General features: G+C 43.8%; 1 protein-coding gene across 1 annotated transcript; it reads right to left on the bottom strand.

Annotated features, from left to right (window-relative positions):
- Nucleotides 1-26,538: 26,538 nt before the first annotated feature.
- LOC117503799 (piggyBac transposable element-derived protein 3-like) lies at nucleotides 26,539-28,053 on the bottom strand. The gene has a single exon (XM_034163065.1). The coding sequence runs from the start codon at nucleotides 28,051-28,053 to the stop codon at nucleotides 26,539-26,541; it is 1,515 nt and encodes a 504-aa protein (XP_034018956.1).
- Nucleotides 28,054-72,089: the final 44,036 nt, after the last annotated feature.

The raw sequence follows: 72,089 nt of genomic DNA on the forward strand, positions 1-72,089 counted from the left end.
GAACGACCTGTGGAACGTCACTGTTACGCACAGGGTCGACAGGAGGGAGAGCCGCAGCAGCGCCCTGAGGGCGCGCTTCCACCTGCGCGGCGAGAGCCTCCACCCTGCGGTTAAGGAGGACGTTCTGCTCGGTCATTAAATCCAACCGAGCCGTGAAAGCGGTGAGGATCCGCTGCAACTCACTGATCATTCCTCCTGCGGACGCCTGTGCGCCCTGTTCTTCCATTGGCCGTTCAACAGCCGGTTGACGCCCCTCGGGATCCATGACGCTGGCCGAGATATCCTGTTGGGAAAGTGTCGGTACACGGACCCACAACAGGGGGCGCAAAGGAACGGACAATGGAGTAGGTCAAATAACAACACTTTACTGTTGTGAATGTGCACAACAAATACAACAGATTACAACAATAGATCAGAATCAATTCACAAAGGTGTCGTGTGGGCAGGCTCGAAGACAGGAGACACCTGTCCAAAGCAGAACCGGAACCACACGATTTCCTCCGCCACCAGACCCCGGGAATACTGGAGCCGCCAAGTCCCGAATTCCCAGGTGGCCACTGCCTCCGCGTGTCGGACCTGGTACTGCTGGCGAGGAACAAAAACACAATTAAAGGTGGGCGCGTTTGCACCCAGTAATCCGCACGGCAGGAAAGCTACCTCCACCTCTCGTTGGAAAAAAGGTCTGTTATCACTCACAAAAATCAAAAAAGGTTACTGTCAAGCAGTCAGCTGAGAATATTACCTTCCAGGTAGAACGATATCTCGGCAAAGAGGTGGAGACGTCGTCCTGCTGATGTATCCCTGCTGATTGGTAACAGCTGTTGCAGGTGATGCGTGACAGCTGTCACCCTGGCTGCTCCTGTGAGGCGGCTGCGCCCTCTGGTGCCTGGAGCCCGCACTCCAGGCAGGGCGCCCTCTGGTGGTGGGCCAGCAGTACCTCCTCTTCTGGCGGCCCACACAACATCCAATCTCAATTCTCTTTTGTACCCCTTCCCCTTGGCCCTACCCCTACCCCTACGCCTTACCCCTTTAAAACAAGGAGTAAGGTGAAGGGGTATGCCTCTAGCCCTATGAATTATGGGGAAAAAAACTGCCCGTCTTCACTGTTTGTTAACATGGCAACCGAAGCACAACTTGGTATTTTTTCTTACCTTTCTGTGTAAATGCAAAAAAATAGAAGAAGTTGCAGATTTCTTTGATGCATTGCAATCATGTCAGAGAATTTTGTGGTATTAATAATTAATTTAATTAATTTGTAATTTATAATAAGAACAATTAATAGTATTAATAATTAATTAAATAGTAATTAATTAATGTTAATAATACTTATAATAATTAATCATTAATAATAGTAATAATTAATATTCATTGATTAATAATCAATTGATTGATTAGTAATAAATAAATAAATAAATAAATAGATTAATTAAAATAAACACTTGAAATATATCAGTCTGTGTGGAATGAATGTATACATTATACAAGTTTCACTTTTTGAATAGAATTACTGAAATAAATCAACTTTTTCATGATATTCTAATTATATGACCAGCACCTGTATGTATGTTTTGGGCTGCATCTAGTTCTGTTAACCTTATATTTCTTTTTCAAATTGTCCTGTTTTTTGCATCCAGCCCTATTTCCTTTAGAAATTTCATTGACAAATAATATCAGTCTATTAGAACGTCTGGTTATGTGTTACACATATACATATGCGTGTATATATTTTCCAACTTACTCCCATTGGTGAAACTTCTCATTTTCTGCCTGAAAGCTTATTAGAAGACGAGTGTGCTCAGGGCTCCCTGTTTGTTTACAAAATACACGTATGTTACAGCAGGGATCAATATTATCCAAAGATTTATGAACATACAAATTAACGTGCTTATCCTTTATCACGACTTTCTCCATTGTGAGAAATAAAAGTGTCTTATCGTAGCATTCGTGTGTATATGCATTATAACGTCTCAGTACACGAGCAAAGTTACGATATTCTTCAGAACGACAATATACGCAACAAGCATCCAGCAGCATACACGTTGCTGTCATAGACAACTGTCTGTAAAGTTTTTTGGCAAGTTATAACTTTCCAAACAGTGTAGTTTGTAATGAAAGCCGCTTACATTTGTGCAATTCTTTCGGCGCCATGTTTGTTTCTTTGGAGACAACGGTAAGCTCATCCTACCCCTCTAAATGGAGTGTGCATCCAGATTCACTCCGTTTGGAGGGGTTTGAAGCCCTCCGCCGACCCCTCCACCTCACTTCAAAAACAGAATTGAGACACCCCTCTGTCTCTCGTGCCTGCGCAAAATGGAGGGGAAGGGGGAAGGGGAAGGGCCGAGGGGTAGAATTGAGATTCAGCCTAAGTAACAACTTATCAGCTAATAGTGTTTGATTTTTTTTCCCTCTGAACTGGACCAACCCACAATCTTGTCACACTAATTCTAATGACTAGCCTGCAAATAACAAATAATTATCGAAAACAATCGCAGCTGTTCCAGGTGGAAGGTGACACACAGCACTGTCCAGGAGAAGTCCCGGGATCTGTTCCACTTACTTGGTATTGATCAAATTCCAGTAAAACAAACCAAAGCACAAAACAAAAATACTTGTGATTAGCTACAGCACAGCAGAATATTTGAACAGCATGCCTGAGGTTGCTTGACATCAAAGATACAAAAGCAAAGGAAGAATTCTCGCATATTTTGAAATTGTTTAAAGGACAGACACACTCTTCTGTCAAAGCATTACAACAATGAGAGTGATTCCGCTGCTACGAGATGCCAGCAGAGGTGTAGGCTCTTGTGATTGCCATGTTAGCATGTTTTTTTATATGTATGTTAGCAAGATATTGCAATGAACCAACAACTGATGGCCTCAATGCAAAGAAAAGACACATCCAAAGTTCCTCACTCAGAATTTTGTCAAACAGTCCAAGGTCAAAAGATACAGATGATCCATCAGCAAGCCAAAGGTGTCCATGAGAGATTAGGCAGCAGAGTAATTGATAGACAGGCAGCAAATTTCAGTATACAAAGAGTGAATCACCCTGGGCAAACAGTTCAAAAGGGAAAATGCTGGAATGCTGGAACAAAGACTGGTGGACAATTAGAGATCACTCAGAAACAGGAAGGCAAGTAGGCTGAGCAAATGGCATAAGCTGTACTCGCACAGGCGGACATGAGAGAGGTGCATAAGCATGAGAAGCAATCAGAAAATAGACCACTGGGCACTAAATTGGAAGTAACGAAAGCAAAAACATACAAAGTAAGGAGTGATCAAAATAAAATGGAAGTGAGAAATAAAAACTAAAACTGACTGGACTGTGACAGCAGCACCTAATATGACTTTGATCAAACTCTGCAGCTCCTTTTCCTCATGAAAATGCACATCATAAAGAAATAAAGAATATCATTTCACCATAAACCGGCCATGTCACAGGTGCTTCTCGGAAGATTTCTGACAGAGGAGTGAAAAGAATTATCTGGAGGGTTCTCCAAGAGCCATGGACTGCTTCAGAAAGACCAGGAATTAGCGTGCACCCTCACCAAACAAGACTCCATTGCTGAAGAAGAAGCATGTTGAAACGCATTTACGTTTGCTGCACAACATTTAGACAAACCTTTGACATACTGGGAGAATATAGTCTGGCCAGATGAGACCAAAACAGAACTTTTTGGATGCCATAATATGCACCATGTTTTTGAATGAATGAATGAATGAAAACTGTTATTTCGAACATTTGATACAACAACAATTACAAGATAGATCAGTAAAGACAACAACAAAAAAGTTCCTACTGTGTACCCAACATGTCCGAAAAGGGGTAGGGTGAAGCATCAGCTTATTTATCTCTACCCCTTCTTCCCCACAACCAGTAATACCCTTTGCCACATATACACATAAATTCCTACACACCTAAACCGATATCAATATATATATATATATACATATATATACACATACACATACATATACACATCAACATACATACACATGTACATATATACACATATATATACACAAACATAAATATACACCTACACATACCTACTTACATACAAAATACTATATATTTACAAGCCGAAGCAAAAAACAAAAACACCCTAACCCTCATTACCCTTCCTCCTCCCTATACCCAGAAAAAAACATATTTTTGTACCGCTGTTTGAACTGGTTCATGCTTGGACATTGCTTGAGCCCCACTCCCAATCTGTTCCACATCCTCACCCCACAGACAGAAATACAGAAACCTTTTAATGTTGTTTGTGCCCACTGATGCTTTAAATTAAATTTCCCCCTCAGACTGTAATCCCCTGATCTGTTAAAAAACATATTTTAATATTTGCTGGAAGTAAATTGTTTATTGCTTTATACACAATTTGTACTGTTTGAAAATGAACCAAGTCTGTGAATTTTAAGAATTTGGATTGTAAAAATAGTGGATTTGTATGATCTCTATAGCCAGTATTATGAATAATTCTTATAGCTCTTTTCTGCATTACTGATAGTGATTGTGTTGTACCTTTATAAGTATTACCCCATACCTCTGCACAGTACTGTAAATATGGTAAAACCAGTGAGCAGTAAAGAATGCGGAGTGAGTTGTGGTCCAGAATATGTTTCGCTTGTTTAGAACTGAAATGCTTCTTGACAGTTTTACTTTGTATATGTTTTATATGAGTCTTCCAGTTTATCTTATCATCTATTATCACCCCCAGAAACTTATTTTCATGTACCCTTTCAATATCTACCCCCTCGACTTGTAACTGAACCTGTATGTCTGTATTACAATAGCCAAATAACATGTATTTTGTTTTACTTAAGTTTAATGATAATTTATTTCTGTCAAACCATAGTTTCAATTTTCCCATTTCTATACTGATCCTCCTCAGTAACTCCTGCAAATCCCCCCCTGAACAAAAAAATGCTTGTGTCATCTGCAAATAATACTAATTTTAATATTTTGGAAACATTGACAATATCATTTATATAAATTAGAAACAGTTTTGGACCCAATACTGACCCCTGTGGGACGCCACAAGCATTGTCCAAGCATGATGATGTATATTCCCCCAACTTCACAAACTGTTTTCTGTTACTTAAGTAGCTTCTCACCCAGTGCAACACCAACCCCCTAATCCCATACTGTTCAAGTTTATTGATTAATATGTCATGATTAATTGTATCAAAAGCCTTTTTAAGGTCTATAAATATTCCAACTGAATGTAATTTGTGGTCTATGGCGTTTGTATCTCCTCAACTGATTCTATTAATGCAAGTGATGTTGAACTATGTGCTCTGAATCCATATTGACTATCAGTAAGTAATTTATGTTTATTTATGAATTTGTCTAATCTATTATTGAATAACTTTTCTAATAATTTGGAAAATTGTGGAAGCAAAGAAACAGGTCTATAATTTGTGAAGTGGTGTCTATCCCCAGTCTTATACAGCGGCACAACCTTAGCTATTTCATTTGATTGGGAAATTTACCGGTTTGAAATGATAAGTTACAGATGTATGTTAATGGTTCTACAATCCATTCAATGACCTGTTTTACCACCACCATATCAATTTCATTTAAATCGGTAGATGTTTTATATTTACAATTATTCACAATGTCTATAATTTCATTTCCATCCACTGCTGTGAGGAACATTGAACAGGGATTTCTTTCTATGAGATTATTATCCCAATCCTCAGGTTGGGAATCGGGAATTTTTTTCTGCCAAGCTTGGTCCAATATTTACAAAAAAATTATTAAAACCGTTGACTACCTCATCCTTATTTTCCTTCTTGACATTATTATCAATGAAATACTGAGGGTAACTCTGTTTTTTATTACCATTTTTGATAATGCTATTTAATATATCCCATATTCCTTTAATATTGTTTTTGTTATTATATAATATGTTACTATAATATTCCTTCCTACATACCCGTATAATATTAGTTAATCTATTTTTGTATTTCTTATATCTATTTTCTGCCTCTTTAGTCTTTAGTTTTATGAATTCTCTATACAGGTGTTTTTCTTATTACATGCATTTCGTAACCCTTTCGTCATCCATGGTCGAGCTTGGATTTTTTGTTTTCTGTAGTCTTGTTTAATTGGACAATTTTTATCATATAATGATGTAAATATTTGTAAAAAAAGTTTCATATGCACTATCAACATCACTTTCACTGTATACCTTTCCCAGTTTTGCTCCTGTAAATCCTTCTTTAGTGTGTTCATGTTTTCCTCTGTCCGCACTCGCCTGTATTTTATTTTCTCCTCTGGCTGATTCCGCCGATGGTTTCTATTATAAACGATGAAAACTGGTAGATGATCACTAATGTCATCGATTAATAATCCACTCACAGTGTTATTCTCAATATCATTGCTGAATATATATCAATTAAGGTGGCACTATGGGATGTAATTCTGCTTGGCCTGGTGATTTTTGGATATAAACTCATACGGTACATTATACTGATAAATTCATCTGTTATTTTATGCTTATTTGGATTGAGGCAGATCAATATTTAAGTCACCACAAATGAACACAGTTTTTTGATTAGTTTTTGAGAACATTTTTCCCATACAGTCAGTGAATGTTTCAATACTAGATCCTGGTGCTCTATATATACAGCTGACTAATACATTTTTGCTTTTTTCTTCACATATTCAATAGTTATACATTCTAATAAGTTATCAATCACAGTTGTCATATTGTCTACTATTTTATAATCCATGTTCTTATCCACATACACAGCCACTCCTCCTCCACTCTTATTTTTTCTGTTTACACAATTAAATTCATATCCATCCAGTTCAAAATCCATTCCTTTATCTTCATTGATCCATGTTTCTGATATAGCAATTATGTTAAATATTTTTTTAAACTGACTTAAATATTCTTTAATGTTGTTAAAGTTTGCATATAGACTTCTGCTGTTGAAATGGATTATTGATAATTTGTTATCCGTTTTAATGATCCAATTAAACTGTTCATCTGTATAATAGCAACAACTGTCATTGATATTTGAGAAGAAATTATTGTCCGGTCTATATCGTGCTCCAAGTCCAGTACATTGTGGTCTGTGTATTTAAATGTTCTCAGTTCTACTTTTCCATGATCAGCAATCCTTTGAGTTATATCCTTCTTGTCTCCAGATGTAGATGAAATAGGTAGTAGATGAATAGGTTCCTCTGGTCTGTGTCATGGTGTTGTGATGTGTTTGTGTCCTCATACCTTATGGTCATATTTGTCCAGATCCTCACTTTAAGAAACACTATTGTTCATATTTGTCCAGCTCCTCGATGTTCCTTATTGCCATGACTTTTGCTTGTTCTGGTGATCCGTTCAGTTTGATGAATATTTTACAGTTTGAAGTCCATGTGTGCTGGATTTTTCCCTGTTTCTTCAAGAAGCGTGCTTTCCCTGGCGATGTCGGCATTCCGTTTGGTGAGATGTTCATTGATAAATACGTTTGTCCCTTTCAGTTTTCTTCCTTGTTTTAACAGTGCTGTTTTGTGTTTTCTGTTGATGAATCTCATGATGGACGGTTCGTTTATCACCGTCATTTCTCCGGGGCAGAGGGTGGCACGCTTCAATGTTATTTAAATCCATTTCTATACCTTTAGATAGGAGGAAATCAGCAACCTGTTTTTCCACAGAGCTGACCTCCTGTTCACTGGGCTCCCCTCCGCTCTCATCTGTTACCGCCCGTGCGTAGGACCGTGGTTTGATATGAAGACCTGTGATGATGACGTCGTTAATTCTGGTGTACTGCTCCAATTCAGCCACTCTATTTTCCAGCTGCACCAGATGCCGGTCTTTCTCGGCATTCTGGAGCCGTAATGCCTTCACCTCCTCCACCAGATCCATGATTGATTTCTGTTGCTGCTTCACAACAGAAATCTCCTCTGATAAAAGTCCAGAGATTTTTTAATATCGTCACCTTCCTCCGCTGTCAGAACCTTCTTAGGCCCCATGGTCGGCTTATGAGCAGCTTGTCGATCGCCGATGTTAACAGCCTGCGGTGTTTGTCACCGGGATGGATCTGCACTGCGCTGGTGCCGCGCGGCCTCGTGTTTCCGCGCTGATGGATCCGCGGTGGCTGCACGAGGCCTCGGGGAAGCGGCACTCGTGACGCAGCGCGCGGCCTCAGTGAATTCACCACGTTGGGCCTCGGACGTTGTTGCTGTCCAGTCGCGGGGCTAAGTTGCCGGTTGAGGTGGTATTCCCACTGTCCGGGTTGGCAAACACCGGCGTGGCAGATGGCAACTACAAACACCACCTGACTGACTGTGACTCCAAGAGGACAAATGGCACTGCACATCACCCCAAAACATCATACCAAAGGTGAAGTTTAGAGGTAGGAACATCATGGCACTGGGCACTGGCAAACTTCATATGATTGAAGGAAGGATGAATCAAAAAAAAGTACTAATGCAATCTTGATAAAAAAAAAAAAATCTACCAAGATTGATGAAAATTAAATTAGGCTGGACTTTTCAGGAAGACAGTGATCCCAACACACACAGCCAAGGAAATCTCATTCGTTTCAGAGAATGAAATATACCTGCTGGAATGACCGAGCCAATCACCTGACTTGAGTCCATAGAAAATCTATGGAAAGAACTAAAGATCAGAGTTCATATGCATGCAACTAGTTTCTCCATACAGGAGGCATCTTGAAGTTGTCATTACCAACAAAGGCTTTTGGACTAAGTATTAAGTAAAGTTCAGCGACTGTATTCAGTACTTTTTCTCCGTGTCATTTCATTTTATTACATATAATGTCATTTATGGACATCTATGGAAAATTTCTGGAAATATATTTACTGAGAAAAATGGTGACATGTTCAATATGTATGAAGATATGATTTAGTATGATGTTGCAGAAAAATTCAACGATGACAAGGTGGGAAATAGCTTGCACATTGGACAGTGATGCTGGCGATCCTGGTTTGTTTCCTGACCGCAGCCAAGTTTCCAGCTGGCACTTCGAACAGAGGTGCTGGGGAGTTCGAGAGGCATGTGCCATGGTCCTGTCTTCTGGTGAAAGTCACTGTGAAATTTCTTATATTTTTTTGCTCTAAAATGGATGAGCAATAGTGTGGTATGAAGGACCAAGCTGGTTCAGGCTTCCTTTGTACATTTTACAGGCAACTGGAGCACAGCATTCGTAAAGCCCAACCCTCCGCCAATACTAGTTTCCAATTCCACTCATTTTTACCTTGGAAAAAATTTTCAAGGTCAAAGTCCTGTTCAAAGTGGCTTCTCATAAGCTAAAATATACTACAAAATATAGATCAAAATGTTTGGTAATGTTAAAAAGAATCAAATATCCGCTAAATCCACAATACAGATCAGATGTGGATCAAACTTAGTCTGTTCATTGTGGATGCCAGTTTGCACCATATTGTCACAAATGAGAGTGACTGAGCCAGTTTTGATTGAGATATATACAGGTCTCTCTTGCAAATGAGGTGTTGAGTCTCAAGGGACTGCCTGTATAAATAAAGGATGAATAAAAAAATAATGCAAAATATACATTAAATGGGGTTTTCAATGTTAAATTTAAATGGCCACAAAATCTATAATCTGGATCAGATCCGGATCAACCTTTGTCAGTCAATAAAGGATACCATCATACATAATGCTCTCAAATATGAAAGAAATATGACCCTTCTTGACAGTGTTAAAGATAGGGATTTTTCCAATTTTCCAAGATTTTTCCTGACTTTGCCCTTTGACCTATGACCTTGAAATTTGAAACAGTTCTTGCACATCAGGATATGAATCATCAGCAAAAATTTCATAGCAATATATGAAATATTATGGGCTCCAGGCTGGTCACAATCAGACAAACAAGCAGACAAACGAACGGGTGATAACATAACCTCCTTCAACTTCATTGGTGGTGGTAATCAGGACTTTAATTTGAGGGGAGGACCTCATCCTTAAATCCTGCAGTGTCTTGGCCATTGCTTCTGACCTCTGCTCTAAAATGCATGAGAATGCATTTCAGAGCATCTAGAACCCTTCAGCTTCCAAGGCCCTAGGTGGGACACAGACCCCCGGTTACTTTTGCTCCGATATCTCTGTCAGCAAACTACACAGCCAAGGTTCACAGCCCACAAATACCATCCATCCATCCATCCATCCATCCATTTTCTTCCGCTTTATCTGGAGTCGGGTCGCGGGGGCAGCAGCACAAGCAAAGCCGCCCAGACCTGCCAATCCACACACATCTCCCCAAGCTCCTCCGGGGGAACCCCAAGGCATTCCCAAGCCAGCTGAGAGATGTAGTCCCTCCAGCGTGTCCTGGGTCTTCCCCGGGGCCTCCTCCCAATGGGACGTGCCTGGAACACCTCTCCAGCGAGGCATCCAGGAGGCATCCGGAAAAGATGCCCGAGCCACCTCAACTGACTCCTTTCGATGTGGAGGAGCAGCGGCTCAACTCCGAGCTCCTCCCAAGTGACCGAGCTCCTCACCCTATCTCTAAGGGAGCGCCCAGCCACTCTGCGGAGGAAACTCATCTCGGCCGCTTGTACTCGCAATCTCGTTCTTTCGGTCATGAGCCAAATCTCATGACCATAGGTGAGGATCGGAACGTAGATCGATCGGTAAATCAAGAGCCTTGCCCCCCTACTGAGCTCTCTCTTCACCACGACGGTCCGATACAGCGACCGCATCACTGCAGATGCTGCACGATTCGTCTATCGATCTCACGCTCCATCCGTCCCTCACTTGTGAACAAGACCCCGAGATACTTAAACTCCTCCACTTGAGGCAAGGACACTCCACCGACCTGAAGAGTGGCAAAGCACCTTTTTCCAGTCGAGAACCATGGCCTCGGATTTGAGGTGCTGAAAAACAGTTCAAGTTTTTTTCAAGCCTCCCTTCAATACTGTGATTCAGTATCTTTCCAGTCCACTGTTGATTTATCCTTTCTGTAAGCACATTAAAGATAATGCAGATTGGGCTCTACAGTAGTGAGATGTAGATTAGTTAAGTTTGATTTGGCTTCTGAACCAAATATTTATTTCTTTCTCCACTCCACTTTTCTTCTTTTTGTGTCCTGTGCCACTTCATGTTTCTCACACCTTGTATGTCACTGTCCTTTCTCTCACCTCCTCTACAGGCAAGTCTTCCTTCATCTCAAGTGTGTCTTTTCATCCCCCTCTCTTTCTCCATGGCTTCTTTTTACAAATTTGGTGTTCTCACCGTCTGTCAAGTGGAATGTAGGGCAAACCCGGGTCTAAATTACACAGAGATGGCCAGAGAAAAGCAAAAAGCAATTTCCACACTATTTCTGACAAGACTCTGCCGAGCACTGTGGGGACCTCAGGTAAAAAGAGAAGCCGCCACTTAACCACCGGCCAGTCAGCAAGGATAAGATTAGGAGAGAAAAGAGGAGGCAGACAGGTGGAGAGACGTTATCGCCGCTCACAGCTGATGAGTAGTTGGAGCCACCCAGATTACTGTTATTGCTGTGATTTTAAACAGCAGCATCCACACTAGCCGATAATGGACCGTAAACCCCACTGCTTAAGGGTGGTTCCACATCCTCTGGTAAATAATACTCAAAGTGGATGATAGTGTCAGCCTCAACCAACAATGCATGTGATCCAGTCTTTATGTGTAATACACTGTGTACACTGTGTTATCCCTGTGATTTCTCTGCACACATCTAATGGACAACATCAGCAGCTGGTGTGAGGATGAGGACATGAAAGAGATTTACTGTAGTATCAGGATTTGAGGAACGGTTGAGAGATTTTTTAATTGTTGATGATTTCTGTGCACTTAAATTCGGATACATTACATCACACAGTGTACCCAAAGGAACTTTTTTCATTTACTGTTTACTGTATTTTCCACAGTATAAGTCATGTTTTTTTACTACTTTGGAAGGTCCTGTGACTTATATTCCAGTGCAACTTATATACCAAAAGATCACATATCCGTTCTTAATAATTATATAACGCCTAAATAGATCCTGTCATTTGATTGGTGGTTTGTATGTCACATGATATGGATCATTTGTAACATTTACCATTGTGTTCCATTTACCGTGCAATTTTGGTTCTATTTAGCGTGCAATTTTGGTGCTATACATTTTGTGCTATTGCACGACGTGACCACCGCGCGCTCACACTAGCAGCGATGGCACTTAGCTTAAAAACAATCATGGTTGAGTTTGTTTTGGTGACAGACAATGAATTAAATGAGCTTAATGACGGTTCAGTACGTCATAAGCCATCTAGAGGCATTTGTAGTATTCACTGAGACGTCTCTAGCTGAAATGCAAGCGCTGTTGGATGAAGAGCTCAACAAATTTCTGTTAAGATTTTAACTGTACTGAAAAAAGCAGATGGCAGTCTGTACATGAAGAAGTCAATGAATGGCATCAGGTACAGATGACATCATCAGGATTGTTTTGAACTACTGTTTTTGCAAGTTGACTGAGGCCAATTTTGGATTGGACGTGTAAAGCGTCTTATATTTATTAGAACTTCAAACCCTTTTGTACTTGATTTATTTATTTATTTATTTATTTATTTTCTTACCTCCCACATGTTTCAGTGAGCTCCATTCAGACAAGTGACATTTAGGTAACAGTTCCTTCACAGTAATCTTGGATCCTGATTGAATCTTTCTCTGGGCCACGTTTCATTTGATATAATCTTTGAGAAATACTGTTTTGACACCAAAGCAGCATTTACAATACATCACAGTGACATATTGTTAATAGGAACATCAACAACAAACAGTATTCTTTATTTATGGTTGGATTCTTCGAGCAGAGCTGCTCAAGGGTTCAACAGACTAATAACTTTCCAAAGAGACTCTGTAGGTCCAATAGGATACTGCAGCCATTTAAAAAGATCCAGGCTGGCAGTGTCTGGCTGTAATTCAGTAGCAGGCGAGCTGATCTATTAAGATGTATTACACCCACCAGAGACCTACAGAGCGTCGGCTAGGTCAGGAAAAAGGAGAGGCTTCACCTCAAGCAGCTGCACGACATTCAAATCAGCATTTCAAAATCACTCTGCGAGATTAAAAAGGCAGGAAATGGAAAAGATACGTGGAATGAAGGGCAGATAGCTGTACTCCTCATATGGGAAGCTATCCAGGGTGACTGTTGACTGTTGGCGGGATTAGATATATCTTGTCCAATACAGCATTTTCTATTTTCTATTGCATTTTCTTGAAGCAGATTTGAAGCATTTCTAATAGCATTTTAAATGACTTACTGTCTGGAACACTTACTGTGTGGCAACAACATGGCCATGGAGAGCATGAGAGAAAAGCGACTTTGAGTTTCCTTTCAGTTTTTTGACAGGTTTTTTTTTCCCCTCCTGTCTGTATTTTCACATGGATTTGCAAACTGGAAGCTCCACTCAGAGAGCATGGGCCATTTGCTTGGGTAATAACAATCTACCTACCACGTAACTGCAGATCAGGTGGAATAAGGAGTCAGGCACCTGCATTTGATTTTTGGCCGAAATACCTGTTGGTGTCCTTGGACAAGTCACTTCATTTGCATTTTCTCTGTCCACTCAGTGTTAAATTAATACTGACCTTGGCTGGGAAAGTTCCTTGCTGGTGCCCCATCCAGGGCAGGTCGTAAACTCTCATCGTCTTCACTCGCAGAATCCAAGGACAAACACCACATCAGCGGATCATTGTGGCATGTGTAGGACCAATTTTCACTACTTCTTCTTTAAAAACATAAGATTACAGTGCATCCCAAAAGTATTCACAGCGCTTCACTTTTTGCACATTTTGTTATGGTACAGCCTTATTCCAAAATGGATGAAATTATTTTTTTCCTCAAAATTCTACACACAATACCCCATAATGACAATGTGAAAAAGTTTTTTTGTTGTTTTTTTTTTTTTTTTTAGATTTTTGCAAAATTATTAAAAAACAAGAGCAATCAGAGATTTCTGATGTCCACCAATACAGACAGTAAACAGTCAGTAGACCGTCTTGTGGACAGTTTAAACTCAACACTCAAAACTACACTTGATCATTGCTCGACCTATATTAAAACCACGCCCCAAAAATGCAGTCACCTTGGTTCAGTGATTATTTGCATCACCTCAAGCATAAGGCTAGAGGTCTAGAATGAAAATGGCATAGTTCAAAATTAAAAGTATTCCACCTCGCATAGCGTGATGCTGTCTCAGAATATAAGCATGCACTTCTGGCTACAAAGCGGGCCTATTACTGTAATTTGATCAACATAAACAAGCACAACTCAAAGTTCTTGTACGACACGGTGGCAACACTTATTTATGGACAACCCCCTGTAAGTCGCTCTCCTTTTACAGGACAATATTTCTTAGATTACTTTGAGAAGAAAATAGAAGACATTAGGTTAAACATATTCCAGCATGCCTTAACCCAGCCATTACACTCTGCTATCGAGGCGGGTGCTATCACTGAGGTATTACCTAGATTTACAAAATTGATTGATACAGAATCTCACAGGGTATACTGACGGAACCTGTAATGTCTACAAAAAGCACAACCTGTTTATTTGATCCTATACCAACAAAACTGTTTTAGGGCCTGTAACCCATTCTTGGGCCGACTGTGCTGGAAATTATTAATCTGTCTTTAACCTCTGTATCTGTTCCAAAATGTTTCAAATCTGCAGTGATTAAACCATTACTTAAGAACTTTAATTTTGACCTTAGTATATTGAAAAACTATAGGCCAATATCAAATCTATGATTTTGCTCTAAACTTCTGGAAAAGGTGGTTTCACAGCAGCTCATGGAGCACCTTACTGAGAATAATCTTTTTGAGCCACTGCAGTCTGCTTTTAGAAAATACCATTCCACAGAGACAGATCTTACTAAAGTGGTGAATGATCTTCTGCTTGCAATGGATTTGGACACCATTACGGTCCTGGTGCTGTTAGATCTCAGTGGTGTGTTTGATATCGTGAATCACCATATTCTACTTGATAGGCTGGAGAATCATTTTGGGATTACTGGGAATAACCTTTCATGCTGGACGTCATACCTGACCAGTCATTCTCACTGTGTTTTGTACAAAAACACTACCTCTAACTTTAGTGACATGAAATTTGGGGTTCCACAGGGATCCATCTTAGGCCTCCTGCTTTTGTCCCTTTATATAGCACCACTTGGGCACATATTGCAGTGTTTTGGGATTACCTTTTATTTCTATGCTGATGGTACTCAGTACTACATGCCGGTAACTGCTGGTAATCTCATCCAGCCCAGTCTCATGTTTTTTTTTCATGCTCCCGTCACGAAATGAGTCAAATTTTTGTGACTTTTTTTTTTAACTCACTATTACTAACCATACTCCTACCCCCAACCCGAACCTTAACCATAACCTAACCCTACTCCTTCCCTCAACCACACACACACACACACTTCACTTTTAATTTCATGCAACCATCACGTATATTTCGTGTTGCTCAATCACAACTTGCTGTGAGATCAGGTTGTCTCATCCATATAAAAGCAGAAAAAGTTTGACCACATTACACTCTTTTTGTTGTCTCTTCACTGGCTTCCTTTTCCTGTGATATCAGATTATAAGGTTATGCTATTAACCTATAAAATTTTTACGAACTAGCACATCCCTATTTCGCTGACCTAATTAAACCCTATGTACAGGTCCGGGCTCTTTTAAATTCATTTTATTAATAAACAGAGCGGATCGAGGCCTCAACTTTGTCTAAAGTCTGGGTCTTTTAGTGAAGCTTAAGGCTAGTGGCCGGTAATCACATTAGTATTTCTTCTTTTCTTTTCTTGTTGATTAACGCTGACAAATTACACCTTATTTCTTGTCTTTCTGATGCCTGATTCTGTTTTTTTTTTTCTCTGTTTGAGGTGTGGCTCCATCCAGAAGTAGAAGTGGGTGTCTTCTTCTGCAAGCCTACAGTAATGGCCCCATAAATCATATTCAGGTCTGGGCTCTGGCTGGGCCACTCACGGACATTCACAGAGTCCTGAAGCCACTCCTTTGATATCTTGGCCGCGTGCTTAGAGTCAGTGTGCTGCTGAAAGATGAACCATCACCCCAGTCTGAGGTCAAAAGCTCTCTGGAGCAGGTTTTCATCCAGGATGTCTCTGTACATTGCTGCATTCATCTTTCCCTCAATCCTAACTAGTCTCCCAGTTCCTGCCACTGAAAAACATCCCCACTGTTGTATGGCTGGGGTGCCTGGCTGCCTTTTGTTTCTGTCTTCTGTTCTCTGTCTTTTGTTTTTCCTTCCAGGTGGCATGCGTTCAGGACTGAGTGGCTGTGTGGCTGAGTTATCAGGACCGATCACCTGAAGCTTGTCATGTGCAGCTCGTCAGGACTCACAGCTGTGGTGCATCTTTATGGATTGGGGCATGGTTGCATTTAAGTCTGGAGTACACAGTGTGTATTTGCCAGAGACTCGACCTTGTGACGAGACGGGTGAGATCGACGTTTGGAGAACCATCTCATCATCATGGACGCAGAGACCATACCAGGTTTGATGCCATGGTCTGTGAAAGAGGAGGGGGTGAGGTCTCACGCTCGTCAGCACACTTCCTGAGGTACTTTAGGTTTTGTGATTAACATGAGTACAGTCAGTAAATGTGGTGTCCCTCACACCTTATTATATTGAGCTGTTATGTTAGTCGTTTAATCAGCTTCCACTGCAGTGGAGAATTGAACTGGGTGTTCCATGCCTGCAGGGTGGGAACCTGATTGGTGATTAAGCCAGGAAGTGTTTGCTGTTTATGTACACCTTTGAGTGGTCTCTCTGTGTGTGGAGTGGTGGACTCACATGATGGTTTCTTCTTTCACAGACTCGGTTGGTCGCGGCCACCTGGGGGGGTGTCGGCGGGGTCCTTGGGTCCGAACTGTTCTGGCTCCGGACCGTTTGTGCTGCTGGCAGCGCACCGTTATTCCACCTCGCCAGACCGCACACTCATTTGTTATTATTCAGCACTCACTGTTATGTTATTAAATTCTGTTATCCTTTGTACCGTGCTCTGCTTATTTTATACTGGGTCCTTCAAACGCTGGTCAGTTCTCCGCCCGCGTCCGACACATAACAGTAGTCTCTGGCCAATACATCACGGACCCAGTGGTAGCAGAGGCGGTACTGCGCCGGGAAGGCGGCAGCAGACGTCAGAAGTTATCCGGATCAGTTGCGGGTGCTCTCCGCCCGGATGGTGCGTGTCGGAGAACCCATTATTGAATAGTGATTTGAGTTCTCTTGCAGCCGTGTTCCTGTGTTGTTGCCTTATCTGTGGGTTGTTGTGGAGTGTGAATAGCGATGGCTTCGCGTCACACTTCGAACGGATAAGAGGTAAAACAGGAGCTGCATGAGTGTGTCTGTAATGGGTGAACGCGCACGGCGGAGTTCTGTGGCACGGGTCGCTGTGCTTCCTGTTGTTACAGTTGTAGCCCCGTCTCCCCGGGTGAAAATAGCTACTGCGTCTGTTGTCAGCTCCGGCGTAATTTAGTTGAAGCACATTTTGGTTGTGTGTTACACGTAGCTGCGCACAGGGAAAGCAGCATGAGTTGTTTTCTCGGTTACCAAAGGGGTTTTTTATTTTTAGCACTTTGGCTCCCCCTGTTGGTGACTGAGTCACATTACCGTTATTGCTCTTAAGGTGGAACAGGTGTGTTCCATTTGTTTGAGCTTAACGGTATAAGTCACTTATTAGTTTTGTGTTGGTTCATTTTTTGTGGGTGTTTTTTGAGTTGGTTTTTGTGTGGGATGTTTTACACCATTAGTGTTCTGGGGTCATGACCTTGCAGGCTGTCTGGAGCATAGAAAGGACCCAGGTAACTTTATGTTAGTCTGTTAGTCTGGTTTGGTTGTTTGTGTTTGTCTTTTTTGTTTTATGACTAAACAGACTTTAAACATGGTCAGACAAAGGCTGACCGCACAGGTTCAAGATCTCCTGGCCATACCTGTGTAAATTGAATGACAGAAACAAAGGCAAAGATGCAGTCAGAGGTGAAGACGTCAACAGTTCTGTTAAATGAAGATTCAGTTGGAAGATGAATGCAGATACTGTTTCCAGCCATGGTCCCTGGAGGGGGGTGTTTTTCCTGGGCCAGGTTTGTGTGGTCGCCGGGAGGCTTCCCGTGAGGGTGGGGTGCTGTTGTATGGCTGGGGTGCCTGGCTGCCTTTTGTTTCTGTCTTCTGTTCTCTGTCTTTTGTTTTTCCTTCCAGGTGGCATGCGTTCAGGACTGAGTGGCTGTGTGGCTGAGTTATCAGGACCTCACCCTGATCACCTGAAGCTTGTCATGTGCAGCTCATCAGGACTCACAGCTGTGGTGCATCTTTATGGATTGGGGCATGGTTGCATTTAAGTCTGGAGTACACAGTGTGTATTTGCCAGAGACTCGACCTTGTGACCAGACGGGTGAGATCGACGTTTGTAGAACCATCTCATCATCATGGACCCAGAGACCGTACCAGGTTTGATGCCATGGTCTGTGAAAGAGGAGGGGGTGAGGTCTCATGCTCGTCAGCACACTTCCTAAGGTACTTTAGGTTTTGTGACTAACATGAGTACAGTCAGTAAATGTGGTGTCCCTCACACCTTATTATATTGAGCTGTTATGTTAGTCGTTTAATCAGCTTCCACTGCAGTGGAGAATTGAACTGGGTGTTCCATGTCTGCAGGGTGGGAAGCTGATTGGTGATTAAGCCAGGAAGTGTTTGCTGTTTATGTACACCTTTGAGTGGTCTCTCTGTGTGTGGAGTGGTGGACTCACATGATGGTTTCTTCTTTCACAGACTCGGTTGGTCGCGGCCACCTGGGGGGTGTCGGCGGGGTCCTTGGGTCCGAACTGTTCTGGCTCCGGACCATTTGTGCTGCTGGGAGCGCACCGTTATTCCACCTCGCCAGACCGCGCACTCATTTGTTATTATTCAGCACTCACTGTTATGTTATTAAATTCTGTGTTGTGAAAGTGTAGGAACACGGACCCACAACAGGGGGCGCAAATGAACGGACAATGGAGAAAGTCAAATAACAAAGCTTTTCTGTTGTAAAACTTGCACAACAAACACAACTGATTACAATTTCGGGAACAAGCCGAATTCCAATGGTGTCGTGTGGGCAGGCTCGAAGGTAGGAGACGTCTGTCCAAGTCGAACCGGAACCACCCGATTTCCACCGCCACTGAACCCCGGGAATACTGGAGCCGCCAAGTCCCGAACTCCCAGGTGGCCACTGCCTCCACTCGTCGGATCCGGTACTGCTGGCGAGGAACAGAAACAGTCAGATGTGGGTGCGGCTGCACCCAGCAACACGTAGGGTGGAAACACCACCTCCACCTCTCGTCAGATACAATACTGCAGTGTAGGAGTGTGAGTACTTATCCAATAAAGTCCAACACAGTCTTCAGCTGTCCTATACACAAGCAACAAGGTATTAAGGTTTTAATCAACAGAATGATTGGCTGAGTTCGTTACCTCCTTGGTAGTGCGATATCTCGGCAATGAGGTGGAGATGCCGTCCTGCTGATATATCCCTGCAGATCCGGTGATTGATGACAGCTGTCGCAGGTGATGGGTGACAGCTGTCACCCTGGCTGCTCCTGTGAGGCGGCAGCGCCCTCTGGTGCCTGGAGCCCGCACTCCAGGCAGGGCGCCCTCTGGTGGTGGTGGGCCAGTAGTACCTCCTCTTCAGCGGCCCACACAACAGGACCCCCCCCTCAACGGGCGCCTCCTGGCGCCCGACCAGGCTTGTCCGGGTGGCGGCGGTAGAAGTCGGCCAGGAGGGCCGGGTCCAGGATGAAGCTCTTCTTCACCCAGGAGCGTTCTTCGGGGCCGTACCCCTCCCAGTCCACCAAATACTGGAAGCCCCAGCCCATCCGTCGGACATCCAAGAGCCGGCGCACAGTCCAAGCCGGCTCGCCATCGATGATCCGGGCAGGAGGTGGTGCCGGACCCGGTGTACAGAGGGGTGAGGTGTGATGTGGTTTGATCCTTGACACGTGAAACACGGGATGGATCCGCAGTGAGGCCGGAAGCTGAAGCCTCACTGCGGCGGGACTGATGACCTTGAGAATCTTAAAGGGACCTATGTACCGTTCTTGTAGTTTCGGGGAGGCCACTTGAAGTGGAATGTCCTTAGTTGATAACCACACCTCCTGCCCAGGACAATACGTAGGGGCCGGGGTCCGCCAATGGTCTGCATGGGCCTTTGTCCTCATCCGGACCCTCAGCAAAGCAGAACGGGCGGCACGCCACACCCGACGGCACTTCCGCAGGTGGGCCTGGACCGAGGGCACACCGACCTCTCCCTCAACCACCGGAAACAACGGGGGCTGGTACCCCAGACACACCTCAAAAGGGGAGAGGCCGGTGGCTGAAGACACCTGGCTGTTGTGGGCATACTCGATCCAGGCCAGATGGGTACTCCAGGCCGCCGGGTGCGTGGCTGTCACGCAACGCAGGGTCTGCTCCATCTCTTGATTGGCCCGTTCTGCTTGCCCGTTGGTTGGGGATGATACCCGGATGAGAGACTGACCGTGGCCCCCAGTTCCCGGCAGAAGCTCCTCCAGACGTGCGAGGAGAACTGGGGTCCGCGATCGGAGACGATGTCTGTAGGGATCCCATGCAGCCGGACGACGTGGTGGACCAGGAGGTCCGCTGTCTCCTGGGCCGTTGGGAGCTTCGGGAGGGCCACGAAGTGGGCCGCCTTGGAGAATCGGTCCACTATCATGAGGATGACGGTGTTGCCCTGGGACGGCGGGAGGCCCGTGACAAAATCCAGGCCGATGTGAGACCAGGGGCGATGAGGCACGGGCAGCGGCTGTAGCAGTCCCGAAGCCTTGCGATGGTCGGCCTTGCCCCTGGCGCAGGTGGTACAGGCCTGGATGTAATCCCGGACGTCGGCCTCTAGGGACGCCCACCAGAAGTGCTGCCGGACAACTGCCACGGTTCTTCGCACCCCTGGATGACAGGAGAGCTTAGAGCCGTGACAGAAGTCCAGGGCTGCAGCCCTAGCCTCTGGTGGGACGTAAAGTCTATCCTTCGGCCCGGTTCCGGGGTCCGGGTTTCGTGCCAGGGCCTCCCGGACGGTTCTCTCTACGTCCCAGGCGAGGGTGGCCACGATAGCGGACTCCGGGATGATGAGTTCCGGTGGATCCGACAACTCCGTTTTGACTTCATCTTCATGTACCCGGGACAAGGCATCCGATCTCTGGTTTTTGGTCCCGGGACGGTAGGTGATCCGGAAGTCAAAACGGCCGAAGAACAGTGACCAGCGGGCTTGCCTGGGGTTCAGCCGCTTGGCGGTCCTGATATACTCCAGGTTCCGGTGGTCAGTGAAAACCGTGAATGGCACGGACGTTCCCTCCAACAGATGTCTCCACTCTTCAAGGGCCTCTTTCACCGCAAGGAGTTCTCGATTGCCGACGTCATAATTCCGTTCGGCCGGGGTCAACCTGCGGGAAAAATAGGCACACGGGTGAAGGACCTTATCGGTCTTCCCGCTCTGGGAAAGCACAGCTCCTATCCCTGAGTCCGAGGCGTCCACTTCAACCACTAACTGGCAACTAGGATCGGGCTGCACCAGAACGGGTGCAGACGAGAAGCGCCGTTTCAACTCCTTGAACGCGGCCTCGCAACGATCCGACCAGGTGAAGGGGACTTTTGGTGAGGTCAGGGCTGTCAGGGGGCTAACTACCTGACTGTAGCCCTTAATGAACCTCCTGTAGAAATTAGCAAAGCCGAGGAACTGTTGCAGCTTCCTACGGCTAGTGGGTTGGGGCCAGTCTCTCACCGCCGCAACCTTGGCCGGATCAGGAGCGACGGAGTTGGGGGAGATGATAAACCCCAGGAAGGACAAAGATGTGCGGTGGAACTCACACTTCTCGCCCTTCACAAACAGCCGGTTCTCCAACAACCGCTGCAGGACCTAACGTACATGCCGGACATGAGTCTCAGGATCCGGAGAAAAGATGAGTATATCGTCTAGATATACGAAGATGAATCGCTGCAGGAAATCTCGCAAGACGTCGTTAACCAAAGCTTGGAACGTCACGGGGGCGTTTGTGAGGCCGAACGGCATGACCAGGTACTCAAAGTGACCTAAGGGGGTGTTAAATGCCGTCTTCCACTCGTCTCCCTTCCGGACCCGAACCAGATGATACGCATTTCTAAGATCTAGTTTGGTGAATATTCGGGCTCCATGCAGGGGCGTGAACACTGAATCCAACAGGGGCAACGGGTATCGATTACGTTCAGTCCCCTATAATCAATGCATGGACGAAGTCCGCCGTCTTTTTTACCCACAAAAAAGAAACCTGCACCCATCGGGGAGGTGGAATTCCGGATCAACCCGGCGGCTAACGAGTCCCGGATGTAGGTCTCCATTGATTCGCGTTCAGGTCGTGAGAGGTTGTACAGCCTGCTAGACGGGAACTCACAGCCTGGAACCAAATCAATGGCACAATCGTATGGACGGTGGGGGGGAAGGGTGAGTGCCAGATCCTTACTGAACACATCTCCAAGGTCGTGGTACTCCACCGGCACCGTCCCCAGATTGGGCGGGACTCTGACCTCCTCCTTAGCCTGGGTACCGGGAGGAACCGAGGAACCTAAACATACTCGATGGCAGGTCTCGCTCCACTGAACCACTACCCCGGACGGCCAATCGATCCGGGGATTGTGTTTTAACATCCAGGGGAACCCTAAAATCACACGGGAGGTGGCAGGAGTCACAAAAAACTCGAGCTCCTCCCGGTGATTTCCTGACACCACCAGAGTTACAGGTGGTGTCTTGTGCGTGATTGGAGGGAGTAGGGAGCCATCTAGTGCTCGTACCTGCACAGGCGAGGTAAGCGCCACCAGAGGGAGCCCTATCTCCCTGGCCCATCTGCTGTCCAACAGATTCCCTTCAGAGCCCGTGTCCACCAGTGCTGGGGCCTTCAGGGTTGAATCCTCATAAAGGATCGTAACTGGGAGTCGTGTGGCAATGTGGGTGTGTCCCACATGAATGTCTCGGCCCAACCCTAGCCCAGTCTCTAGGGGCGGGCGTTGGTGTTTAACCGCTCGGGGCAGTCTCTCACTTGGTGCTCTATCGAGCCACAAACAAAACAAGCTCCGCGGGCCGGCCTCCTCTGTGTATCTGGTGCCCTAAATGTGGCCCTGCTCGTGTCCATAGCTTCGTCAGCAGGGGGAGCTGTAACCACACGGAGTGCAGGGGCCGTGGAGCGTGGGGAAGGCGGAGCGCGGTCGGAACCGGAAGGGAGAGGGACGGCGCGTGCCCAGCCACGCCCTTCGTCTTGTTCCCGACGGCGTTCTTCTAACCGATTGTCTAATTGTATGACGAGCTCGATAAGCCCATCTAAATCCCGCGATTCGTCCTTAGCCACCAGGTGCTCCTTTAGAACCAATGACAGTCCGTTTACAAAGGCGGCGCGGAGGGCAGTGCTATTCCAGCCGGACCTCGCAGCCGCGATGCGGAAGTCGACTGCATAGGCAGCTGCGCTCCGGCGCCCCTGTCTCATTGACAGTAGCACGGCTGAAGCAGTCTCTCCTCTATTAGGGTGATCGAACACTGTTCTGAACTCCCTCACAAACCCATCATATGTCTGAAGGAGCCGTGAATTCTGCTCCCAGAGCGCTGTAGCCCAAGCGCGTGCCTCACCGCGAAGCAGGTTTATTACATAAGCTATCCTGCTAGCATCGGTCGCGTACATGACAGGACGTTGTGCGAAGACGAGCGAACACTGCATAAGAAAGTCCGCGCACGTCTCCACACAACCTCCGTACGGCTCTGGAGGGCTTATGTATGCTTCCGGGGAAGGTGGGGGGGGTCGTTGAACGACCTGTGGAACGTCACTGTTACGCACAGGGTTGACAGGAGGAAGAGCTGCAGCAGCGCCCTGAGGGCGCGCCTCCACCTGCGCGGCGAGAGCCTCCACCCTGCGGTTAAGGAGGACATTCTGCTCGGTCATTAAATCCAACCGAGCCGTGAAAGTGGTGAGGATTCGCTGCAACTCACCGATCACTCCTCCTGTGGACGCCTGTGCGCCCTGTTCTTCCATTGGCCGTTCAACAGCCGGTTGACGCCCCTCGGGATCCATGAGGTTGGCCGAGATATCCTGTTGTGAAAGTGTAGGAACACGGACCCACAACAGGGGGCGCAAATGAACGGACAATGGAGAAAGTCAAATAACAAAGCTTTACTGTTGTGAAACTTGCACAACAAACACAACTGATTACAATTTCGGGAACAAGCCGAATTCCAATGGTGTCGTGTGGGCAGGCTCGAAGGTAGGAGACGTCTGTCCAAGTCGAAGCGGAACCACCCGATTTCCACCGCCACCGAACCCTGGGAATACTGGAGCCGCCAAGTCCCGAACTCCCAGGTGGCCACTGCCTCTGCTTGTCGGATCCGGTACTGCTGGCGAGGAACAGAAACAGTCAGATGTGGGTGCGGCTGCACCCAGCAACACGTAGGGTGGAAACACCACCTCCACCTCTCATCAGATACAATACTGCAGTGTAGGAGTGTGAGTACTTATCCAATAACGTCCAACACAGTCTTCAGCTGTCCTATACACAAGCAACAAGGTATTAAGGTTTTAATCAACAGAATGATTGGCTGAGTTCGTTACCTCCTTGGTAGTGCGATATCTCGGCAATGAGGTGGAGATGCCGTCCTGCTGATATATCCCTGCAGATCCGGTGATTGATGACAGCTGTCGCAGGTGATGGGTGACAGCTGTCACCCTGGCTGCTCCTGTGAGGCGGCAGCGCCCTCTGGTGCCTGGAGCCCGCACTCCAGGCAGGGCGCCCTCTGGTGGTGGTGGGCCAGCAGTACCTCCTCTTCAGCGGCCCACACAACATTCTGTTATCCTTTGTACCGTGCTCTGCTTATTTTATACTGGGTCCTTCAAACGCTGGTCGGTTCTCCACCCGCGTCCGACACATAACACCCACAGCATGATGCTGCCACCACCATGCTCCACTATAGGGATGGTGCCTGGTTTCCTCCAAACATGACACCTGGCATTAATGCTAAAGAGTTCATTAATTGTCTCATCATCATGTTATTGTGCCTAGAATTTTGAGTGGAAAAAAAAAAGAATTGACTCCATTTTGTAATAAATGTAGCGCATGGCCTCGATTCACCCTAATTACATAAATACATTAATGTTGTCTCAACAAAAACCTGCGTTTTGAACTGCAGACAAAGACTGTACTCACTCTCAGCTGAGAAATTCCTATGTCATCTGGTGATTTTCAGATAAGCTTGGAGACATCCCCCCATGGGCCAACACTGGGGTTCACAGCAGAAACAGAATGGTAAATCGAAGTTCTTCAAAGGGAACCCTTGCCTGGTTTATTGGTTAAATTCCGGTCATGATGAATTGCATGACATTATAATGGCTTCAGGTCAGAATTTGAGCTTCTCCAAGCCAAGAGAACCCAAATTTTATGACCTCATGCCAAGGCCAGACCCTCTCAAGACTGCAAGACGCTATCCCTTCCACAACACATGGCCATAAAACTTTGTCTTGATAACAGCTATTATTTTTAGGTCTAAGTGAAGAAAGACATTCTTTTAAAATAAAAGAATTGCATCAGTATTATTTTATTGATATATAAACTTCTAATGTTGCTTGTATTGATTAATCACATGAAATGCTTTGCATATAATCATTCCATTTTATTGGCATGTGTCCATTGCAACTGATGTGTGAGTGTGATCTTTCTGCATTATCAATATGTTGATGGTGAAATATTCTGTTATCCAAAGGATGTGTTTAAGTGACGATTAATAATGTGTATCCATTCGAGTGTCAGAACTATAGTATAACAAAAAAGTTAATTTAAAGGGCACCCATTGAAATACTTTGAAATTCAAAAAATCAACACCACACTGTTATTGAAGGCCATAACCAAACTTTATTTCTGTTATTACATTTGAAAAAAAAAATAAAATTCTTTAGAAATTTGAGGTCAACGAAGTTACCGTATTTGGTTCCTTGCCCATAAGTGGTAAATAAAAATCCAATAACTGTATATATAAAAAAACAAGAAAACACATGTAGGGGGAATAGAACATGTAGGTTTGAACATTAGAACATCACTTTTAGACTATAACATTCCTGCTGCAATAGAAACATGTCAACTTGTGCTTAGACACCACTATGCTAGTTTGTCATGGTATCTAATAAAGCAGTTACGCTCACTGTTCATGCAAAGGTGAACCTTGCAGACCCTGCAGACCACATTTGACCTGATAATGTTGCCTTTGCTGCTGCAGTACTTGCATGTTTGACGTTTTGCATGTACAGGGGCATGGAAGAGGGACAGATCAAAGCGCACAGCCTCGTTTGGCATGTGGCTGTGGTGTCCCTGGACAGGTCTAGGGACATCAACAGTGGTGGTCAGGCTGTCAACACATGAAGATGAACTTCTTCTGGAGCTAGATGAGTAATGTGTCTGGCTGCTGGCACCCCTGAACACCTGGATTCTGAAATCTTTCAGAGACTGGCCTCCCACTCCAAGGGCCTTACAGTCTCACCTGTATACAACCCATGCATTTGTGAGACTGATATCAAGGACATACGCAAACAGACGCAAATACCACCTCTTGGACTTCATGGGGATGCGGTAGAGGTGTACAAGCATGTCACTTTTATCAATGCCCCCCATGTTAGCATTATAACTCTTGATGACAGCTGGACAGCTCACAGGCTCCTTCATTTTGGTCTCACTGCAGTACCTGATGACTGAGGACATTGGCACCACCCCCATGTCTGTTGACAGCAGAGTGACCGTTTTTTTGTCCTTCCACCTGACGGCCAGTATTCCGTCATCACTGGTAACGTAGTCACAAATACCACGAGGGACAACCTTTTTATCCATCTCTTTGATGGACTTGAGTGGAGGCTTTCTGATTCTATTGTCCCTGGCTGTCTCTGTGTACCTGCATTTGTGGACTCGGAGGTACCACACTAGCTCCAGGCTGGTGAAAAAGTTGTCAGCAAAAATGGCTGTGGTGGTGGGGGATGACATGGTACTGGCCAGGACAGCGACAATCTGGCTGGTGGCACCCAAGACTTTTTGTTCATTCATTAGGAGTACATCATGGGCATCCAAGGTGGTCTTGCCCTGGTATAGCACAATGTCATGGATGAAACCATCCTCAGAGGCCCTAGCAAACAACTTAAATCCCCATTTGTCTGGCTTATTTTTAATATATTGCCTCAGGTTGCCAGCTGTCTTCCCTTTGTAGGCAACCATCACCTCATCTACAGACTGTTTGGGGATCTGTGGCTCATGTCTGAAGGCAGTAGTGAGGAAGGTGAACAGTGGCCGGACTTTGAAGAAACGGTCACAGGTATCAGTAATCTGAGTGTTGTCATTGAAGTGGATAACCCTTCTCAGCAGTCTGAACCTCTTTGATGACATAAGGTTGGCAACTTGAGGAACCCTGGTCTCCATGGCCCAATAATCTTCAATAGATGGGAGCTGAACTACACCCATATAAATTAGGATGGCCAGAAATGTCATTACTTCATTCTCATTGGTGGTGAAAGTGGTGTTGATATCCTTCTGAGCAGCATATAGGTTGGTTTGGTATGTGATATGACTAATCATCTGGGCATCAAAGTATCTTCTAAAGTACTGAAAAGGCATATCAATGATATCAATGTATTCAGGGGGGATGTGCTGGTATTCAGGAAGGGCTGTGTTGTTCAGGTCAACTTTGTGCCAAGTGGTTGGCCTAGCTGCAGACTTACTGGATTTGCTTGGCTTCTGGGCTTGTGGTGCTTGCTGCACATTATCATCATCATCACCATCACTGTCCTCACTGAAACTGTCACTACCACTGTCCTGGAGAACTTCCACTGCAGGTTGAATGCACTTCTTCTTGGCACAGGAGCCAGTGTCATTTGGGCCTGGAAAGTCCTGGTTGTGGGTGAGTATGACATAATCAGGGTCTGCCACTTCGTCATCTTCCTCCTCATCATCATCATCATCACTGATGGCAGGCATGACAACCGTCTCCCTCCTTTTCTCATAAAACATTCTAGCAGAGATTGCCTAAAAATTACACACAATATAACAACTGTTACAGGGCACAAACTGGCCAAAATCATCTGTATCATTTCTAAAAATTGGCCAAAATTAACTCTGAATCACTGTATAGTGAATTCAAAACTTAAACTTAAAACCTAACTCAATTTCCTTAGATTTATTGCTTTCTTGTCAAGAAAATTGTGTAATTATAAATTCTACAGCGTATCGGGCATATGTTTAAAAATAGACAAAGGTAATTAACACTAATTTTTAAGAGAACCGGGCATATGATCAAAAATGGTGTCCACATTTTTCATGCTGTAATTTCACTAATTTCACCAAGTACTCCACACACGTCATAACTTAGCACAACTTGTTAACAATAAAATATGTGAGTTTCATCAACTTACCATAATTAGTTTTGTTGGTCTGTACAGAAATGTACAGTTAGGCAAGCCACATGGGTGCCTTTTTTGGCCTTCAGAAAAAAGAGAAAGTTGGAGACACCCCAGGTCTCACCTGATTGGTCAAATTTCACAGTGGAGGGACTTTTGACATTGGCTGATCCCTTCTGATTGACTGAATGAGGAACATTAGTTTCTCAGCCTTACTCAAGTACAGGAGGGGGGCCAAATGCAAAGTGTGCGGAAATTACCAAAAATAGTCACTTGCCCTATTGTCACTATAGAACTACTTGCACTATAGTCACTATTGCCCTAGTTGAATAATTTGGGTCTGCCCTGTGAAGACATGAAGTTTTCTGTGACATTACACACCCTAAATGGGCGGAGTATGGTGACGTCAGTCCCCCCTTAAAAAGTTAGAACAGAACGCTGCTCGCCCTTCCCCCTTCTCGCCCCTTCTCTTGCCCTTCTCTCCGCTCTCTTGCCTCTCTCTTCCTTTCTTTGAAACGCTTAATTATTTTTGGGTCAACAAGGCCCCATGCTAAGCTAACCTAGCTGAAGGTACCACGTGGTATTCATTCTGTTTTATTCTTGTCTCAACTTTTGAGAATTTTAACCTGACGCTTTAAGGTGCGTCAACTCTTTCGAAGTTTTAAGAGAACTTCCGAGCTGAACTTTTCAAAATAATAGCGAATTTACAGAAAAGCAACTTTTCCTTTTTTGTAATTTTCCGACACTCTTAAAGTTTTACTTTTTTTCTAAATCCACGAAGACTTTTAATCTGGCTCCAACAAACTTTTTAAAAGCTACCAGAAACCATTTTCAACAAACGCCTTCCACCTCTGGGTTCCAGCAGCTGACGACAGAGCTGATTTCAAACCTGACTGCAAGCAGCCATCCTGTCAGTAAAGCCGGCCGACACGAGCCTTTGGGATCACTCGGAGAGACCACTGAGTTAACCCCTGACCCAAGTGAGCTCACGCTGCAGAGCCTACATCAACGACGGACGGACGGGTCATCCGAGTCACCTTTTCAACGGACCAGCTAAGTCACCCAGTAAAGGTTCCAGAAAAAGGGTTTGTTGTTAATGGATACAAGTGGCTCCTCCTTTTTATTTTTTTAAATGTATTCATATGTTTGTTTAATAATTTTCTTAAAAATAATTGGCTTCCAATTTCATCACTAAATTCTAATCAGATTTATTCACTTAAAGTCTTTAAGCTTCATCTCTTTCTTTCATGTCTCATGAGTAAGTAGGAATTGCGTCCATAAATGAACTTATTTAATCACTGTCCACAAAAATGCCAGTAAACTGTTCATTTCTAGTATAATTGTAAATAAATTGTAAATATTTCTGCTGTGGTTTGTTTGGTGTTCAGAAGGAAACCTTTGGCTCAACTGTATTGTGAACTCAGACTTTCAGACCAGAGACTGATAGCTCAACTGAGACTGATTGATTCATTTGAGACTGATAAATTAATAAATGTTTAAATTAAAATACCTATGCTGCAAATAGGTGGTGCCGCAAGTAAAGTATTAATAATAAAAGTAATTATTAAACCCTAAAATTGTTAATTATTTTGGTGACCCATTAAATGGTCAAGGCCAATCTAATTCAATTTGGGAGTTTAACTACTTATTCACTACATTTTATTTTGGTGCTCTGGTGTGAGCCGATCTAGAATTTAATATTTGTTACATTATTATGTGACCCATTGTGAGGCACTGTAAATTTCTATTTCAATTTCAATTTATTTTCGTTTATATAGCGCCAAATCACAACAGAGTTGCCTCAAAGTGCTTCACACAGGTAAGGTCTAACCTTACCAACCCCCAGAGCAACACTGGTAAGGAAAAACTCCCTCTGAGGAAGAAACCTCAAGCAGACCAGACTCAAAGGGGTGACCCTCTGCTTGGGCCATGCTACAAACATAAATTACAGAACAATTCATGGATGAATATACAGGAAATGGTGTTGGTGCACAGGACAGGATGGTCTCCAGCACAAATACAACTCCCATCTCTGGATGGAGCTGCACCTTAAACAGACAGAAAAAACAGAATCAGGCATCAGAAAGACAAAAAATACTGTATAATTTACCAGCATTAAAAACAAGAAAAACAGAGAAATACTAAGGTGATCGCCGGCCGCTAGCCCTAAACGTCACTAAAAGACCCAGAATTTAGGTAAAGTTGAGGCCGCAGCCCGCTCCAATTACTAATAAATGAATTAAAAGAGTAAAAAACGTAAAACAAAACTGTACCAGTATGCTAGCCATATGAAAGGGAAAATAACTGCGTCTTAAGTCTGGACTTGAAAGTCTCCACAGAATCTGACTGTTTTATTGATGCAGGTAGATCATTCCACAGAACAGGGGCATGATAAGAGAAAGCTCTATGACCCGCAGACTTGTTATTCACCTTAGGGACACAAAGTAGTCCTGCACCCTGAGAACGTAAAGCCCGGGCCGGTACGTAAGGTTTAATTAGGTCAGGTACGTAGGGAGGTGCCAGTCCATGAATAATTTTATAGGTCAGTAGCAGAACCTTAAAATCTGATCTCACTGGGACAGGAAGCCAGTGAAGGGATGCCAAAATGGGTGTAATGTGGTCGAACTTTCTGCTTCGTGTCAAAAGTCTGGCTGCAGCATTTTGAACCAATTGGAGACCCCTAATGCTAGACTGCGGTAAATCAGAAAATAGAACATTGCAGTAGTCCAATCCAGAAGAGATAAATGCATGAATCAGGGTCTCAGCATCAGCCATAGACAGGATGAGACGAATCTTCGCTATATTTCGCAACTGGAAGAAAGCAGTCCTAGTAATATTTCTAATGTGGAGGCCAAAGGACAACGAAGGATCAAAAATTACCCCAATGTTCCTCACTTTGTCAGTGTGATGTATGACACACGAGCCGAGGCTGAGCGTTAACTGGTCAAATTGATGCCGATGTCTCACTGGACCAAGAACCATCATTTCAGTCTTATCAGAGTTTAAAAGTAGGAAGTTTCTAGACATCCAACTTCTCACTGCTGCAAGGCAATCTTCTAAGGATTTTATGTGAACGAGATTACCAGCAGTTATCCGCATGTATAACTGAGTATCATCTGCATAGCAGTGAAAGGTAATCCCAAAACGCCGCAATATGTGTCCAAGGGGTGCTATATAAAGGGAGAAAAGCAGGGGGCCTAAGACAGACACCTGTGGAACCCCAAATTTCATGTCACTAAGGTTAGAGGTAGTGTTACTGTACAAAACACTGTGAGAACGACTGGTCAAGTACGATGTCAGCCATGCAAGGGCACTCCCAGTAATCCCAAAATGATTTTCCAGCCTATCAAGTAGAATATGATGATCCACTGTATCAAATGCAGCACTGAGATCTAACAGCAACAGAACCGTAGTGGTGTCCGAATCCATTGTAAGCAGAAGATCATTCACCACTTTAGTGAGAGCCGTCTCTGTGGAATGGTATTTTCTAAAAGCAGACTGCAGTGGCTCAAAGAGATTATTCTCAGTAAAATAGTCTACGAGCTGCCGTTACACCACTTTTTCCAGAATTTTAGAGAAAAATTATAGATTTGATATCTGCCGATAGTTTGTCAATACACTAGGGTCAAGATTAGGTTTCTTAAGTAATGGTTTAATCACTGCAGATTTGAAACATTTAGGAACAGATCCAGAAGTTAAAGAAAGATTAATAATTTCCAGCACAGTCAGCCAAAGAGTGGGCCGACTGTTACATTGGTTCTGGTGCTCCCATGTAAGATCCGAATATTCACTACATTTTATTCTGGTGCTCCCGTGTGAGGCCTGAATAATCAATACATAAAGCTGTAATATAACAAAATGTAGAAAAAGTAAAGTACTGTGAATACTTTCACGGTACACTGTACCAGTATGATGATGTTATGTCTAATTAATCCATTATCGCTAATAATTCATAATTTCATAGTCATAATTCAGTCATAATTTTTAATAATAGCCACACCCAACAAACCATTATGAAAACCACTGCAACCAAAAATATGATTTAATAAACACCAAAACCAGGGTTAGCCTTGTTAGCTTATTTGGTAACGCTAAGATGAGGTTGTGTTCATTCATTTCACTCAAGTCACACAGGGTTCCACCTCTTAATCTGTTTATGTGGTGATCAGAACAGCAATTTTTCAAGATTTTCTCTTTTGAGTTTCTTTATAAAACCTATAGGGTGTCCAGTATATATACAGTCTATGGGTTTTACTTGGGGTTGTTGCATGGTCTTGCCTCAGGGCACAGTCTTAGCTGGGCTTAGAGGAGTACCTTGCATGGGTTTGAGGGCCAGTGACCTTGACCTACTTTTGAAGGTCAATAGTGGCCACAACTGTCAAATCCTTCGCCGCAACGTAGCTTGGCACCTACTGCTCGCAGAAACTTCATATTTGGTGGGTACATGCCTTGGTGGAGTACTTCGCATGGGTTTGAAGGCCGGTGACCTTGACCTACTTTCCAAGGTTACCAATGGTCACAACTGCCAAATCCTTTGCTGCAATGTAGTTCAGCACCTATTGCTCACAGAAAGGCGGCTCCAAAGCTTGGTGGATGAGAGTTATTCAAATGGGAAATTACGCACAGCAGGAAGCCATAACTTTGATTACAGTATACTAGACAAAGAACTATTGTCAAAAAAACTTCAAAGCTATAGTACCTTTAAATAAAAACCATTCTATCGCTGTGGACATGTGACCCTCCAGCATTACATTCATCAACCCTACACATATGTGCATGCTCAAAAACAGAACACGCCCATGTTCACATATTTTGAAAGGAATGTGGCATTATGCCAGAAAAGAGGTGACATAACACATCTAATTTCACCCCGCAGTGATAAATGAGTCCAGACATCCCGACGCGAATTGAGGCGTTCCACAACATTGACAGAGAGACTCAGATACGGGCATTGTGTATGTGTGTACATATGTGTGTGTGTGTGTGTGTATGTGTGTGTGTGTGTGAGTGTGAGTGTGTGGTGGCAGAGTGAGTGTAAGAAAAACAGTATAATAATTTTTCTGCATTGAGGAAAAAAGTGTGCATTGTCATGCACGTGAGCAAAGCTGTGAATGTTTGTGTGTGCGGTGTTGATGAGTGTTGTCCTGTGAAGTGGGTCGGTGGGTGACAGTGATGGAGAGGTTCGGGGGAGGAGGGAAGCGATGGATGAACAGGGGAAAGACGAGTGGTGAGGAGGACAACGTAGTGCAGTGGGTGGCTGATGACTCAGAAAAAAAAGGGAGAGACACATCATGAAAGAACACAGAGAGGGAGAGAGAGACACAAAGAGAGGGGTCGTGACGGGCAGAAAGATCCCATTACTAGAGAGAAAGTCAGTTGTCTCGTGCGTCCTGGAGGAATGCTTCAGTGCACAAGTGGAGTCACAAGCTCACAGACTGGAAAATTTAAGTCCTACTAAAAATAAATTAGATTTCAAAGAGAGTTCCACCCAGTGTGTCAATAAAAGTCTCTTTTGTTATTAGCTTTGTAATGTCCAGAGATGCTGCCAGAGCTGTGACACATTAGTCAGTTTGTTCAAAAATCTAATTAAACTTTTATATTGACGCTTAGCTTTAATACCACAAAAATTGTCTAAAAACCATGTGTTCTTTTCCAACTGTGTTGAACATTACATCAGTACACTTCCATTCAATTGAATGTGAAAATGCATCCAAACTTTTGACGGGTACTGTGTTTGATCTTGGACTATCCAGTGCTATTATATTAATATAGCTATAATGACAATAAAATGTCAGATACTGGAAGCATGGAAGACCTCAACATTTCACTTTTTGCCATGTGGAACTTTACAGAGTAATCTTCAGCTTAGTATCTATATTCTTCTGTCTGCTACCTACAACCCACGTGGAATGTCTCAAACCTAAACCTACTTTCAGGCATCTTATATATGCTACTCTGGAACTACCCCTAAATCCAAACAGTCCAACTGTCAACCCCACTGAGGTCCTTCGTCTCAGTCTATTTAACATACTGTAGGATCACTATACTCAAAATAATTGCTGATTAACGATCTAATTATGTATCATCACTTAGATATGATTGGGTTATGTGAAACCGGGCTTAAACCTACTTCTGCCCTCCCCTTAAATGGCGTACACATTTAGTCATGTCCCTCGTGATGCGAAGCAAGGCGGGGGTGTTGCTCTTATTTATAAATCTAGGTTTAGTCTATTAGCTGTTGGGCGTCACAAATATAATTTGTTTGAACATCTGATTTTCTGCTTTGCCCATGATACTACGTATTGCAAAGGTCACAAGAAAAAAAACAAATCAGCCGTACTACTTAGTCACTGTATATAGGCCCCCTGGCCCATACTCTGAATTCTTAGATGAATTTGGTGAGTTCATCTCTAACTTGACTAATGCAGATAACATTCTGATGATTGGTGACTTCAACATTCATAGAAATATGCCTTTTGATCCCCTCTACAAATCATTTATGGAAATTATGGATGTATTTGGATTCCAGCAATGCATTCAGAATTCAACGTACATTAGTGGAAACACCCTAGATTTAGTTCTTGCACATGGTATTGGTGTCACAAATATCGACATCATGCTGCTTGCATCAGTGGTCTCTGATCACTCACTTATTAGGTTTACGGTTTTGCTGCTGTGTTGAGTGGAACAACAACCTTATTTATCATTTCGCTGACACATCAACTCAACTACGACTGAACTCAGAGCTAGACTGCCTGATATCTTAGCTTCACGCTTGGAAAATGCCCAGTCGGTAGACAGTCTTGTGGACAATTTAAACTCAGCACTCAAAACTACACTCTGCATGATTGCGCCACATATATTAAACCCCCCCCCCCCCCCGAATAAAACACAGTTACCTTAGTTCAGTGATTACTTGCGTGACCTCAAGCATAAGGCTAGAGGTCTAGAATGAAAATGACGTAGTTCAAAATTAGAAGGATTTCACCTCATGTGGTGTGATACTATCTTAGACTATAAGCATGCACTACTGGCTACAAATGGGGCCTATTACTCTGATTGTATCAACAAAAACAAGCATAAATCAAAGTTCTTGTTCAACACAGTTGCAACACTAATTCATGGACAACCACTTGTAAGTCCCTATCCTTTTACAACACAAGATTTTGTGTATTACTTTGAGAAGAAAATAGATGACATTAGTAGAGAAGCTGAATCTTCGACTGGACTGGGTTGCTTGACGCGAGGATGTTTCGCTTCTAATCGCAGAAGCTTCCTCAGCTAAATTTCTTGCTCTGGTGTTCTGACTTCTGTCTTGACTCTTGTAGAGAAGAATAACAGAAGCCTGCAAAGCTGGAGTTTTACACCTAAGCAGACCCCTCCTACCGAGAGGCAGACTGCTATTGGTTAGTGACTAACAATTGCCCTAATTGCACCTATTGTGCTCTAGTTAGCACCCTCCTAATGACAGGGCAGCTGTCCCTCCTAACGATGGGACTGACGCCTCTTCTGATGACTCTCCTGACGACATGAATGACTCATTACCATGAACAAAAGGCTGAAACTGCTTTGACCTGAGTACCCCATTGTAGATAACATTAGGTTAAAAATATCCCAGCAAGCCTTAACCCAGCCACTACACCCTGCTATTGAGGTGGGTGTCATCACTGAGGTATTACCTCGATTTACAGAATTTGATAGTATCTCACTAAGCATGCTGACAAAATTCATAATATCTACAAAAAAGCACAACCTGCTTATTTGATCCTATACTAACAAGACTGCTGAAGGACCTGTGGCCCACTCTCGGGCTGACTGTGCTGGAAATTATTAGCCTCCCATCCAGAGCCTGACTGGATGGTGTGCAGCCAATAACTTGGTTCTGAATATCTGTAAGACCAAGGTCACTGTGGATTACAGAAGGTTCAGAAAGACAGATCGTGCTCCTCTCTTTATCCATGGGGAGGCAGTAGAGCAGGTGGATAGCATTAGATTCCTGGGCATCCATATCACATCCGACCTGACCTGGTCACTGCATATATCCTGCCTGGTGAAGAAAGCCTAGCAAAGACTTTTTTCCTCAAGGAAGTGAAATGGGCTAGACTTTCCTCTCGGCTGTTTGTAAACCTTTATAGGGCTGTAATAGAGAGCATCCTTTCCCAGAGTGCCACAGGGCTGTATGGGAGCTGTACAACACAGGACAGAAAGAACTTGGCCCGGGTGGTGAGAACAGCTCAGGGGATTGTGGGAGGTCCTCTCCCGAATGTGGATTCAATATATGCTGGCCGGGTACAGAGGAGAGCATGGCGTATTGCAATGGATCCCACCCATCCAGGCAAAGGACTGCTTGTACCGCTTCCATCGGGGAAACATTACAGGAACATAAGAACACGGACCACAAGACTGAGAGACAGTTTTTTTTCCCCAGAGCTGTGAAATCCATTTCCCCCACACATCATTTTCCTACAGTCACTTAAGCACCCCTATACCACTACATACACCCACACATATGTCATTCTCTGTAGTCAGTGAAGCTCCTTGCCCCTCTGCACACACACACACACATACACACACACACACACACACATAATTTTCCTACAGTCACTCATGCCCCCCCCCCCCCCCACATTGCAGTTCTGTTTATATTTTATATATACATCCTCTGTACATATTTGCGTTTCTGAAAGGAATTTTGTGATGTGTAGGCATAATGACAATAAAGACATCTATCTATCTATCTATCTATCTATCTATCTATCTATCTATCTATCTACCTACCTACCTACCTACCTACCTACCTACCTACCTACCTACCTACCTACCTACCTACCTACCTACCTACAGTGGGGAAAATAAGTATTTGACCCCCTGTCAGTTTTGCAGGTTTTCCCACCTACAAAGAATGGAGAGGTCTGTAATTTTTATCGTAGGTATACTTCAACTGTGGGAGACAGAATCTAAAAAAAAAAAATCAAAAAAATCACATTGTATGATTTTTAAATAATTAATTTGCATTTTATTGCATAAAATAAGTATTTGACCTCCCTAGAAAAACAAATCTCCTTCCTCAAATCTACAACCTCAATTCCAATGAAAAATGTAAATAAAAACAGAATACAATGATTTGTAAATCCTCTTCAACCTACGAGGTCTGTCAATAAAGTAACGGTCCTTTTTATTTTTTTCAAAAACTATATGGATTTCATTCATATGTTTTTACGTCAGACATGCTTGAACCCTCATGCGCATGTGTGAGTTTTTCCACGCCTGTCGGTGACGTCATTCACCTGTGAGCATGCCTTGGGAAGGAGTGGTCCCGCCCCCTCGTCGGATTTTCATTGTCTGGAAATGGCGGAATGAAAAGGACTTTTTTTTCCATCAGAATTTTTTCAGAAGCTGTTAGAGACAGGCACCTGGAAACCATTTGAAAAATTTATCTGGCTTTCGGTGAAAATTTTACGGGCTTCACAGAGAATAAGGACTGTTACTACAGCTTGGGGACATAAAGGCGGTCAGGTGGACAGCCGGAGGGGATAGGTCCCTTGCCTATAGCCGACTTATCTTTAGACTCAATGTCCCATAAGAGCGCGGACACGAAACAGGTTGCGGGTAAGATGGTGCCCGGTTCAGTGGACGCATCACCGGAATCCCCCTGCCGTGATAAGGCGTCGGGTTTCCCGTTCTTAGAGCCTGGTCGGTAGGACAATAAAAAATTGAAGCGACTGAAGAAAATTGCCCACCTAGCCTGGCGGGAATTAAGCCGTTTGGCCGTATGCAAGTACTCCAAATTTTTATGGTCAGTGTAAACCAAAAACGGTATCTGTGCCCCCTCCAACCAGTGCCGCCACTCGTCTAAGGCCACTTTTACCGCCAACAGTTCGCGGTCGCCAATACCATAATTCCGTTCTGCAGGAGACAGTTTTTTGGATAAGTAGGCACATGGGTGCAACCTACCATCGGATGGACTTCTCCAAGAGAGAACGGCTCCAACCCCAACGTTGGAGGCATCAAGTTCCACCACGAACTGCCGAGCTGGGTCAGGGAGGAGTAGTATGGGGGCTGTCGTAAAACGATGCTTTAAGGCTCTGAACGCTTCCTCACACTCTGGGGTCCAGACGTACGGATGGAGTGATGAAGTAGCTACATGCAGTGGCGCCACAATGGTACTGAAACTTCGGATAAACTTACGATAGAAGTTTGCGAACCCCAAAAACCGTTGGACTTCTTTGCGTGTTACGGGTGTGGGCCAATCCCGTACTGCCGCCACTTTTTTGGGATCCATTCTTATTTCCCTCTTTGATATAACAAAGCCCTAGATCTATGGAATTCGCACTTCTCCGCTTTCACAAAAAGCTCATTCTTCAGGAGAGTTTGTAAAACAGTTCGTACATGACACTTGTGTGAGGCCAAATCTGGGGAAAAAATGTCATGCAGATAAACAAAGACAAATTTATTTAGGAATTCACGTAGCACGTCGTTCACCAAATTTTGAAAAATGGCCGGAGCATTTGTGAGGCCAAAAAGCATGACCAGATATTCGTAATGGCCGGATGGGGTATTAAAAGCTGTTTTCCATTCGTCCCCCTGTCTGATCCTGACCAGGTGGTATGCATTGCGCAAACCCAACTTTGTAAACACCGTAGCTCCCTCCAACAACTCAAACGCAGAGGTAATGAGTGGTAGCGGATAACGGTTCTTTACGGTAACGTCATTTAGACCTCGGTAATCAATACAGGGACGGAGTGACTTATCCTTCTTCTCTACAAAGAAGAACCCCGCCCCCGCAGGTGAAGATGAATGACGAATTATACCAGCTGCCAGGGACTCCCGTATGTATTCATCCATCGCGTGGCGTTCAGATGCCAACAGAGAAAAAAGTTTCCCGCGGGACGGACTCGCGCCGGGGAGAAGCTCAATGGCACAATCAAAATCGTGATGAGGAGGCAAAGATTTGGCTCTCGCCTTGCTAAATACGGCAGCTAAGTCGTGATAACAATCGGGTACCCCCGCGAGATCCGGATTAGCACCCTGCAGCGTAGGTGTGGGTTTTAATAGACATGAGAAATTACAGGTGGGGCTCCAGGACGTGATTTCGCCCCTAACCCAATCAAAATTTGGACAGTGTCGTTGAAGCCAGGGGTGCCCCAAGATTAGCGAGTGAGTCATATTGTCTAAAACATGGAAACTCATTGAATGTATTTGAGAAATCAACAATTTGACAGGCTGTGTGCGATGAGTTATTTGACCCAGGACATGGCCGTCCACAGCACGTACCACCAGAGGCCGCGAAATCTTAAATAGTTTCAGGTGGAGGTACCTGGCGAGAGAAGACAGAATTAGGTTGGCATCTGAACCAGAATCAATAAAAGCAGAAACTGCAATGGTGGTGTGATCAGAGATTAATTTAGCTGGGATTATTTTCTGTGTTGAAACAGGGGAGATTGAATTAAGACTCACCCGCACTTCCGCCCTTGACCGCGCGGTGGCACCCCTGGCCTGACATTTAGCTAACAAATGTCCAGCTTGTCCACAGTAGTAACAGAGACCGTCCACACGACGGCGCTGTCGCTCGGCTGGAGTCAGGCGCATGCGCCCGAGCTGCATCGGCTCCTCTGTGTGGTGTTGAGTCGGCTCTGTCCGGGCATGTGTGGAGGAGGCAGAGCGGCCAGGAAGCGTGTGGGGTTGAAAGTCTGACTGGCGGCTTCCACGGCGAGGACGGTCTTGTAGTCGATGGTCTGTGTGGATGGCAAGCGTGATCAGGTCGTCCAAACCTTCCGGCAGATCTACGGCCATGAGCTGATCCTGGATTTCTGCCGACAGACCCTGGAAAAACACGTCAAGGAGCACAGCCGGGTTCCATTCACTCTTGGCTGCCAGTATGCGGAAATCAACTGCATAGTCTGCGACTCGACGACTGCCCTGCTTCAGTTTTATCAGGGACCGAGCTGCTTCACGTCCCGGTGCCGTGTGTTGGAACACTTGCTCGAGGGCTCTTGTGAATGCCGGGAGAGAAGTGCAGGCAGGAGATTGACGTCCCCACTCGGCCGTTGCCCAGGCTGCTGCTCGTCCGGACAGGTGAGTGATGATGTAAGCGATTTTTGATCGGTCTGTCGGGAACATGGAAGCCATGAGTTGAAAGTGCACTCGCACTGGGTGATGAATGGTCTGACATCTCCAGAATCTCCTGAAAATCACTCAGGACGGGATAACTGGTTGCAGATAACTGGCGCTGTCACGGATGGCGGCGAGGCAGCTGACAGCCCCGGTGAAATGCTTGGGCTGCCGGTGGCTGTATCTGACGTAGCCTGACGATCGAGCCGGGACAGTAGCTGACTCATCTGATCACTGACTGATGCCATGAAAGTCTCTTGGCGGGTGATGAGTGTGCTAAAGCCTGAGGTTAGCGTGTCAAGCTTTTCTTCCTGTTGTGCGAGCTGTTGGCTGTGGTGCCATACTGCCAGGTGGAATGGATCTGAGCCTGCTGTCTCCATTGTTGGCCAGTTTGTTCTGACAGGAGGATTAGGATGGAGACAAATGCAAGGCTCAAGGACACAGCTCTGTTTACAAAAAGGTTTTAATGTGCAGGCAAGCAATGGTCGGTACACGGAAAGGCAGTCCAAAACACACAGCAGCAGTACCAAGATCATCAGGCGAGTCGTGGTCGGAAAAAACATGCAGGAGGTCGAAAACACACTGAAGCAGGCAGATCTAGGAAACACGAGAACAAGAGCTGGGATGATGGCACAAGGCGCAACAAACTGGCAAACAAACAACACCACCTGTGAGCTAATAAAGCCACAGGTGCCAATCAGCAAATTACAGACAGGTGTGCTCGGTGAGATCCAGAAGAGGGGCATGGCCAGAGAGAGAGAGAGAGAGAGAGAGAGAGAGAGAGAGAGAGAAAGAGAGAGAACCACAGACAGAACCCAATGCCAAAATCACAAGCACAGAAAAAAAACAAAAGCAAGATGGAAATAAAAACAAACCAGAAAACCCAGCAACTGACCAGATAAAATGTCAGGCCCTGACAGCGTCGCTTTGGAAGCGGCAAAAAAAAAAAAAAAAAAAAAAGTGGGGGGCGGAGATTGCCACGTCACACTCTGGCTGTTTCCACAATCTGAAAAAGTTCAGCGATCACCATCTTGAATTTGCGTCGCCTGAACCACAAAAAAAGCTTTAAAAAACAGCAGTAGAACGATTCTCCCATCACCCTGCTGGGAGAAGCTTTTTTTTCACTCCCTTGGAGTGACGCCGACCGAGGGAGGACCGACGACTTGGTGGGATATCGATCGAACCGCGACAGCAGGCCGACCCGCACGAAGAAGCCGGCCTTCAGGCATCATCACTGGGCAGACCGAGGCAGGCAGCCGGGGTGATGGAGCAAACCCACTCAGTCCGAAATGTCCCACTTTTTGGATATATGCAAAGTCCCAGTTTGCCCAACGGAGTTTAGTTCTGCAGCTTTATCGAGGTGAGAATAATGTAAAAATAAAACGTGACGTTTACTGAACTGCTTTGAAGGTTTAATGATTGGCTAACGTTAGCGTAGCCTTTTAGCACAGTTGATCTGAGTGAACACTTTAATTTCTAAATGGTTCAGTCTTTTTATTTTTTACCAAATAAAGCTATAGCTTTTTTCAGACACCACAAAAGCTCAACTTTAAATAACTTATTTTTTGGGGAGTTTTTTCCATCATTTTTTCCCCTTTTTTTTATATATATAAACTGCTTAGTGTTTCTTTATATTTAAAGAAATATTTTTATTTGTCCCAATCAGGAACATTTGCTGTGCAGACAACCAAACTTCCATTGATGTGCTGAACACCACGAAGTCCAGTCGAAAGAAAACATCTCTGCTTTTCACCAACACCACCAGAGTTAAAAACTGCAGAAGAGACCTTCATCTGGTCCTGAGAATCCAGCAGAACATCACCTGCTTCTAAATAAAAGGCTCTTTGAACAGCAACTATTTTATTATTTTTTAAAAAGCTGTTTCATTTTATAATTTAACAATAAATGAATGGATCATTAAAAATGTCCATGAAATCAAAGTCAGCTCTCCACTTATTGTGCTCAAATTCATATTTTAGAAATGACTCTGTCCTGATAACAACATTAAAGGCAATTACATATTTTGTCAAAATTACAAGTTGAAATGACTATATATATTTAAAAAAAAAAAATCATCATGAGGTTTATGTCACAGAAATCCTACTTTACAATCACACTGCAGTCATTGTTAAATTATTTCCTGTTGCATTTGTAATAAACATTAGTATTTATTTACAGTGTCTGTTTTTCTGGTTAAAAGGATATATAAATAATCTACCAGACTTAAAAAAAAAAAAGTACAAATTTCCATGTTATTTTGTCTAAAAATAAATGTCCGAGGTTCCTTATGTTAAACAAGAAATGAAATAATCTGAAATAACAGGTGGCTTTAATTTACAGACGAAAGGTTTCTAAAGAACCATTTATTGATTTATTTAGCTATTTTAATTACAAGTGTTCTAAACCTTTTTTTTTAACAGTAATCACAAATAATGAGGTAACAACAACAAAAAACATTTCAAAGGATTTTTCTTCAGAAAACTGCTCCATAAATGAGGAGTCCTGTGACACGTATGTTTTGCACAGATGGTTTCTGCACTGTCCATTTTGTAGAGATCAGTGGTTTCTGCCACCCATCTTCCGTGTTTGGCCCGACGCGTTGTTCTTATTGGACAACGCAAAGGTACGTCACAGCTCAGCAAGTCAGAAGTTGGATTGGATTGAACTTTGACTCCGTCAGCCTGCTGACAATGCATGCTCCCGTCAGATGCGTTGGTTTAGCTCCGCTTTTGATGCGACGCATCTGACACATCTAAAACGCAATGCGTCTCATTGAAAATAATGCTTTTTAGACCGATTTTTGACGCATTTGATGCATCTGACGGATTCAGTGTGAAAGGCCCTTTCGTGACATGAAATTTGGGGTTCCACAGAAGTCTGTCTTAGGCCCCCTGCTTTTCTTCCTTTATATAACATCCCTTGGGCACATATTGAGGCGTTTTGGGATTACTTTTTCATTGCTTTGCTGATGATACTCAGCTAAACATGCTGATAACTGCTGGTAATTTCATCCACATAAAATCCTTAGAGGATTGCCTTGCATCAGTGAGAAGTTGGCTGTCTAGCAATTTCCTACTTTTAAACACTGATAAGACTGAAATGATTGTTCTTGGTCCAGTGAGACATCAATTTGACCAGCTAGGGCTTAGCCTAAACTCGTGTGTCACACATCACACTAACTAAGTAATGAACCTTTCATCCTATGTTGTCTTTTGACCTCCACATTAAAGATATTACAAGGACTGCTTTGTTCCACCTGTGAAATATCGCGAAGAGTTGTCCCATCCTGTCTATGGATGATGCTGAAACCTTCATTCATGCATTTGTTTCTTTGAGATTGGACAACTGCAATGTTATATTTACTGGTTTACCACAGTACAGCATTAGGGGTCTCCAATTGGTTCAAAATGCTACTGCCAGACTTTTGACACGAAGCAGACGTTTGACCACATTACACCCATTCTGGCGTCTCTTCACTGGCTTCCTATCCCTGTGAGATCAGATGTTACTAACTTGTAAAATTGTTCACGGACTAGCAACTCCGTACTTAGCTGACCGACTTAAACCCTACATACCAGCCCGGGCTTTGCATTCTCAGGGTGCAGGACTGCTTTGTGTCCCTTGGGTGAATAAAAAGTCTGCAGGTCACAGAGCTTTCTCTTATCGTGCACCTGCTTCATGGAATGATCTCCTTGCATTCATAAAACAGTCAGATTCTGTAGAGATTTTCAAGTGCAGACTTAAGACGCACTTCCCTTTCATATGGCTAGCATACTGGCATAGTATGTTACTGTGCTTTTTACCCTTTTTAATTAATTCTGTTAGTAAAGAGAGCGGGCCGTGGCCTCAACTTTATCTTTTAGTGAAGCTTAGAGCTAGTGGCCAGTGATCACCTTAGTCTTTCTTCTGTTTTCTTGCTGCTTAATGCTGACAAGTTACACCGTATTTGTTGTATTTCTGATGCCTGATTCTGTTTTTGCTCTCTGTTTTAGGTGCGGCTTCATCCAGAGATGGAAGTGGTGTCTTTTTCTGCAAGCCTCCTGTCCTGTGCAGTAGCATGGACTCCCAAAATTTCCTGTATATTCATATGTTAATTGTGCTGGTAGCATGGCCCAAGCAGAGGGTCACCCCTTTGAGTCTGGTCTGCTTGAGATTTTTTTCCTCAAATCATCAGAGGGAGTTTTTCCTTACCAGTGTCATCTGTGTGCTTGCTCTGGGGGTTGGTAAGGTTAGACCTTATGTGAAGCACCTTGAGGCAACTTTGTTGTGATTTGGCGCTATATAAATGAAATAAATTGAATTAAATTTAATTGAAATTGAGGCTATCACCTATGTTACTGCCCATGGAAATATACAAAGGGTGAATGAGAGGTTTTGAGCCTAAACCAGAAAAAGTAGGGCATGTTTCTTCATCTTTTGCATTCTGAGAAACCAACAATTCTCAACACTCCAACCAGTAACATTCTTGAGAAATGTTTATTTCACAGAATGTAAAAGATGACGAACTACACCGTACTTTTTCTTGGTCAGGGTCAAATGCCTCAATTGCCCCTCATAGCTCAAATCATGACAGCACACTATGTTTGTCTATATGTCCATGTAGCAGCAGTATAAATTGTTTTGTGGGTTGTTTGTTTATTTTTAGTGTAATACAGTGTGAGAGCCAAGATCTAGACATAGTGGTCTTGATATGTCCTGCACCTGTGAGAGAGGCCAGCAGGAGTCACTGTGCAATAGTAGTCAGTAAACCTCACTCCCCAACAGCCACAAAGGATTCTCTGGCCACAGGGCCAAAGCCTATGTTTCTGGCCTTCTGGCTAGCGAGTCTGCCTCCCATGCCAGAGATAGTGAGTCTGTGTCCTGAGGAGAGAGAGTGGGAGGAGTTAACATGACACAGAAGAAGACAGCATATGAGCTGCTACATTGGTGTCGTGACCAGATGGGAGTGAAGTTTGGGGGAGGGGGGTGACGGAGGACAGCAGAAGTCGCTGTGCAATAGTAGTCAGTAAACTGGTTAGAGCATTTGCCTCCCATGCCGGAGATCTTGAGTTCACATCCCAAGGGGAGTGAGTGGGAGGAGTCAACACAACACAGAAGTAGAGAGAATCCTAACCACTACACACCCATCATTCATTGTATGGCATCGTACAGTAGGGTCAGACATATATTGTCACGGTCCTTAAATTGTCAATAGGGGCTAAAATAAATATTGAACATGTCACCATTTGTCTTACTAAAAATATTGTTAAAGATGTCATTGACATGAAATTTTCATAGCCCAGTCAATTTTAATTTATTTTTAAATTTATTTTCATTTATATAGCGCCAAATCACAACAGAGTTGCCTCAAGGTGCTTCAGACAAGTAAGGTCTAACTTTACCAACCCCCAGAGCAACAGTGGTAAGGAAAAACTCCCTCTGAGGAAGAAACCTCGAGCAGACCAGACTCAAAGGGGTGACCCTCTGCTTGGGCCATGCTACAAACATACATTACAGAACAATTCATGGACGAATATACAAGAAATGCTGTGGTGCACAGGACAGGAGGGTCGCCAACACAAATACAACTCCCATCTTTGGATGGAGCTGCACCTTAAACAGAGAGAAAAAAAACAGAATCAGGCATCAGAAAGACAAAAAATACTGTATAATTTGCCAGCATTAATCAACAAGAAAAACAGAAGAAATACTAAGGTGATCGCCGGCCACTAGCCCGAAGCTTCACTAAAAGATCCAGAATTTAGGTAAAGTTGAGGCCGCGACACGCTCCGTTTACTAATAAAATTAAAAGAGTAAAAAGCGTAAAACAAAACTGTACCAGTATGCTAGCCATACAAAAGGGAAAATAAGTGCGTCTTAAGTCTGGACTTGAAAGCCTCCACAGAGTCTGACTGTTTTATTGCCGCAGAGAGACCATTCCACAGAAGAGGGGCATGATAAGAGAAAGCTCTGTGACCCGCAGACTTCTTATTCACCCTAGGGACACAAAGTAGTCCTGCACCCTGAGAACATAAAGCCCGGGTCGGTATGTAAGGTTTAATTAGGTCAGCTAGGTAGGGAGGTGCCAGTCCATGAATAATTTTATAGGTTAGTAGCAGAACCTTAAAATCTGATCTCAATGGGACAGGAAGCCAGTGAAGGGATGCCAAAATGGGTGTAATATGGTTGCACTTTCTGCTTCATGTCAAAAGTCTGGCTGCAGCATTTTGAACCAATTGGAGAGCCCTAATGCTAGACTGCGGTAAACCAGAAAATAGAACATTGCAGTAGTCCAATCTAGAAGAGATAAACCCATGGATCAGGGTCTCATCATCAGCCATAGACAGGATGGGACGATTCTTCGCTATATTTCGCAGGTGGAAGAAAGCAGTCCTAGTAATATTTCTAATGTGGAGGCCAAAAGACAACGAAGGATCAAGAATTACCCCAAGGTTCCTCACTTTGTCAGTGTGATGTATGACACATGAGCCGATGTCTCACTGGACCAAGAACCATCATTTCAGTCTTATCAGAGTTTAAAAGTAGGAAGTTTCTAGACACCCAACGTCTCACTGCTGCAAGGCAATCTTCTAAGGATTTTATGTGAACGAGATTACCAGCAGTTATCCGCATGTATAACTGAGTATCATCTGCATAGCAGTGAAAGGTAATCCCAAAACGCCGCAATATGTGCCCAAGGGGTGCTATATAAAGGGAGAAAAGCAGGGGGCCTAAGACAGACCCTTGGGGAACCCCAAATTTCATGTCACTAAGGTTAGAGGTAGTGTTACTGTACAAAACACAGTGAGAACAACTGGTCAAGTATGAAGTCAGCCATGCTAGGGCACTCCCAGTAATCCCAAAATGATTTTCCAGCCTATCAAGTAGAATATGATGATCCACTGTATCAAATGCAGCACTGAGATCTAACAGCAACAGAACTGTAGTGGTGTCCGAATCCATTGTAAGCAGAAGATCATTCACCACTTTAGTGAGAGCCGTCTCTGTCAAATTATATTTTCTAAAAGCAGACTGCAGTGGCTCAAAGAGATTATTCTCAGTAAGATAGTCTACGAGCTGCCATGATGCCACTTTTTCCAGAATTTTAGAGCAAAACGATAGATTTGATATCGGCCAATAGTTTTTCAATACACTAGGGTCAAGATTACGTTTGTTAAGTAATGGTTTAAAACATTTAGGAACAGATCCAGAAGTTAAAGAAAGATTAATAATTTCCAGCCCAGTCTCACTTTTTTTCATCCTCCCATCACGAAATGATAAAAATTTTTGTGACAGGGTTTTTTTAAACTCACTATTACTAACCTTACGCCTAGTCCCAACCCTAACCTTAACCATAACCTAACCCTACTCCTTCCCCTAACCCTAACCACTTTTAATTATGTGCAGCCATCATGGAATGAATTAGAATGAATTTGTGCTACCATGACGGAAATTTTGCACTTTTCGTGACAATATGATGAACCAATAGATTAATGTATATTTCATGCTGTTGAATCATGACAATCCGTGAGACTGGGTTGAATTTTCACCAGATGTCTGTAACAACCCAATTAATCCACACATATAAAGAAATCAAACCATAGATGTCCATAAATGTAGGTAACTGAACACCTGAAGAAAGGTGGTACAGAAAGTGTCAAGACACCAGCCAAAATCTTTCAGTAATTAGAAAGCAATCCTGCCCCTTGTAAGTGCAAATTAATATTACCTGGTTCAGTCCCAACTGATGGCCTATAAAAAGGTGTTTCATTAAACATCTCGTGATGATTAACAGAACCATCTCACAATGAGTAAAAGCAAAGAGCTCTCTCAAGATCTTTGCAACCTTATTGTTGCAAAACATACTGATAGCATTGTTTACAGAAATATTTCTAAACTTCTGAATGTTCCAGTGAGCAGTGTTGTGGCCATAATCCGGCAATGGAAAGAAGATCATTTCACCATAAACTGACCACCACCAGGTGCTCCTTGCAAGATTTGTGACAGAGGAGTGAAAATAATTATCAGAAGAGTTGTCCAAGAGCCAATGACCACTTTAGAAAGTTCTCTTTAGAAGTTTCTCCAATCACAGTCATAGAAGCCTATCACTTCAGAGTTGTCTTGGGTGTTTTGGTGGCTGTCCTCACTCAGTTCCTTCTTGCACAGTCAATTAGTTTTTGAGAATGGTCTCCTCCAGACAGATTTACTATACAGTACCATACTGTTTGTATTTCTTAAAGACTGATAGAAATGAAGTCCAAGACATATTCAGTGACTTGGAAATGTTCATGTATCCATCCCCTGACATGTCTAAAAATGAAAACTGGCTGTAAAAGTAATGATTTATTCTACATTAATCAAAGGGTGCCAATAATTGTGTCCAGTATACATTTTATGTTAGGATTTTTTTGTTTCATTTTATGAAAGCATTTTGTTTTGTTCTTGTTGCCAAATAACTTTGGACATATTAAAAATTTTTGATTAAAACAAAATTGCTTTGTTTGCATTTATTTTTCACCATATATTAAAATATGTACATAAAATATAGGGGTACCAAAAACTTTGTCCCCATGTGTAAATTGAGACCAAAGCAACTAGAATGCTTGTTGAAGAAAATAAATGACTGTCATGCAACTGGGTCACTGTCTCAAGGACACCATAAAACATTATTGTGGAACACAATCAAAGGCAAGTTTGTTGCCACTTTGCTGTGTCGAGTCCCGTTGTCATGGTCTTACATTCTGAGTGTGTGTACTGTAAAGTAAATTAGACTTTTAATGAACTGTGGGTGTTTCAATTTCCACCTAAATGACATACCAAAAAGTAATGGCTTATTACTCTTGAACATAAAGGAGTCATTTACTTTCACCCAGCTGACAGATAATTTTTAAAATTTCATGAAAATGAGTTTGCTTCAAATTTAACCATTCTCAGGTTCACCAATGGTGATGAAAACACTAAAATATTTATATGGACAGATGATTTTATTTCAAGTTATACATTTTTTAATTGCTGAGAGACGGTATCCCACTGCTATTGAGGGTGCTTGGAAGGTTCACATTGCAATAGCAACGTGTCTGAGGGCTGCAGATCTGGAAGTTGACAGATCTTTGTGGTCTGGCTGCTGCAGAGGTCAGGGTAGAGGAGCAACAGTTGCAGTGGTGGACCAGTTCCTTCTGATGATGTCACATATCAACCCTGTCAGTGAATATACGAGGTCTATTAGAAAAGTATCCGACCTTATTATTTTTTTCAAAAACCATATGGATTTGAATCACGTGTGATTGCGTCAGACAAGCTTGAACCCTCGTGCGCATGCGTGAGTTTTTCCACGCGTGTCGGTTGCATCATTTGCCTGTGAGTGTTGTGAAAGTGTCGTGACACGGACCCACAACAGGGGGCGTTAATGAACGGACAATGGATAAGCCAAAAGTAACAATTTAATGTTGTGAATCGCACAACGAAGTACAGACAATAACAATATGGTGGAATGTCAATTATACACAAGGTGACGTGTGGGCAGGCTCGACGATAGAAGACGTCTGGCGAGAGAAGAGCCGGATCCCACACAGCTTCCACCACCAACGGAGCTGAAGAACACCGGAGCCGCCAAGCCCTGCGCCCCAGGTGGCCGCTGTCTTCAGCAGTCAGACCCGGTACTGCTGGCAGAGAACAGAGACAGTACTGATGAGTGTGAGTTTGCATACTCAGTAATCCCACAGTCTGTATACAGTTAGGAGGGAAAACCTCCACCTCCAATCACACACTCGTGCAGCTCCCGAGATAACCACTTATCTGGGTGGGGTGGGAGGCGAAGCCGTCGCAGTCCATACCAAACGCCAACTCAGCAGACAGGGTATCCATCCCAGGAAAACGGCTGCAAAAGAGATCAGACTGATGCTCGGGTTAAGGTTCAGCAGAGAAGTAATTACCTGAATGGTAGCTGATTTCTCGGCGGGGAGGTGGAGTTGCAGTCCAGCCTTTATGGTGGTGGTGATGAGTAGTGGATGAGTGACAGCTGGTATGGATGATGAGTGACAGCTGTCACTCCCGGTCACTCCGACGCCCTCTCGTGCTTGAACCCGCACTTCAAGCAGGGCGCCATCTTGTGGTGGTGGGCCAGCAGTACCTCCTCTTCAGCGGCCCATACAACAGTGAGCAGGCTTTGAGTGAGGAGTGGCCCACCCCCTCGGCAGATTTTCATTGTCAGGAAATGGCGGAATGATTTGGGCTTTTTTTCCATCAGAATTTTTTCAGAAACTGTTAGAGACTGGCAGCTGGAAACCATTCAAAAAATTTATCTGGCTTTCGGTGAAAATTTTACGGGGTTCACAGAGAATAAGGACTGTTACTACAGCTTTAAGGACGGCTTTAAGGACGCTCGGCGCGCCGCGCTCCGTGCCGCCATCAAGAGCCACAAACCACCGGATCATTTCTAAACGGATGGCTCTGTGGAGCCGGGACCATCGTGTGCACTTTCTCTGGTTATCACAAGAGCTGGACATCAACCATTTTCCGGCAGATTTCACTTTTAACAAGAGATTTTGTCATGGAAAGCCGAGCGGAGGCTTCGCGCGTCACGATGGATTCGCTACTGGAGCGAGACAAAACCACCTCCGTTTTGGTCTCACAGGACGGCTTTGAGATGGCGTTCAGACAGCTGTCGGTGGTTTTTCCATCGAGTGATTATCCGAGAAATTGTGGATGTGCCTGGACATGCCAGAACATGTCCCGTGAGGCTTCATCATGGCGTTGCTTTGCGCCATGCGGCACTACCGCAACGTGCGGAGGAATTCTCAATGTGCCGAAAAAGTGCTGATGCCCACGTCTTTTCACAATTCCTGTGCTAGTCAGACGACGTCCCGGATAAAACACAGCGTCCAGTTTGGAAATGAACGGCACATTCCACTGTTACAGGAGTTTTTGTCATGGAAAGAGGAGCGGAGGCTTGACGCAATCACACGTGATTCAAATCCATATGGTTTTTGAAAAAAATAATAAGGTCGGATACTTTTCTAATAGACCTCGTATTAAGAGAATCAGACTGAGGCATTCTATGGGTATCTTTTTGTTGACCCTGTGTACACTCCAAATACGGTGTGTGATATCTCAGTGAGGGAGATATTTTATTCACAGCTGCAGCTGAATTGACAACACATCTGGTCATTGCTTATTTCAGTACGGCCACTGATTAAAGAATAAAACACTTCTGAAATCTTATTTGAGCATCCAAGCTAAGGTATATCGTTCCAAATCAAATTGACATTGCATTTCAAGCCAAATGTGGTGTGAATCAGATTTTCAAAAGTTAGATATTTATTTTATTTTATTTATTTATCTTTTAATTTGCTGTTCGGCCTCGCAAAAATGAATCTGAAAACAACCTGGATATGACAAAAACTTTTGGTCTGGCAACTCCCTTACACTATCACTGTCAGTGTCTCCAGTTTGACTCCATCATGTCAAATTTCAACAAGTCAGTATTAGTGCAAACAGGTAGGAATACCTTGTGTACAACCACTTTCTTTTATTCATGTTTCCTCAAACCTTAAGTGACCCAATAACCAATCTACTCTCACTGCGGATGCTCCACTTTCAGTAATTGCGGTCTTTGGGTTGATGATGGTGAATGAGACCATCGTCTGCATAGAAAAAGACGTAATCAAGACAAATATGTCTTGTCAGAACCTTTTTATTGGGCAGTAAATCATTTGTCAAGTGTGAATGGAGTCTGAGCTTTTCAATTTTCTTCTGTATTGTTCAAGCAAAAAGGAAAGTGTATGTCAACATGCATATCTTATTTAGCAAAGAAAAACATAAAACAACATTGTTACATGGCATGCTCAATCACGTAGTGTCGGAATAGAATATCAGAACCACCTTGAAATCAATTATATTGCAGACTTGGATGGACTGCAATTGTCCCTAATAAACAGACAAATCCAAGGATACTTACACACACATACAGACAGGCTGTGTTACAATACGTATATATACATAAAATAGCCAAGTTTCCTCTGTGTGCGTGTATGCATGTGTGTGCCTGTGTATGGCTTCAACCACGGAGAAACTGGGAGAGCTGACATTTGCTGTTTGGTATGCTTATGTACAATATTTTGGGTCAGGGATGAACACTGCAAAAATAACTCAGCCACATGGGGTGTGCAGCCAGTACATTCTGAGTGCCGGTCCCAAGCCCGGATAAATGAGGAGGGTTGCGTCAGGAAGGGCATCCGGCGTAAAACAAGCCAACCCAACTATGCAGACTCAGAATCGAATTCCCATACCGGATCGGTCGCGGCCCGGGTTAACATGCTGTTGCCCAACAGGGTACCAGTGGAAATTGGGCTACTGCTGGGCGAAGACGACGAAGAAGAGGAGGAAAACATTGCCACGAACAGCGGGAGAAGAGGAAAACTAGAAGGGTGGAAATGAGAGTGGGGACTTTGAATGTTGGTAGTATGACTGGTAAAGGGAGAGAGCTGGCTGATATGATGGAGAGGAGAAAGGTAGACATATTGTGTGTGCAAGAGACCAAGTGGAAGGGAAGTAAGAGCAGGAGCATCGGCGGTGGGTACAAGTTGTTGTACCATGGTGAGGACAGGAAGAGAAATGGTGTTGGGGTCATTTTAAAGGAAGAGTATGTTAAAAGTGTGTTGGAGGTTAAGCGAGTGTCTGACAGGGTGATGAGTGTGAAGTTGGAAATTGAAGGGGTGATGATGAATATCATCAGTGCATATGCCCCACAGGTAGGTTGTGAGATGAAGGAGAAAGAAGATTTCTGGAGTGTATTAGATGAGGTGGTGGAGAGTGTGCCCAAGCATGAAAGAGTGGTGATAGGAGCAGACTTCAATGGGCATGTTGGTGAAGGGAACAGAGGTGATGAGGAAGTAATGGGTAGATATGGTATCAAGGATAGGAATGGGGAAGGACAGATGGTAGTTGATTTTGCAAAAAGGATGGAAATGGCTGTGGTGAATACCTACTTTAAGAAAAGGGAGGAGCACAGGGTAACATATAAGAGTGAAGGAAGGTGCACACAGGTGGACTACATTCTTTATAGGAGATGCAAGCTAAAAGAAATCACAGACTGTAAGGTGGTAGCAGGAGAGAGTGTCACTAGACAGCATAGGATGGTTGTTTGTAGGATGACTTTATAGGTAAAGAAGAAGAAGAGAGTGAAAGCTCAACAAAGGATCAGATGGTGGAAGCTGAAGGAGGAAGACTGTTGTGTGAAATTTAGCAAGCAGGTGAGAGAAGCACTAGTTGGAGGGGAAGCAGTTTTGGACAACTGGAAAAGTATTGCAGATGTGGTGAGGGAGACAGCTAGGGCAGTACTGGGTATGACATCTGGACAGTGGAAGGAAGACAAGGAGACTTGGTGGTGGGATGAAGAGGTCCAGGAAAGCATAAGGAGAAAGAGGTTGGCGAAAAAGTTTTGGGATAGTCGGAGAGATGAAGAAAGTAGACAGGAGTACAAGGAGATGCGGCGTAAGGCGAGAAGAGAAGTGGCAAAAGCAAAGGAAAAGGCATATTGCGAGCTGTACAAGAAGTTGAATAGTAAGGAAGGAGAAAAGGACTTGTACCGATTGGCCAGACAAAGGGACAGAGCTGGAAAGGATGTGCAGCAGGTTAGGGTGGTAAAAGATGCACATGGTAATGTGCTGACAAGTGAGGAGTGTGTGCTGAGAAGGTGGAGGGAATATTTTGAAGAGTTGATGAATAAAGAAAATGAGCGAGAGAAAAGGCTGGATGATGTGGCGAGAGTAAATCAGGAAGTAAAAGAGATTAGCAAGGAAGAAGTGAGGGCTGCTATGAAGAGGATGAAGAGTGGAAAGGCAGTTGGTCCAGATGACATTCCAGTGGAGGCATGGAAATGTCTAGGAGAGATGGCAGTAGAGTTTCTAACCAGATTGTTTAATAAAATCTTGGAAAGTGAGAGGATGCCTGAGGAGTGGAGACGAAGTGTGCTGGTTCCTATTTTCAAGAACAAGGGTGATGTGCAGAGCTGCAGTAACTACAGAGGCATAAAGCTGATCAGCCACAGCATGAAGTTATGGGAAAGAGTAGTAGAAGCTAGGCTTAGAAAACAGGTGAAGATCTGTGAGCAGTAATATGGTTTCATGCCGAGAAAGAGCACCACAGATGCAATGTTTGCTCTGAGAATACTGTTGGAAAAGTACAGAGAAGGACAGAAACAGTTACATTGTGTTTTTGTGGACTTAGAAAAAGCTTATGATAGGGTGCCAAGGGAAGAGTTGTGGCATTGTATGAGGAAGTCTGGAGTGGCAGAGAAGTATGTTAGGGTAGTGCAGGACATGTACAAGAATAGTGTGACAGCGGTGAGATGCGCAGTCGGAATGACAGACTCATTCAAGGTGGAGGTGGGATTACACCAAGGATCAGCTCTGAGTCCTTTCTTGTTTGCAGTGGTGATGGGCAGGTTGACAGATGAGATCAGACAGGAGTCCCCATGGACTATGATGTTTGCAGATGACATTGTGATCTGTAGTGAGAGTAGAGAGCAAGTTGAGTCTAGTCTGGAGAAGTGGAGATATGCTTTGGAAAGAAGGGGAATGAAAGTCAGTAGAAGCAAGACTGAGTACATGTGTGTGAACGAGAGGAAGCCCAGTGGAATAGTGCAGTTACAAGGAGTAGAAGTGGTGAAAGTAGATGAGTTTAAATATTTGGGGTCAACTGTTCAAAGTAATGGAGAGTGTGGTAGAGAGGTGAAGAAGAGAGTGCAGGCAGGGTGGAGTGGGTGGAGAAAGGTGGCAGGAGTGATTTGTGACCGAAGAATATCAGCAAGAGTGAAGGGGAAAGTTTACAAAACAGTAGTGACACCAGCTATGTTGTATGGTTTAGAGACAGTGGCACTAACAAAAAGACAGGAGGCAGAGCTGGAGGTGGCAGAACTGAAGATGTTGAGATTCTCTTTGGGAGTGACAAGAATGGACAAGATTAGGAATGAACATATCAGAGGGACAGCTCAGGTGGGACGGTTTGGAGACAAAGTCAGAGAGGCGAGATTGAGATGGTTTTGACATGTGCAGAGGAGGGACCCAGGGTATATAGGGAGAAGGATGCTGAGGATGGAGCCACCAGGCAGGAGGAGAAGAGGGAGACCAAAGAGGCGGTTCATGGATATGCTGAGAGAGGACATGCAGGTGGTTGGTGTGACAGAGGAAGATACAGAGGACAGGGTGAGATGGAAACGATTGATCTGCTGTGACGACCCCTAACGGGAACAGCCGAAAGACAAAGAAGAAGAAGAAGAAGGATGAACGCTGCAAAAATGAAAAGTTGATAGGACTAATATTTTTGGAGAAAGTAATGATATTAGCTAACAACACTGAACAATGGCAATTAAGGGTTGTGGGGTTTTAAATGTTGTTACTGTGGTTCATGTTAGTTTAACAGTGTTAGTGTTATTGATTTATTCTCAATTGGTTAAGCCAGATTAGTTAAGTGTCATTTTACTGTTACCATGCGTGAGAACTGTAGCGTGTTTGGTGTCTTCCATCACTAACTCTGTTTGCGGGTGAAAAAATAAAAGCACCTCCTTGCAGCATAATACAGGGAAAAAAAAGCTCAGTGTGTGTGCGTGCATGCGTATACCTTCGACCACGGACACACTTGGGTTAGCTGACATTTGCAGTTTGGTATGCTTATGTATTTTGAATCAAGGTTGAACACTGCCAAAACTGAATGTTGGTAGGACTAATATTTTTGGAGAACCTACGGATATTAGCTAACAACACTGAGGGCCCCTTCACACATAACAGGATTGAAGTTGACTGGCGCATGAAGGAGGAATTGCATGCCACTCATGAAAAATTTGAGCCACCTCAAACACCTCATACAGTTGTCACCACAACCATTCGCACACACCAGCGGCTGAAAGCCAGCGAGTGCCCTGCAAGTGCCCATTCAACCCATCTCTCACTACGTTTCGGCCACATTCTAGGTATCCACACACAAACATCCAACACCGCTCTCTGGGCACATAGAAAAGGCGGGAAATTGGTCTAAGTGCAACACAAGTGCGGCGTTACCAAGAATACACATGGGTGTGACTATGCCGAACCCCCCCCCCCCCCCCCCCCCCACACACACAAATGGCTTGTGGAGTGTGTCATCGTTCCCCCCTCCAACACAAATGGCTTGTGGAATGTGTTGTTGTCCCCCCAACACACACACACACACACACACACACACACCATGAATCCAACATTGTCAGCTGTGGCTGGGGGTCCCGGAGACCGGTCGCTGTCCAGCGCTGTGTACTGCAACTCAGCTGGTGAACACGCAATGCACATTTGTGGGCGGGCACTCATGCCCTCATGACATGCTGATAATTACGTACAGACATGATCACATGAGGACAGGCCAGCGTCTGAACACGCAGCATGGTGTGAAATGAATGAGCCGGCCGGGCAGGCTGATCTCACGTCCACCACGTAAATTGTAGTTTACATGACAGACAGAAAGAGTGGAAATTAAATAAAACAAATAAGGGTAAAGGTGTGAACTCATTCATATGTGATCACTTTGCTCATATGCTTTGCTGCGGACATATAGCACCTGTCAAATGATCGCTGAATGTCAGCTGGACCTGACCATGCACGCAAGGTGTAAAATTAAAAACACAGACATCTGAAAGATGCAGGACAAAAAAATAATACATACATAAAATTACAATCACAGAACAATATACGCATGCATGAACACCAGCTCCTGTGTCATGAACACATCAGTCGGCATGGCGTGGCCAGCACGCAATGAGCCGCTCGTGACCACGCTACAAATGTGATATGTGTTTTAATTATCACAATGTGGGGAAATCCCACAGCTACACGTGCTTTGCGGTAGCGTCCAGTGTTGCCGTGCGTTGGCGCGGCAGTCAGCTGACAAGCAATATGTGTTTTAATTTATTTCCACGTGAGAACAGCATGCTGACGTCTGCGCTTTGTGGTGAAGTTATGTTAGGTCATATTCTACATGCCACTACAGGTGTACTCCAGCTGTGTCCTGTGAGCACAGACATCTGAACAGCTGCAGGTTGCAGGGACACGCCCAGCTTTGTCTGCAGACCTTGTCAGCTCACAGAAAAAAAGGCTCACTCTCTGTTCCTTTGGTTGATTTTCATTTTATGTATTTTTTTGTTCTGCCTCTGTCTGATGTCTGTGTTTTTAATTTAACACCTTGCGTACACGGTCAAGTCCAGCTGACAGTCCACGATCATCTGACAGGTGCCGTATGTCCACAGCAAAGCAATCACACATGAATGAGTTCACGCATTTACCCTTATTTGTTTCATTTAATTTCGACTCTTTCTGTCTGTCATATAAACAACAATTACGTGGTGGAAGTGAGATCGGCCTGCCCGGCCGGCACATTGATTTCACACCGTGCTGTGCATTCAAACGCTGGCTGGTCGTCATGTGATCGTGTCTGTATAGAATTATTATCAATCAATCAATCAATTTTTTTTTATATAGCGCCAAATCACAACAAACAGTTGCCCCAAGGCACTTTATATTGTAAGGCAAGGCCATACAATAATAATGTAAAACCCCAACGGTCAAAACGACCCCCTGTGAGCAAGCACTTGGCTACAGTGGGAAGGAAAAACTCCCTTTTAACAGGAAGAAACCTCCAGCAGAACCAGGCTCAGGGAGGGGCAGTCTTCTGCTGGGACTGGTTGGGGCTGAGGGAGAGAACCAGGAAAAAGACATGCTGTGGAGGGGAGCAGAGATCGATCACTATTGATTAAATGCAGAGTGGTGCATACAGAGCAAAAAGAGAAAGAAACAGTGCATCATGGGAACCCCCCAGCAGTCTACGTCTATAGCAGCATAACTAAGGGATGGTTCAGGGTCACCCGATCGAGCCCTAACTATAAGCTTTAGCAAAAAGGAAAGTTTTAAGCCTAATCTTAAAAGTAGAGAGGGTGTCTGTCTCCCTGATCTAAATTGGGAGCTGGTTCCACAGGAGAGGAGCCTGAAAGCTGAAGGCTCTGCCTCCCATTCTACTCTTACAAACCCTAGGAACTACAAGTAAGCCTGCAGTCTGAGAGCGAGTTGAGTCTAGTCTGGAGAAGTGGAGATATGCTTTGGAAAGAAGGGGAATGAAAGTCAGTAGAAGCAAGACTGAGTACATGTGTGTGAACGAGAGGAAGCCCAGTGGAATAGTGCAGTTACAAGGAGTAGAAGTGGTGAAAGTAGATGAGTTTAAATATTTGGGGTCAACTGTTCAAAGTAATGGAGAGTGTGGTAGAGAGGTGAAGAAGAGAGTGCAGGCAGGGTGGAGTGGGTGGAGAAAGGTGGCAGGAGTGATTTGTGACCGAAGAATATCAGCAAGAGTGAAGGGGAAAGTTTACAAAACAGTAGTGAGACCAGCTATGTTGTATGGTTTAGAGACAGTGGCACTAACAAAAAGACAGGAGGCAGAGCTGGAGGTGGCAGAACTGAAGATGTTGAGATTCTCTTTGGGAGTGACAAGAATGGACAAGATTAGGAATGAACATATCAGAGGGACAGCTCAGGTAGGACGGTTTGGAGACAAAGTCAGAGAGGCGAGACTGAGATGGTTTGGACATGTGCAGAGGAGGGACCCAGGGTATATAGGGAGAAGGATGCTGAGGATGGAGCCACCAGGCAGGAGGAGAAGAGGGAGACCAAAGAGGAGGTTCATGGATATGCTGAGAGAGGACATGCAGGTGGTTGGTGTGACAGAGGAAGATACAGAGGACAGGGTGAGATGGAAACGATTGATCTGCTGTGGCGACCCCTATATGGTACTACGAGGTCCCTAAGATAAGATGGGACCTGATTATTCAAAACCTTATAAGTAAGAAGAAGAATTTTAAATTCTATTCTAGAATTAACAGGAAGCCAATGAAGAGAGGCCAATATGGGTGAGATATGCTCTCTCCTTCTAGTCCCCGTCAGTACTCTAGCTGCAGCATTTTGAATTAACTGAAGGCTTTTTAGGGAACTTTTAGGACAACCTGATAATAATGAATTACAATAGTCCAGCCTAGAGGAAATAAATGCATGAATTAGTTTTTCAGCATCACTCTGAGACAAGACCTTTCTGATTTTAGAGATATTGCGTAAATGCAAAAAAGCAGTCCTACATATTTGTTTAATATGCGCTTTGAATGACATATCCTGATCAAAAATGACTCCAAGATTTCTCACAGTATTACTAGAGGCCAGGGCAATGCCATCCAGAGTAAGGATCTGGTTAGACACCATGTTTCTAAGATTTGTGGGGCCAAGTACAATAACTTCAGTTTTATCTGAGTTTAAAAGCAGGAAATTAGAGGTCATCCATGTCTTTATGTCTGTAAGACAATCCTGCAGTTTAGCTAATTGGTGTGTGTTCTCTGGCTTCATGGATAGATAAAGCTGGGTATCATCTGCGTAACAATGAAAATTTAAGCAATACCGTCTAATAATACTACCTAAGGGAAGCATGTATAAAGTGAATAAAATTGGTCCTAGCACAGAACCTTGTGGAACTCCATAATTAACCCTAGTCTGTGAAGAAGATTCCCCATGTACATGAACAAATTGTAATCTATTAGACAAATATGATTCAAACCACCGCAGCGCAGTGCCTTTAATACCTATGGCATGCTCTAATCTCTGTAATAAAATTTTATGGTCAACAGTATCAAAAGCAGCACTGAGGTCTAACAGAACAAGCACAGAGATGAGTCCACTGTCCGAGGCCATAAGAAGATCATTTGTAACCTTCACTAATGCTGTTTCTGTACTATGATGAATTCTAAAACCTGACTGAAACTCTTCAAATAGACCATTCCTCTGCAGATGATCAGTTAGCTGTTTTACAACTACCCTTTCAAGAATCTTTGAGAGAAAAGGAAGGTTGGAGATTGGCCTATAATTAGCTAAGATAGCTGGGTCAAGTGATGGCTTTTTAAGTAATGGTTTAATTACTGCCACCTTAAAAGCCTGTGGTACATAGCCAACTAACAAAGATAGATTGATCATATTTAAGATCGAAGCATTAAATAATGGTAGGGCTTCCTTGAGCAGCCTGGTAGGAATGGGGTCTAATAAACATGTTGATGGTTTGGATGAAGTAACTAATGAAAATAACTCAGACAGAACAATCGGACAGAATGAGTCTAACCAAATACCGGCATCGCATGTCATGGGGGCATGAGCGCCCACCCACGCATGTGTATTGCGTGTTCACCAGCTGAGTTGCAGGCTTTTCTAAGTGCCCAGGGAGTGGTGTTGGATGTTCATGTGTGGCACCTGGAATTTGGCCGACACCTACTGAGAGAGGGGTCAAATGGGTACTTGCAGGGCACTCGCTGTCTTCCGGCCACTGTTGTGCACGAATGGCGTCAGCTGTACGAGGCATTTGAGGCGGCTCCCATGTTTCACAAGTGGCATGCAATTCCTCCTTCATGCACCAGTCAGCTTCAGTTGTGTTATGTGTGAAGGGGCCCTTACTTGGCTCCAGTAACAGGTTAGTTTACAATCACAGCTGATGGTCACCTGGATGACACAATGTGTTGTTTTGGCCTCTAACTCTGGCACATACAGTGTTTTAGCAGTGTCCATGCAGTGAGCCATGAGCCTCGTAGCTAGTAGAACTGAAAAACAAATCTCGATGATCAAACATTACTTAGATAACTACGCTGCATTCACTGACCCAACCTAAGCTTACAAAAATTAAAACAAAGTAGAAGAGTATGCTCATAGGCTTATTAACAGCTTAACTGTCTTATTTTATATATATATATATATATATATATATATATATATATGTGTGTGTGTGTGTGTGTGTGTGTGTGTGTGTGTGTGTGTGTGTGTGTGTGTGTTTATATGCAGAAAAAGCATCCCATCCCTTGATATCCAAATCAAATTGAATTTTACTACAGAATGATGAATACACAGCATCCCTCAGCTTCCTCAGGCTCTGAGAAGTTGAGCAATTAACAACATTACATGTGTTGCAGTTTATTTATGACTAACGAGCAGTTTACAAATCATGATTTCCTCCATGACTGAGTATAATATTGAGCCTCAGTGGAAATTCAACTGAGTTATAACAACCTGACAGCTGTATTTCATAACGACGTGGCCACGCACAGCACAATAACACTGATTTAAATCCCTGTCGGAACCAGCCAATACACTCTGTGTGGCTCTGTATCGCTTTATCACACTCTGTACTTATCTCCCACAACAAAGCAAGTTGCCGAATAAGCACAATAGGAGTTAAGTGGTAATAAAGTTAAAGAGATGTTGATTTGCTGCCTTTCTGGCAGTTTGTGGCAAGGGACATAATAATGAATGAAAACCGTACAAATAAGAAGGCTGAGGGAGGGGGAAAGATAGAGGGGGAATAAATAAAATGAAGAAAGTGAGAAAAAATATTTAGGAAAAAGAAAAAGGAGAAAGACAGACAAAGAAGGGATGAGGCAAGCAGTGAATGCAAACGAGGGGAGTATCACGGAAATGACTGCTGCTATTACAATTATCATTAGCATGTGTTGTTGGCAATAAGTCTTCTCATTATGGCAGATCCTATCAATGTGTTAATTGTGGAGGACTGCGTATTTTTGCGTGCCAGGGAAAGGGAGGGTCTGTATTTTGGGGAAGGTGGGGGAGAGTACACTCCATGAATACTAATGGTGAGCCGGTTACACACCCAGTTTTTGTAGCTATGACTCATCATTCAGGCATCTGGAAAGTGAGATTTGTAAGCCGTCCTGCACAAGCAGACATAATATGAAGGATATTTTGAGCTTTTAAGATGCAAGATTGGAGTCCTTTCAGCCTAATACATCTTAGATTTTGTGGCCTCACGTTTATACATCAGCACGTCTGTGTTAAGTCGTGAGCGTCCCACAGCACATTAGCTGAACTGGAATGATGGTAAACAGAATTATTGATGCTGAATATTGCTCGTTTTCTTCTAGAGCGGCACACGGGGCAAATTGTTCTGTTAGTTAACACAAGTAGGGTATTCTGTTTTAATTGCAGTTGAGGAGTGGCAGCTAACAGCGCGCTAACAGTGTTAACACTGATGCCTTGGGATGAAACTGAACTGGATCCCACTGAAACATCTGCGATATTACCCACTTATTTTGAGGAGCCCCATCTTTGGAATGGACGTATTAAATCAGCACATCATCTATGACTTTCACAGACCAGCTTAAGTAACTGAACTCAATAACCTGACGTCAGCTACAAGGTCTGATTGACAGCCAGTCTGTCTGCTGCTTCTGTGTCCAACATGTCTTTTTATGCAGTTGTTTTGTTTTTCCTAGAGTAGTCTGTGTCTCAGATGGGTAAATGCAACATTTTTCCCCTTTTTAGTTGCCACTGGTCACCACACCAAAGCCAGTCCAGATATGCATTTGGATTTCACACATTTTACACCAGCTACCCTTCCTGATGCAACTCCAGCTCAAGATGGAAAAAACATGCTTGCAGCTCCTGGTGTTCTCAAGTGATCTACCAGCCAAGTATTAGTCAGAATGTACTCTGCTTCACTTCTCAGACCTGGTGGGATCAGGTGCACTCAGAGCAGATGGGCTGCTTTTTGTGTCTACATGTGGCTTCTTTAATTTATTTTTTCATGATAATAACAACCACAAAAAATTGTCCAATAGTGCATGACCCACTCCAGCCCCCCATTAGCAGGTTTGTGAACATGTACCATTATGATTATGGTGTCAAATTACTCAGGTCAGGTGTGGGAGGATGTGCCAACACACCGCAGAATCACCTTGGGTCCTAGATGGCAACCACCTAGGTGTACAACTGGTCCATTTCCACCTCTTGAAAGCGATCTGCCACAGCCCGGTGAAACATCTTAAAACATGGGTGTCCCCTTGGTCATCGCAGCCACAGGGACCCTTCGCACTGAGGCATGTAGCTGGATTGCACACAGAAAAACACATCACATGGCCAAGATGTTACAACTAATATTTCCTCACCATGCAAATGAGGGGTGAGTGAGACGTTTTGAGCCTCACCCAGAAAAAGTAGGGTGTGGTTCTCCATCTTTTGTTTTCTGAGAAACCAACATTTGCACCAAATGAGTCAAAGCTTCACAGATTCTTGAGAAATGTGTATCCAGAATGAGCAACCTGCTCTCACGGCAATTCGTGATTCAGCAGCACGAAATATACATTAATCTATTGGTTCGTGATAATGTGACGAAAAGGGCCTCATTTTCGTCACAGCAGCACAAATTCATTCTAATTCATTCCGTGATGGCTGCATGAATGTAATAGTGAAGGGGGGGGGGGGGGGGGGGGGGGTCGAAGGTGGTTAAGGTTAGGGTGAGGGGAAAGAGTAAGATTAGGTTATGGTTAAGGTTAGGGTCATGGGTAGGAGTAGGGTTAGTAATAGTGAGTTAAAAAAAAAACCCCTGTGACGAATATTTGACTCATTTTGTCATGGGAGCACAAAAAAAAATGTGAGACTGGGCTGGAATGAGACAATGGTGTAGCATCCAGTTTGTTTTTTGCTTTTTTGTGTTTTTGTGTTTTGTTTTTTTTTGTCTTTACACAGTTCAGTCAGCCATTGTCAGCCATTGTTTTTGATGATACTAAGCTTCTAAAAAGACATCTGCTGACTTGGTTATTCTGATGTTGATGGCACTAAAGGACCATACTACCATCACTTCTTGTTGGCAAAATACTTTTGGTGAAACCTGATTTGAAACAACAGAAGCTGGAAGTAATAAAATCTCTCCTGAGATGAGCATGTCATACAGAAGTAGATTTTGAACATTGAAGAAACATTCACAAAGGAGAATTAGCAAAGCAGAGCAGCACCTTTCCATTTAAAGAAATAGAACACATCACATCAGTGTGATTATGGGGCATTTTTGACTGAAAACTTTAGTATGTTTTAAAGAAACTTCTTAACCTCTATTACATTACTGAAAGCTGTGTAATAGAAGATTAATTACACTGGTTAACACGCTTTTTCTTGAATGGAGTTTTTCAAGGGATTTGGGGTAATGTGGGGGTAAATGGACAGCATTTATATAGCACATTTCTATCTGCATCAGACGCTCAAAGCACTATACAATGCCTCACATTAACCCCGATGTTAGGGTGCTGCCATACAAGATGCTCACTACACACCGGAAGCAATAGGGAATTAAAGACCTTGCCCAAGGGCCCTTTGTGATTTTCCAGTCAGGCTGGGATTTGAACTGAGGATCTTATGCTCTCAAGCCCAACGCCTTAACCACTAGACCATCACCTCCCCCAGTGCTTAATTTGAATCTGGTGTTAGTTTTTGCCAATCATATCACATTTTTGAGATATGAAAACATATTTCTCGTATCAAACATTGAAGCAAAACCTGCAGTCTCGCACGCCTCTTTGGCACCATAAACAATATTATGGCTCTTGTTCACAATTCGCGAACCTGGTTTAAAAACTATGCTTTTGAAGCTGCTTTTGTACATGATTAGTGGCATCATACTCATGAGTGAATGAGCAAATTTTGCGTAATCCATCAATACAGAACATGCAGATTGCAAAAATATGTGATGTGATATAGGAAATCTGAGCTCAGATTTGGATTCAGCACCCCAAAATTACCCTAAATGAGTTCTCAAAGTCCATGCAAGAAATTTTTGTTGCTGTTGTTTTTCTTGACCAGTGTTATTTTTGGCTTCTAGTTTGCTCACAGTCATCACAGCAGATCTGGTATGAATGTGTGTGGTGCTTTGGCACACATTGTAAGGATAATGGGGTACAAGTTGGCTTTGAATACCACACCTTCTTGCTGGGAGGTCAGAATATTTGCTGCTTAAAATAACTGCTGAAATTAACATGTTATGTTGCTTTCTGTTATAAATTAAAGTTTGGTCTCACACCATTTTACCCATTTTGCTTTTTTGTAAAAAAAAAAAAAAAAAAAGACCCTATCCCCTTTTCTTCCAGCTTTGTGTTCATACCTGCAGCCTGTCTTACTTATCATTCTCCAGCAGGCTTTAGCACTTTGCTGAACCTGATTGAAAGTTTCATACACTATGCACACCTGCACATTTGTAGAGAACTTCTTTTGCTACCCTCAAGGGCACTGTGCAAGGTTGTTTATAATCTCACTTATTTCAGCATTCCTGTTTAAGGGCTGAAGGTTCGGAAGGTATTTTGCACAGGACTAAATTCACAGAGGGAGTAACAGAGTGTACCTTAAACGCTGAATCTTCCAGCATGAGGTGCAAAATATGCTGAGGCAACTCTCACGGAGGGAGCTGCACATGTTACATCTTGATGAGCCGAAAGTCTCTGGCCTCTGGCTTTCGCTAAAAGATGTTGATGTTCATTTATATTAATTGGACAAATGTAGAGCAAAGGCTTCGTTTTACCGTCCTGTTCTTGCTTTGCTTTAACATCACGGCAATAATGATGGAAAAGTGGACCATACAAAATTTTCTGTTAAATATTAATGAGTTCTTCTTAGGGTGCTGTGACAGACTGGCATCTTGTCCAAGGTGTACCCCTATGACTGCTGGGATAGGCAGCCGCCGTGACCCTTAATTGGAGTAAGCGGTTGAAGATGAGTGAGTGAGTGAGTAAGTGAGCAAGTGAGCGAGTGAGTTCTTCTTCGCTCAGGTCTGAAAATGGTGCATGAACCAAATATGCAAACCTAAAGACCCTATATTACACACAGCCCAAAGCAGCACAGTTAAAGTTGTTATTTCCATGCCCAGCACCCACATTATTTAAATAGAAAATGTACATGCACTCATCTGTGCCCTCATGGAGGTGTTGGTCAGGCACAACAGTGGTGCATTGCTACCGTGAGGTAGCAAAAACAAGTGCCTCAAGGACAACCAAAAGTCTGACCAAACACAACTTTTCTGCTGTTTTTAAGGTGCAATTTCAGATACAGAGAGCAACATTACTTGCAAATATAAAACTTAAAAAACTGAAAAGACAATTGTTTCATTTCAAAAGTACCAACAACCCATACACTAAAGTGTGTGCTACTTTGCTCTGGATGTGCAAATGAGGTCTTTCAATCTTCATTTTATAAGAATAAAAATATATATATATATATATATATATATATATATATATATATATATATATATATATATACCACCTTGTACACACAGAGAACATTTGACCTGAATATGGCACTTTTTTTTTTTTAAATCAGGTCACGTTTGACAGTCTAAGTCCTATACCAAACAAATAGAAATGGGCTGAGAATGACACATTAGTGCCTTATGCTAATAAAGGTGTGTGATTTCTTTTTATATACTTTTCACTCACTCACTCTCTCTCACTCATCTTCAACCGCTTATCCGGGACAGGTGTCGCCGACCAAACAGTGCCCTCAAGAAACCAAACTGGCCTGACTTCACTGTGCCTTCACTGTGCATGCTTCAGAGACTGACTCTGAGTCTGACTCTCTACACTCAAAGTGATCAAAGGGAATAATGTGATAATTAACCATCAGATGACAAATTAAAACCTTTTAAATCATTCTAAAGTCAGTTGTAAACAGAAATGAGGCCCTTTTAAGCAGGAATGAGGCGATAATCTGTGTATTGCTACCAGCAAACTCAGACGTGCTGCTGTGATGCTCTCATCGGTCCCCTGTCTTTTATTAGGAAATAATGCTGAATTTATGTGGAAATGATTGTTGCACAAAAGCTTCAGGTATCACCTGTAGCTGAGCTAGATGATGACTGGAGTGCAGTTTGAAGCAGAAACAAAGTGACAATCTGTGAATCACTGCTGACGCTCAGAAATGACGCATGCACAGTGAAGGCAGGGCAGACCAGTTTTTAGGAGGGACCGTTCAGTCGGCGACACCAGGACCAGAAACATACTGCCGAGCACCTGAACACAGCTCTCGCTTTGTGAGTACACAGATTGGCTTGGAACCCGCATTGTTCCTCTTCAATCCAAGGTTCGACTATCGGCCGAACCCTCCTTTCCAGCACCCTGGAGTAGACTTTACCAGGGAGGCTGAATAGTGTGATGCCCCTGTAACTGGCACACACTCTCTGGTCCCCCTTTTTAAATATGGGGATCATCACCCCTTTTTGCCAATCCATAGGCACTGTCCCACACCTCAGCACATTGTTGAAGAGTTGTCTCATCCAAGACCGTCCATCCACACCCAGAGCCTTCAGCATTTCTGGACAGATCTCATCAGCCCCAGGGGCTTTACCACTATGAAGCTGTTTGACTACCTCAATGACTTCCACTAGGGAAATAGATGATGATCCCTCATCAACTTCCAGCTCTGCTTCTACTATAGAGGGCTCTCCAGTCTGATGTAAGAGTTCCTCAAAATGTTTCTTCTAGTTCCCGATTACCTCTGCAGTTGAGGTCAGCATCTTTACTGTAGACAGCTTGGATGGTTCCCCGTTTTCCTCTCCTGAGGTGTCTCACGCTCCACCAGAAGCAACATTGTGACACTTGAAAGTCCTTTTCCATGGTTACTCCAAACTTCTCCCACACCCGCTGCTTTGCCTCCATCACAGCAGAGGCTGCCACCTGTCGGGCCTGTTGATACCTTGCAACTGCCTCAGGAGTCCTCCGAGATAACATATCCACGGAAGGACTCCTTCTTCAGTCTGATGGCTTCCCTGACCACTGGTGTCCACCACAATGTTCAAGGGATAGGCACCTAAGGCCTTCAGGCCACAGCTCACTGCTGTGGCTTCAGCAATGGAAGCTTTGAACATTGCCCATTCCAGTTCAATGCTCCCAACCTAAACAGGGATGCTAGAAAAGCTCTGGCGGAGGTGTGAGTTGAAGAGCTGTTGGACAGTGGCCTCCTCCAAATGTTCCCAGTTCACCCACACTATCCATTTGGGCTTACCAGGTCTGTCCAAAGACCTCCCCCACCCTCTGATCCAACTCGCCACCAGATGGTGATCAGTTGACAGCAATGCCCCTTTCTTCATCCAAGTGTCCAGAACATGCGGCCTCAGATCAGATGATACAATCACAAAATCGATCATTGACCTTTGGCCTAGGGTGCTCTGGTACCACGCATCCTTATGTTCGAACATGGTGTTGTTATGGACAGTCCATGAGTTGGACAGAAGTCCAATAACAAACAACCATTTTGGTTTAGATCAGGGATGCTGTTCCTCCCAATCACACTTCTCCACGTGTCTCTGTCGTTGCCCACATGTGTGTTGAAGTCCCCCAGCAGAACAATGGAGTTCCCCCACTGGAACCTCATACAGGACTCCATTTAGGGACTCCAACTATCATTCGATGCATACGCACAAACAACAGTCAACGCCCCCCCACCACCACCCAAAGGTGCAGCGAGGCCAACATCTCATCTACTGGGGTAAACTCCAAAGTAGCAGCACTCAGCTGTGGACTCATGAGTATCCCCACACCCGCCAGGCACCTTGCACCCTGGGTAACTACCGAGAAGAATAAGGTCCAACTATCAAGGAGAGTGTTTCCAGAGCCAAAGCTGTGTGTGGAGGCGAGGCCCAGCAGATCTAATTGGTAGCACTCCACCTCCTGCACAAGCTCCAGCTACTTCCTCCACAGCAAGGTGACGTTCCATGCCCCCAGAGTTAGCCTCTGCCACCTGGGTTTGGTCCATCAAGGTCCTTGACTTTCACTGCTATCCATGGGACAGTGCATCCCTGCAGTTCCCCATGTGGGTGGTGAGCCCACAGGGTGGAGACAGAAAGTCCACATTGCTGCTTTGGGCTGTGCCTGGCCAAGCCCCATGGCAAGCCCAGCCAACAGGAGCGCGCCCTCCATCCAGGCCTGGCACCAGACGGGGGCCCTGGGCTTCCTCTTGGCTGGGTCACATTTCCTCTTCCTCATTTATTCATGGGGTCATTGTGAAACATTCTTAGTCTGGCACCTTTCCTGAGACCAAATAGCCATGGGAGACCCTACCAGTAGCACAAAGGCTCCAGACAACACAGCTCTCAGATTCATAGCGGCACACAAACCTCTCCACCACAATAAGGTGATGGTTCCCAGAGAGGTTCCGTTTATTTTTCAATTTATTGCAAGTTTTTATTGTCAGCTGGGCTGTGTTCTCTTTTTATAACGTACAATTACCTAGAGTCATAAGGTTCTTCAGGAACATTTGATGATGATTTAATAGATAATTTTAGTTATGATTGTTAGAAATCTTTAAAAAAGAAATACTGTCAGGATGTAACAAGTACTACAGGACCTGTACCACCTCATCCACTCATTAAGAACAGACCATTATGGTTGGGACAATTAATGCAAATCATTAAATAGTCAGGTACCATTAGTCACCCACCAGCCAACAACTTATTTTAGGGCCCCTTCACACAAAGTACGAATCAATACAAATCAGGGCGAATCACGGCGGAACAGCTCATATGAGCGAACCATGAAAACATCAAGCCGACAAGCAGACAAGAATGATCCCGCTGCAATGGTTTTGTGCATGCAACAGTGTCGTGCATGAAACTGTTTCAGCGGGAACACAAGGAGAGCAGCTGGAGATGTGTAACCACATCGCGCAGTTGCTGTGAAAAAAAAACACATGCCACCCACGGGATTCAAACCTGCAATTTACAAAAGCTCTGATTGCCAGCCAGAAATGTTACCACTATGCTACAATCGCTGTCCTATAAAAGGTGTTGAAAAATGCCTGAAATCAACAAGTACACACCATAAAAAAATCTGTATTTTATTGAATCCCTCTTATCAAATCAAATCAAATCAAATCAATTTTATTTATATAGCGCCAAATCACAACAAACAGTTGCCCCAAGGCGCTTCATATTGCAAGGCAAAGCCATACAATAATTACGGAAAAACCCCAACGGTCAAAACGACCCCCTGTGAGCAAGCACTTGGTGACAGTGGGAAGGAAAAACTCCCTTTTAACAGGAAGAAATCTCCAGCAGAACCAGGCTCAGGGAGGGGCAGTCTTCTGCTGGGACTGGTTGGGGCTGAGGGAGAGAATCAGGAAAAAGACATGCTGTGGAGGGAAGCAAAGATCAATCACTAATGATTAAATGCAGAGTGGTGCATACAGAGCAAAAAGAGAAAGAAACATAGTGCATCATGGGAACCCCCCAGCAGTCTAAGTCTATAGCAGCATAACTAAGGGATGGTTCAGGGTCACCTGATCCAGCCCTAACTATAAGCTTTAGCAAAAAGGAAAGTTTTAAGCCTAATCTTAAAAGTAGAGTGGGTGTCTGTCTCCCTGATCTGAATTGGGAGCTGGTTCCAGAGGAGAGGAACCTGAAAGCTGAAGGCTCTGCCTCCCATTCTACTCTTACAAAACCCTAGGAACTACAAGTAAGCCTGCAGTTTGAGAGCGAAGCGCTCTATTGGGGTGATATATATCCCTGTCAGTACTCTAGCTGCAGCATTTTGAATTAACTGAAGGCTTTTCAGGAAACTTTTAGGACAACCTGATAATAATGAATTACAATAGTCCAGCCTAGAGGAAATAAATGCATGAATTAGTTTTTCAGCATCACTCTGAGACAAGACCTTTCTGATTTTAGAGATATTGCGTAAATGCAAAAAAGCAGTCCTACATATTTGTTTAATATGCGCTTTGAATGACATATCCTGATCAAAAATGACTCCAAGATTTCTCACAGTATTACTAGAGGCCAGGGCAATGTTGTTTGTTTAATATGCGCATTGAATGACTGATGATGATTGAATTACTAGAGGTCAGGGTAATGCCATCCAGAGTAAGGATCTGGTTAGACACCATGTTTCTAAGATTTGTGGGGCCAAGTACAATAACTTCAGTTTTATCTGAGTTTAAAAGCAGGAAATTAGAGGTCATCCATGTCTTTATGTCTGTAAGACAATCCTGCAGTTTAGCTAATTGGTGTGTGTCCTTTGGCTTCATGGATAGATAAAGCTGGGTATCATCTGCGTGACAATGAAAATTTAAGCAATGCTGTCTAATAATACTGCCTAAGGGAAGCATGTATAAAGTGAATAAAATTGGTCCTTGCACAGAACCTTGTGGAACTCCATAATTAACCTTAGTCTGTGAAGAAGATTCCCCATTTACATGAACAAATTGTAATCTATTAGATAAATATGATTCAAACCACTGCAGCGCAGTGCCTTTAATACCTATAGCATGCTCTAATCTCTGTAATAAAATTTTATGGTCAACAGTATCAAAAGCAGCACTGAGGTCTAACAGAACAAGTACAGAGATGAGTCCACTGTCTGAGGCCATAAGAAGATCATTTGTAACCTTCACTAATGCTGTTTCTGTACTATGATGAATTCTAAACCCTGACTGAAACTCTTCAAATAGACCATTCCTCTGCAGATGATCAGTTAGCTGTTTTACAACTACCCTTTCAAGAATTTTTGAGAGAAAAGGAAGGGTGGAGATTGGCCTATAATTAGCTAAGATAGCTGGGTCAAGTGATGGCTTTTTAAGTAATGGTTTCATTACTGCCACCTTAAAAGCCTGTGGTACATAGCCAACTAATAAAGATAGATTGATCATATTTAAGATCGAAGCATTAATTAATGGTAGGGCTTCCTTGAGCAGCCTGGTA

The sequence above is a fragment of the Thalassophryne amazonica genome, chromosome 2, assembly GCF_902500255.1.
Source record: "Thalassophryne amazonica chromosome 2, fThaAma1.1, whole genome shotgun sequence".
NCBI lineage: Eukaryota > Metazoa > Chordata > Actinopteri > Batrachoidiformes > Batrachoididae > Thalassophryne > Thalassophryne amazonica.

Excerpts from the sequence above, each read along its gene's own strand:
- LOC117503799 (XM_034163065.1), bottom strand. The coding sequence starts at position 28,053 with ATGTTTTATGAGAAAAGGAGGGAGACGGTTGTCATGCCTGCCATCAGT.